The sequence below is a fragment of the Clarias gariepinus genome, chromosome 2 (assembly GCF_024256425.1).
Source record: "Clarias gariepinus isolate MV-2021 ecotype Netherlands chromosome 2, CGAR_prim_01v2, whole genome shotgun sequence".
Classification (NCBI taxonomy): Eukaryota; Metazoa; Chordata; class Actinopteri; order Siluriformes; family Clariidae; genus Clarias; species Clarias gariepinus.
This window is the reverse complement of record NC_071101.1, coordinates 48,932,685-48,993,632: the sequence shown is the minus strand read 5'-3', so window position 1 is coordinate 48,993,632 and position 60,948 is coordinate 48,932,685. Positions and strand designations below refer to the sequence as shown.

The window sequence follows — 60,948 nt, the reverse complement described above, 5'->3', positions numbered from 1 at the left end:
ATTTTTTACCCTCGTTATCCTAATGTATCTTATTCCTTATTTTCTATGATGGCGCCGGTTAGGTGGCTGCCGTCGCGACTCTGTGGTCGCAAAAATCATTTCGCTGCATATTGTACTCTGTATGATTGTGCATGTGACAAATAAACTTCAACTTACTTACTTACTTACTATGGTGCAGGAGTAGAAATTCCTGAGCACCTTGGAGGGCAGTCTAAAGTCTCTCAAGCGTCTGAGGTGGTAGAGACGCTGCCGGGTCTTTTTCACCACGGTGTTGATGTGACAGGACCATGACAGGTCCTGCGTGATGTGAACACCTAGGTATCGGAAGCTGTCCTCTCTCTTCACTGGGCTGCTGTTGATGACTGGGGTCTGGTAGTTCCTCTCCTGCTTTGTACAAAAGTCCACAATTAGCTCCTTTGTCTTGCTGACGTTCAGGAGGAGATTGTTCCTCTGGCACCATTTCTCCAGATTTCTAATCTCCTCTAGGTAGGCCGACTCATCATTGTTCGTGATCAGGCCCACCACGACAGTGTCGTCAGCAAACTTGATGACGGCGGTGGAGTTGGTAGTGGCCACGCAGTCAAATGTGTAGAAAGAGTACAGCAGGGGGCTCAGAACACAGCCCTGGGGGGCGCCAGTGCTGAGAGTAAGGGAGGTTGAGACATGACCGCCCATACTTACTGCCTGTGGTCTGCCAGTTATAAAGTTGGAGATCCACTGACACATAGATGAGCTGAGGCCCAGGTGCTCCAGCTTGGTGGTGAGTGTGGATGGGATTATGGTATTAAATGCAGAGCTGTAGTCAATGAAGAGCATTTTCACGTAATTCTCCCTCCGAGTGTCCAGGTGAGTGAGAGATGTATGAAGGAGATGTGAGATTGCATCGTCCGTGGAACGGTTTGGACGGTATGCAAACTGTAGTGGGTCGAGTGTGTCCGGTAGTAAAGAAATGATGAAGTCTCTGACCAGGCGTTTAAACCACTTCATCACTACTGAGGTGAGAGCTACAGGGCGATAATCGTTGAGGGAAGCAGGATGAGGTTTCTTTGGGACAGGAACAATGATGGACTCTTTGAAGCACGTGGGGATCACCGACTGAGATAAAGAGATGTTGAATATCTCAGTGAACACAGGTGCTAGCTGGTCTGCGCAGGCTCTGAGGATAAGGCCTGAGATGCCGTCTAGTCCTGCTGCCTTCCTGGTGTTAACTCTCTTGAAGGCTCTCCTCACGTCGTGCTCGGTGATGAACCCGTTTCCGATGCTGGTAGTGTCTTCCTGTCTGCAGCCGTTAGCGCCGCTAGCATTAGCATCGCTAGCGTCTTTAGCGGCAGCCTCGAAGCGAGCATAGAAAGTGTTCAGCTCATCTGCCAGAGTCGCGTCCGCGTTCGTCATACCGGATCTTGGTGCTTTATAGTCCATTATAGTCCTTAATCCCTGCCACAAGTCGAGTGCGTCCTCTAATGCGGCCACCGATTGGTCTGTCCAGCGCGCGACCTCCCTCTGAGCCGGAACTTCCTGTTTCAGCCTTTGTTTGTATTTTGGCATAAGGGAAGATGGCGGCGTGGTCGGATTTACCAAATGGTAGACGAGATTGTGCCTTGTATAAGTATAACAGTGGTCCAGTGTCCTTTCACCCTGGTGGGGCAGGTGATGTGCTAAAAAAAGTTCGGTGCTGCGCGTTTGAGGTTGGCACTATTAAAGTCCCATGCCACAATAAGCGCACAGTCCCGGTGTTGTGTCTGGTGCTGTGTGGGTGCCTCATGCAGCTCGCATAAGGCAGTCCGCTTGTGGTGGGATATAAGCGGCGCTGATTATAACCGATGTGAACTTCCGAGGTAGATAAAAAGGACGACACATGATGGACAGTAGTTCCAGATTTGGTGTGCAGGAGCATGCAAGTGAACTGCTGTTCACCATTAAGCACACGCCGCCTCCCCTTGACTTCTCCGAGTCCCGTGTCCTGTCTATGCAGTGAACCGAGAAGAACTCGGCCAGCTGGATGGCATGGTCCGGCACCGCTGGGTTCAGCCATGTCTCGGTAAAGCAGAGGAGATTGCAGTCCAGAATGTCTCTCTGGAACTTTATCCTGGCCCTGAGGTCATCGAGCTTGTTCTCCAGTGACTGGACGTTGGCAAGCAGGATGCTAGGCAGAGGTGTGCGGTGTGCACGGGCTCTCAGCCTGTTCCTGACGCCGGCTTGTTTCCCCCGAGGCCGCCGCTTCGCTTCGCATCCTTTGTTCTCTCTCAGGATCTCATTCGGCCAGCTCGGATCCGGAGTTCAAAACGTCGAATTGTGAGTACATTGTATACCAATAGAAACAAGAGTGTCTCTATCATACCTAATGCACTTAATGGTGATGAATTAGCCGGTTTAAAGTTACTGAAAGATAAAAACAAAGTAAAATAGGTTTTACCGGCGCCATCTTAAAGGATGGAATTCCTGTACATTATGTTCATATCTACCTGTAGATATCTACTTGTAAATTCCTGACTATAGAGAATGGCACCCTGTACATTATTCTCATATATACTTGTAAATTCCTGTCTACAGTTAATAACAACTTGTATATATTGACCACCCACTGTAAATTTATAATTATAGTTACCTGCAATATGTAAACTATGCTTACATAATATCCTGCACATTACAGTATGTTCATATCCATTTGCAAATTTCTGACTACAGTTAATAACAACCTGTATATACGGCTCATCCACAGTAAATTTATAAGTATAGTTACCAGCAATCTGTATAATATCCTTCCGTAATAGTTACCCATAGCTTCTCCCTGCACATTTACCTCTTAAGTGTACTTAGAACTTATACCTTTATCCTGCACTTTCTGCTAATTGCACTTCTGGTTAGACCTAAACTGCATTTCGTTGCCTTGTACTTGCACATGTGTAATGACAATAAAGTTGAATCAAATCTAATCTAATCTAAAATTATGCATACATTATACATTTCTGTGTTACTTTACAGTATTTTGTCTGTAAAATGTGAGACACACTACACACACTGTTCTACACACTGGTTTAATGATTAAATGGATTGCTGAATGTCTTTGTGTGCAGTCCTAAGGAAAGAGTTTTATGTTTTTAAAATGTTTAATTGTATTTAAATGTACTTAAGTTCAAATAAAACACCCTTTTTTGCATGAACGCATAGTTACACTACCGTTTAACAGTTTGGGGTCACTTTCTAACTCCATGATTTTTCCTGATTTTTATTTCTTTCTACATTGTAAAGGAATGCTGAAGGCATTCAAAAAATGCATTAATCTCCTTTGAACAGTTAATGGTGAGATGTTTCTGCTACTTCTGCTCTGTAAAGACTTCATAACGCCTCTAATCTGAGGTGCTGTTAATTAGTCATTTTTCAGGCTGATAACTCTAAATTAACTTCTCGTCTGTGGCAGAGGTAGGTTTCGGTCCCGCCCTCCTTTGATGGCCTTCATGAGAGCCAGTTTCATGGTGCTTGACGGATTTTGCAAATGCACTTGACAATACTGTTCTTGCAAGAACTATTACAGAAAGGCTGACCTCTGTGTCTTAAAATAACAACTAACTCTTGTTTTTGTTGTTGTTACGTAATTACCTAATTCCATATATTTATTTTATAGTTTTAAAATCCCCAGTATTGTTGTAGAATGTAAAGAAAATTTAATTGAATTGAATTGTAGAAAATGAATCACAAAAACAACGAAATGTGTGACCCCAAACTTTTGAACGGTAGTGTATGCTACAACAACTTTGAGCTAAGCACCAATTCCAATAAATAAAAATACTAATATATGCTAAACAGTGGGATAAAAAGACATCACAGAATACAGTTTTGGAACTGTTTTTCAACAGTTTTGGAAAGACCCTATATCAGGTGTCCTCATAGGTTTGACTATATAATGTATTATTTGGATTGGACAGTGATTCAATTATCAATTTTATTACATTTTAGATCACTGGGAACGGCCCTGTCCTGGCATTTGGCAGAATTCATGCACAGCCTTTTTTTCCAGGAAGTCTGTTTTGCCAGGTTCTTTAATGTTAACACTTTCCTTCCAGTGGCTTTATTCTGGTGGACATCTCTGAACATCATTTGAACATCAGTTGAAATGCTACTCTGTTTCTCTAAATTCTGGTTTAGATATGCTTGATTTTAATGTAATAAAAAAATCAATTAATTATATATCATAAAATAAAAACAAATAAATGAAAAGCAGATGGTAAAATTACATTCAAGCCCTCTGCTTCAACAGTCTATGATAATAGATCTCTAAAACTGTCAATCAGATGTGAAGGTGTGGTCAAATTATGCATTATAAAAATATTAGCGCTGGCTTGAGTTATCAGGTACTGGATAATTGGTTTGCAATGTTACTGGTTTTCCAAGGAACAGCCCAAATTAGATTGTTATTTTTAAATATTTCTAAGACTTTTAAAACGCTGTATACATGAACCTGTTGGAGTTTAATCAGTCTGATCGCTGTGAGCATTTCTCCTGTCCAGAAAGATCTGTATCTCCTGCAGTTTATATCTTACTGTATGTGTGTTCAATTGCTGTGGTTCTGCTAACATTGTGTGGAAATCTGCTGGTCATCATCTCTGTTTTTCACTTCAAGCAGCTTCACACACCGACTAACATGCTTGTGCTCTCTCTGGCTGTGTCAGATTTCCTCATAGGTGGTTTAATAATGCTTCCAGAGTTAATCTGGATGATTGAGTCATGATGGATGTTTGGAAGAATTTTCTGCATTAGTTTTTGCTTAATTAGTGTATTTATTATGATCTTCTCTATTTATAATATTGCTTTGATTTCTGTAGATCGTTTTTTGGCTGTCTCAAATCCATTTCTTTACACAAACAAAATCTCTGTAAGGTTAATGTGCTTTGTGGTTTATTCTAACTGGTGTGTGTGTGTAGCATATAGCATAACATTTTATTATTTGAATGAAAGCTCCATGAGTAGTATAATGTGTTCTGGAGAGTGTTTTCTCTTTCTGAGTCAAGAATGGCCTGTAATTGATCTTGTATTTACATTTATATTTCCACTTTCAGTGATAATCATATTGTATACTCGAGTTTTTGTGATTGCTAAGAAACATGCTACTGCTATCAGAGAGCTTAATAATCACACACGACCTAAAACACAGAAAATCACCTCACACTCAATGAAATCTGAGAGAAAAGCAGCCAAAGTCCTCAGCATTTTAGTGTCTGTGTTTTTGCTGTGTTTACTTCCATATTTCATTTGCAGTTTGTTAGCTGATGTTATTATACTACAAGCAGAAACTTATCTAAAACTTGCGATGTTGGTTTGTTTCAATTCCACCATTAATCCATTTATTTATGCTCTGTTTTACCCGTGGTTTAGAAAATGCATTAAAATCATTTTATATTTTCAAATATTACAAACAGATTCAGCATTAATTAATGTTCTTTCATGAAAATATCATTTTCACTTCTTCTGATGGTGTGCCCAAACACTACCTTATATTTATTTATTTAAAATATCTGTCACAATTCTTTTGCACCATTTATATATGCATTATTATGTATTATATGATATAATGGCAAAATAGATGTATTCTTTATATATATGGCTGATTTGTTACAGATGCTAAAAATTTGATTTTAATAAGTTAATTAATTTAATAAACAGTAGAATTAGTATTATAAAAAAAAATATATCAAAAATAGTTTGCTACAGTTTTTGGTGTTGTGTTTTTTAACTATAATAAACTATTAGACAGCAGAAAACTATTTTTTTCTTAACAATCAAAATAATGCTGTTGACACTTTACAAAATTATGAAAATTATGGGTAAACAATATTTTTACTATTTTATTTTTTCCAATTTTCTTTTTTTAACTAAATAATGTTGGGAGGCAAAAAGGTCTACAGTGTTGAGTAGATACAGACTTTTACTTCCACAGTCAGTGATCTCAGAGTACGAAGCAGGCAGGACATTTTACTTTTAAAGTGTAAATATGGATGTAAAGTGAATGACTCACTCTGCTTTTCTGCCTTAGTAGTGTAATTTGTCACTCATCTTGTCTTCTATACAACTTTATCCTGTATTCAGGGTTTCAGGGACCTGGAGCCTATCCCAGAAGGCTGAGGGCACTTGGCAGGGTGCACCATGAACAGGATGCAAATACATCTCGGGGTACACCTACATACACACGCTCACACACCCTTTCACACACTACATGCAATTTGAAACAAATTAGCCTAACCTGCATATCTTTGGACTGTGGGTGGAAACCGGTGTACCCGGAGGAAACCCACTAAGCATGAGGAAAACATCCAAACTCCATGCACACTGAGACAGTAATAGAGTCTGGTCAGGAATCGAACTCAGACACTGGAGGTGCAAGACAGTGCTAACCACTACACCACCGTGCCGCTCTTTGATGAGTCAGCAAATTGAAAATTATAGAAGTACTTGGTAATGATCAAACATGTGATCTTCTAGAAAAGCCTCAGATTTCAGGGTCATTTACATCAAATATTTAAAAGGCACAAAATCAACAGTATAAAAATGATAGTTCTTAGCACTAAAAATGACCCCAAATGAAACTTTCACTTTCACAGTCAATGATCTCAGAGTACAAAGCAGGCAGGGCATTTTATCCACAAGCCACTAGTTATCAAATACCAGTTCAACTGCCTTAAACTACTTGCATAATTTATAAAACGTATTGCTTTACCAAGTATGAGGTGTGGAGCTTGTTGACCAATCTAAACTTCCAACCCAATGCAACCATTTGACACACAGAATTCTATAAAGTAACACATAACACATAATGAGCGCATCATCAAATATAGATTAATTCTACAGTACATACTATTAATTCTACTTACACACAAACCAACACTGCACTAACTCACACCAACCATGCAAAAATACTCATCAACACTAGACTAACACATAGAGCATTGCAGTAACACATTTCAACACTACTCTAACCCACAACAACATTAACACACAACATCAACACAACACTAATTTAGACACTAATGCAGACCTGTACTAGAGTGACCCAATAATTCTACATGAACAAAATACAGTATACCATGTACAGTAAAAGCAACTCATAACTGTAAAAAAATATATATTTTAAAATGCATTTTCATTTCAATGAAAATTCCTGTGACCTGGTTAATGTCAGAAAGGAGTCCATCAGGAAGACAGAAGGGAGAGAATCCAAAATTGGGTATTAAATATGAAACATATATGCTAGGATCAAAAGCCAAGGTACTAAATGTCAAAGCATAGCCTCAAAATTCAAAAAGGAGTTGAAAGGGGAGTTATGGCAATTATGGTGACAAAGTCTCTGTGGGTTACATGAGGCAACACTGGAATTGTGGCATGCCAGGATGGGTACTGTACCAATGAGTCTGAAAAAGAGTTTACAGAAGTAATCCAAGAGCTGGGAGCTTAAATTGGACACAATGTGATCTGAAGACTATGGATCCTGAAGGAGTTCTGCAGTTTCTTTGGTTGATGGCAGTTTGGTCATTAGAATGAAATGAGTAGTCTCAGAGAACAGGTCTACCATTGTGAAAACACAAGCCTTCAGATAACGAAACACTAGAGAGAGAAAAAGAGAGAGAGAGTTTTTTTTTTTTTAGGTTTTAAACTCACTTTATTATAACAAATTAAGGAATTTACTGTTTTACAATTTTATATACAAATATATATATACATATACACATTTACATACACACATACTAACACATACACATGCGCATACACATACTGTATACACACACACACTTATACATACACACAATTACGTGTACATACATACTTACATACACATACACACACACATACAAAGTATTAACATATGTACATTCGTTTTTTTTTTTTTTTTTTTTATTAAGGAAAAAACCCCGTGACCCTCCACCCCACCAACAAATCCAACTCTTTTAAAGTTTTGTGTCGCACTGTTATGTTTTTATAGTCTGGTTTATTTACGTGTAATTTGTCCTGTTTGCTGATGTGAGATTTTTTTTAGAATTTTTTTGTCTCCCGGGAATAGTTTATTGACCACTTGTCTTTTTTCTTTTTCGGTTAACTGTAAGAATTGGTTTATTTGTTCCTCTGTGTCTCCTTGCGGTTCTCTGTGTGTGTGTGAGGTGCTGCATCCTGCTTCTTCTGTGTCCTGTGTTCTTGTGTTCAATGTTTGGCTGCGGGTTTTCTGTTTGCTGATGTGTTCAGTGATGGTCGTCTTGTCTCTTTTTTTTCCTGGGTTTTATTGAGGTTTTTTCTTTAGGTGTCGGTGTGCAGGTCTGGGGTTCCTGTGCCTCTCCGGTGCTGGTGTTGGGGGCGGGGTCAGTGTTGGGGGTGTGGTCAGCGCTAACTACTGTACACGCGTCGGGATGTTTACTCTCGCTGTGTATAGTAGTGGCCGTGTTCGGGTCAGTGCCAGTTGCGGTGTATGTCTCTGTGCTGGCAGTGTGTGTGTGACTGACCTCCGTGAGTGCAGACTCGGACTCCTCTGTGTTTTCCGGCTGACTGTCCCCGCGCTGCTGTATTAGTATTTAGTATTAGAAATACTAAAAGTATATTAACCCCTGCCCGCCAAGTTTTGTTTAAAGAAAAAGAGAAAAAAAAATCAGTGACAATAAGCAAAAATATATTAGCAGATCATACTTAATATTGCACCTCCTACCACTGTAACTATCACGAATTTGTATTTGTAATTACTGAACTTATACTAAACACCAGAAACCACCTTAGCAGCTAAAAAGCTTCACACATCCACCAACTTGGCGTCCCATGATGTCACGAGCACACAGCTTGACCTCGGCAATTGGCGGCGGCTGATCAGTGCATCTGGGTCACGGCACCAGTTTTATGTAGCGGCTTTAAAATGGTAGCTGATGTCAGCGATGAAAACTAGGCACACTGATTTCTGATTCTGCAGTTTTTAAAAAAAAAATAAACCAGCAAAGGGCACAATCAGTACACGCACGCGGCAATACGCTCACATCTCAGGTGTCCTGTAGCAAGCCAGACAACATGCTAATAAGGCTAAAACTCGGTCACAATAAACATCGCTAAAATCCCTTTTTTCCCTTTTTTTTGCAACCAAAAGCAATAATAAACCCTTAGACACATCAGCAGCAACATGCATATAGTTTACATGAAATTTAGGACAAAATACACGACTTAAAACTAAACAGCTTGCACGAGTGGAAGAGATAATTAGTATACGTCTTACCTGCAACAGCGCCTTCCAGCTTTTGCAGGGGATTTGCTATTACACCACATGTGCACATAGCTAGGAACTATTGTACAGGGATAGGTAACACTCATCTTTAATTAAAATGAGCATTCAAAGCAAACATTTCCATAGCAAAACAAGATGTTTTGAGAATGTTTTTCAATTCAATTTTATTTAGATAGCGCTTTTAACAATGGAATATTACAGAATGTGCAAGTTAACGCCATGTACCAATCACTAACCATTAAAAGGTGGGATTTAAATTAAAATGCATAAAAGTGTGATTAAAGTACCCGAAATAACACAGAATTTTGACCCAGCATAAATAAGCCAATGATGTGTTTACAAAAACCTACTAGTACTACTACTACTAATGAATGGACAAAGCGCAGTCAAAGCCCGGGGAATCTGTGTGCTGTCGCGTTGTATTCAGCGAGTAGCACATATTTTTCTGTTTGTTGCATGTCATGTTTGTAGTTTTATGGATAAATCTGCTTATATCTGTGCATGTGTTTATCAGCCTTTTGATCAAAAAGCCTCATGCGCAACTCACTTTCACTTTTCAAAAGGCAGTGTTTATTGTTTAGTGTATATTTAAAGCACATAAACACAATAAAACAATGTTTTAGGTTAACATATACAATTTTGTATTTTTCATTGTACTTTGTCTTTTTGCACGCGCGCGGGTGCGTAATAATAAGAATAATAACAATAATAATAAATTCGGAGCACTACTACTCATAATAATAATACTGAACGGAATAAAGAAGTATTATCATTGAAGGAGAGAAGAAAATGTAGAATAAATACATATCAGTATTTACAGTTTGAGCTCGACACATTTATGAGCTTCAGATTAAAACACGACTGCCCCCTACAAGTAATGAAGGTAATGATTTAATGAACGCAGGATTCCTTTTCTTATGCGTTCCTAATGGCCAGATCTGTATATGAGTGTCACAGCAAAGGGTCTGAATACTTAGGCCCATGTGATTATTTCAGTTTTTCTTTTTTAATAAATCTGCAAAAATGTTAACAATTCTGTGTTTTTCTTTCAATATGGGGTGTACATTAATGAGGAAAAAATTAACTTAAATGATTTTAGCAAATGCTGCAGTATAACAAAGAGTGACAAATTTAAGGGGGTCTGAATACTTTCCGTACCCATTGTATATGTAATTTTTCCCTACTTGCAAACTTTAAATGATTGTCTTTGGAAATTAGATGACTGTCGCGGAAAAGGATAACACTAGTCATCTGTTGCTGACTTGGCTACAGGCATAGGAAGGGGTCCTTTGTCCTTTGTCTGAATCCAGTGTCTCACGGCTCTGTGTCATCGATGAGATAGGGAGTCAGGAAAGTACATTCACTTATCTATAAGTATAGACATATATAAGGTCCCACTATTAAAAGTAAATGTTAGAGCACAAACTAAGCCATGAAGTCCAACGAACTGTCTATAGGCCTCTTAAACAGGATTGTACTATGGCACAGATTGGAAAAAGGGTACAGATATATATATATTTTTTGCAGCATTAAAGGTACAGATAAGCACAGTAGCCTTCATCATCCAAAAATAGAAAAAGTTTAGAACCACCTGGACTTCTCCTGGAGCATGCTGCCTGGCCAAAATGAGCAATCAGGGGAGAAGGGCCTTAGTCAGGGAGGTGACCCAGAACCCAGCGGTCACTCCCAGCTTCAGTGTTTCTCTGTGGAGAGAGGAGAACATTCCAGGAGAACACTCATTTTTGCAGCACTCCACCAATCATGCCAGCATGATAGAGTGGCCAGACGGAAGCCACTCTTCAGTAAAAGCACATGACAGGTCATTGGAGTTTGCCAAAAGGCACTTCAAGGACTACTAGACCATGATAAACTAGTTTGTTGAAGTAACTTTGGCACCAGTTACAGCCTGCTACAAGATTGCAATTTTTCTTTTTAGTATGCTTCCCCAGATATGTTCCTCGATACAATCGTGTCTTGGAAGTTTATAAACAATTCCTTGGACTGCATGACTGTGGGACCTTGTATAGACTTCCAATCAACTGAATTTACCACAGGTGGACTAGAAACATCAAATATGACCAGTCAAAAGAGGATGGACCTAAGCACAATTCGAGTTACATGGCAAAGGCTGTGAATATGTATGTACATAATCTTTTTAAAATAAATTTAATTTCAAACGAGATGTGTGCGCATTAAACATCTTTTATTTAGTGTTTTTTTTTGTGTGTGTACAGCACTCTTGTATTGTTTAGTATAACACATGTGCTTATGCGTGTAAACCAAAAGAAAGTCTCATTAGAGAGGTTAAAGATCCATTTTCTTTCTCTCTGGGTCAGCATGCCATTATGTGTGTGTGTGTGTGTGCTCTTCCTCTCGCCATCACATCCCCCCCCCCCTCGTGTCTTTACACCCACACCCACACTCTCTGCTCTACACAGAAACACTGCTTTATGGCGATTCTTATATATATATGGCCTTTTATTGTGGGCAGTCTAAGGTACACCTGTGCACTACTCATGATGTCAGATCAGCATCTTGATGTTGGACACCTGTGAAGTGGGATGGATTATCTCATGGGATGGAAGTGCTCACTATCACACATTTAGACTGATTTGTGAACAATGTTTGAGAGAAATTTTAATATTGTGTATCTGGAATGAATTTTAGATCTTTAAGTCCATCTCATGAAAAATCTGAGCAGAAACAAAGGTGTTGTGTTTATATTTTTGTTGAGTGTATATATATACATAAATGTTTTATTTATTTATTTCTCAATACATGAAAAGCACAAATTCCTTTTTTGTATTTTTCAATATATTGTAATATGTCAATACGATATTTTATTCTGTATATTGTAAATATATTTAGATCAAAACACTAAACCATTCAATATATCGACAGTTAAGATATAAAGAAATATTTTTTTTTCCGCAAGGGTGTAGTTGTAAAGTTAAATAAGTGAAAGACTCAACATACAAGCACCATCTGTGACAGAGAATCGCCACCCCACAGTATCTACTATGATGTTACTATGATGTAACAGTATAGGGTCTGTGTATAAAAACTTGTGTGTAAGAGACTGCAGTCAGTAACATGCGATGCAGGGAAGCGCATCAGCTGCTGGTCATGTCAGGGACACTGATGGTATGATAATACCACTCTTTACTTATACAGGGACTGATTATTTAAATCTTGATTGAGTTACTTGACATTTAATTAATTCACTATAATGCTCATTTTAGGAAAAAGAGTAACTTATGGTATGCTGTGATTGTTGTTTAAGTTTTAAATGTATTCACAAAAATACATTGTTTAAAATGAATGATGCTGAGGATAACAAAACAGTTTCCAAATACTGTCAAAATCACCACTAAGCCAAAAAGTGTATAGAGCAGGACTCTGAAAATGAGTGGGTAAGAGAATTTCGCACAGGAACTGTTGAAAAAATCATAATGAAGAGGAATGATGTCCAGTTTTAGAGATTGGCTCAAGTTCATTTCAAAAAACAATTGCTGAGATGTTTTTTTTTTTCCTGTGAATATATAACAAAGATAGTAAGTTCAATTTAGGTAGACTTTAACACAATTTATCAACATTTACAACAGAGGCATTTGGATCAATTAGTCAATAAAGCATTTCTCAAGTAGATTGACCAGAGGCCATGTCCTGTTTATAACTCTTAGGTTGGTGTGTGTAATTTGCTAAAGTATGACAGTTATTATTGCAAGGAGGACAAAAGAAGAAGTGCTAAAGAGTATTTTCAGAGGATGAGTTATTTTAAGAAGAAGGTATTATAATAAACAAAATAAAACAAAGTGAGGACTGCTCCAAAATCCCCAAATTGATGTTACTTTCCATCTAAAGCACTCACAATGCCTCCTATAACTGAGAATATAAATATTTTGACTATATAATTACCACATTGTTAAGAAATTAATATTATATTAATATATAATAATATATAATATATAATATTCATTAATATAACCATAAATAAGTAATACATAAATCCATAAAGTTCCAAATATTTGTTTTAATAGTAGCATACTGTAACACACCTTATTCAGTACCATCTAGACAAAGCTAACCAAAGAGAAAAACATCTACATTTATACCCTGTCCTGGCCTATAGCAGGGTATAATATTAATTCCTGGTGGAGAATGATAGTGAAATAAACTAGCCAAAAGGGAATAAACTTATTTTTTTCCTTTTAATAATCAATATATTTTAACATATAACAATACTCTAGTTCTTGGCATAAGATTTTATAGAAATATTTTAGTATAGCTATTTTTTTCAGCTATATAATCATTGCAAACAATGTAAACGGCAAATCATTTTTAGTGATTGAGTCACTAAGGTACTAAACTACACTTTCCATCGGCGACTGCTATTCACATTTTCAAATAATCTGCATTTGTGTTTGTCCCTTATTTCTGCATGTTTTTAATTTCAGGTATTCTCTACCACTGTGTCTTGCTTCTATTGTATTAAATTGATGCTTATCCCATGTAGCTTGTGTTACAGAGTGTGGTTTACAGTCATACTCTTTATGCCACAGTTCATTGTCAGTTCAAAGTGTATGTATGTTGTCACATTGTGTACATGTTCCCAAATCTTTTTGCTCCTTGCTCCCTCTAAAAAGATCCTTGCAAAGGCAGCATCCGTTTGTGCAGGTGTATGAAGGGTCATGGCCACTAGATTGGGCACTGCTGGTAAGAGATAAATAAATGGATCTTGGTCTCTCACCTCATTTTAAAAGTAAGGCAAGGAGCTTCATCCAGGGTCCAGAGTCTAAAATAACACTGGCAAGAGTTTAAAGGTCAGAGTTTAAACTTAAAAAGACTGTGTAGGATGCTGCAGTACCTTTATCTGTACAGAGAATCAGCTTTCCTGATCCAGACACCGACAAGTAAAAAGACTGCTGTGTTTGCTGTTGAGGTGGGGTAAGGCGTCCATATATTAGAAGTTACAAGGCCTCACGGCCCGAGTGTCACAGCATGAGGAGAACTGCCTTAAAAAGCTAGTAGGAGCCGCTGCCCAGAAGAAAACACTTTGGCGCTTTAAAGTCATCAACCTGGACTAATCTGCACATGTCAGCCGCATGTGAGCAGGAAGATACATTGCGGCAGGGGACTTCAAAAGTGAGCATGCAATGCTGTAGACGCACCAGCCTTAGCATGTTATGCTGTCAGTATACTGTACCAGCATGAGCATGCTATGCTTTCATCACAATAGCCTGATCACACAATACCGCCACTCTACCTATTTAAGCTAACTTCATCTGAGTGCCACATTTTCACCTCTTTAAGCCAGTCATAAAACCATTTTATCTGTTTCAAAGGCAGAAACACTGAATGCCGGCATTTGAGTGCCACATTGGAAAAAAGCTGAGAAATAGCCCAAATAAGATGTTGCAGCACTTTTAACTCCTACCAAGTATAAAGCTGGTGCTATCCAGCTCCTGGAAAGGTAAAGAAAATTGTAATTACAGCTAAGGCCCCCATTCTCACCTGGGAAAGCCACATGGTCATGGACATTTCCACCTGATGCCGCACCAATGGATGGCTTAGCGGGGCTGGCTGGGGGCCGACAAGAGCGGATACACTCTGCCACACCTTTGCTGCCAACACTTGCCAGCTGGGTACTTTCTGGACCAGCATGTGCACATCCCCACTACTTTTCTCTTCTTCTTTCCTTTCTCCTATCCTTCCCTTTTCCTTTTATTTTAAATAAAACTACTTTTTTCCTGTAAGTGCCGCCTGAGTTAAATATTTTACAATGTAAGGAGTTTACCTTAATTTTGTGGCATTTTTTTAAATAAACATGTTTGGCACATGCATTCACTTGACCTTTTTCTGACATAAAGCGAGCGTGGAGTGTGGAATCATCTGAATGGTGTTTGCTTTTAATGGTCTGAGACAAGCATTATTCAGCAACCTTCAAGCTAAAAAGGCAAAAAAGACGGAATGGGTGACCAACCCAAATTGAATCTGACTCTTGTGCTAAGAGTTTTATCTATCCAAACTGTTGTCATAAGAATGAGGTTCTGGCTGACAGCAATGCTAAGGGCATTACCCCATATCTCTGTGTAACCGCTGATTGAGGCGTTGAGGTGATGAACTATAGAATTAATAAAAGATGTGGTGTGATACGTTTTGTTATAGTTCTCAGTTCTATGTAGCCCCAGACTCTGTATGCTTTTGAACTCCTATTGTGACTTGGATTTAGAAGTCTACCCATCTGCCAAAATCTTTGCATAACAACCTGTCAATCGTCTATAGAACATTTAACTAAATGTTGGAACCAGTTCAGAAAACTAATCCTCATTTAGTTTTCTAAACTGGTTCCAACCTTTAGCACAGTCAATACAGATCTATAATATTTAGTCTGTTGCTTTTATTATCAATACATTATACTGAATACAAAATTACTAGAAATAAAGACTTTATGTGGAATCTTGCATTTGGGTCATTTTCTGAGACCTATTGCACACATTTGTATTTTTTCCTTCATGTTACATTTTATACTAATTTGTAGATATATGGAGCATATAGCTACAAATTATTACATTTATTAAAAGGTAATTGAAATTAATATATTAATCTCTATATTTAAGATTTGCTCAGAATGTTTTACTTACTCTCCACAAAATTTTTTTTTTTATTATTTAAAGATTATACACATTATGCAAACTCTTCACAAACTCAATCACAAACTCTTAAATTATTTATTTATTTGTTAATTTATTGTATTTATTGTATTTATTTATTTATTCATTCATAGATACATGTAAGGAAATCTAATGCACATAGATTTTTGACTTGTGTAAAATTTACATATGGTATAATATGTACATTATATTTAGACTGTACATGAGGAAAGTAGAATAAAAAGTATTATGAGAATGTTTTTGGTCTTTTGCTGCTCCCATCAAGGGGTTGCCACAGTGGACCAACAGATCTGCACACAACTTGGCACAAGTTTTATGACAGATGCCCTTTCTGATGCAGCCTTTACATTTGGTCTGGGCTAGGAGTTACCACTGCAGTAGGGTTTAGGCTTTGGCAGGGAATCAAACCCAGGCCTTTATCATGGCAGGAAAGAAATCTACCACTGAGTCAGCAACACCCCAAAGAATTACAAAAATATTTGTCCTAATTCTGTTTTGGGACATGGACAGCAGGTTAGCAAACATAATAATATAATAATGATAATATAATAATATAAATATTCAGAATCAGGACATCACCATTTATGATTTTTTTTCTCTCAGTATGAAAAAAGATTAATTCTTGAAGAACCTGAATGAAATATTTTGCCGGATAAAATAGTTCTTAGTGCTTTTCTAAACCACTTGTAAAAAAAAGCATACACAATCGGATTACAGGTTGAATTTAAATATCCAATCCAACCCATCATTTCAAACAATACATGAGGAATCAAGAAACCAGTAAAAGGATCAATAATATTGCAAATAAAAAATGGAGTCCAAAGTGAGAGAAACACTCCCATAACCAATGCCAGAGTTTTTGTTGCCTTTTTCTCATCTTTGCTTATTATCAATTGTGCTTTATTTTTTGAGACCTGAATTGATTTAACTTGTTTTTTTGCAACACAGAATATTTTTGTATAAATGCTAATCATTATGATACCTGGAAAATAAAAGACAAGCAATGAGGAAGCTGTGCTGGAGGCGGCACTTTGGAGTAAAACACAACCACCTTCACAGCCTTCATTATGAAAATTTTCAGTAACTAGGATGTTAAGACCAAAAAAAATTCCTCCAAATCCAACTGTAAATGAAATACTCCAACAAATGCAAATCATAATCAGTGTGATAAAAGGTGTAATTATTGTCCGATATAACAATGGTTTACACACAGCATAATATCGATCTACGGCTATGAAACACAGGTTTATAATGGATGCGGTACACAATGAGATATTGACACTGTTGTGAATTTTACAGAATAATGTCCCAAAATACCAGCAAGTCTCTACTGATCGAATTGCATTTGGAGGCATAACAAATCCTCCTAACAACAGGTCTGTTACAGCCAGAGACAGAACAAGATAATTTGTTGGCATGTGGAGCTGTTTAAAATGAACAATGCTCAAAATGACAAAAAAGTTTCCAAATACTGTTAAAATCACCACAATGCTAAAAAACACATAAAGCAACACTTTTAAAAGAAAAGGGTAAGAGAATTTTGCGCAGGAACTGTTTAAAAATTCATAGCAAAGCGGAATGATGTCCAATGTCAGAGTTTGGCTCAAGTTCATTTCAAAATTAATCTCCTGAGATATTTTTCTTCCTGTGAGTAAATGACAGAAATATTAATTACAATAAAGGTAAACTATACATTTTCATTTAACAACATTAAAAACAAAGGCATTATATTTTATTAATAGCTCAACAAAAATCTCCTTTCAAGTGGTCCACACCAGTAACTAAATCATGTTTATAACACTTAAAAACACTCATGGATTACTTTGTATATGACGTCTACAGTAACTCACATTTTAACCTTAGTGGCTACGGAAAACTTTAGAACTTTATATTTAGAGCAGTATTTCCTTCTCAAATTAGTTTTAATAGCTAATAAAATCTTCATTATTTTTTTCTTTATAAACATAAAAGAAAAAAGGAACACCATGCACAGAGTTATTCAAAAAAATAGAATATAAATTATTATTAATCCAATAGGAAATTATCAGTAATACATTCTTATTCAATTACTAGTATAGTGTGCATAAACATGTATAGTGTGGATCCCATCAGAGTGTTTACATTTGTACTGATAGTAACCCAACACACCTAATTCTGTACCACATAGACAGTGTTAACTAAAGAGTGAAGCATCTACATTTATACCCTGTCCAGCATAAAACTAATTCCTGGTGGAGAATGATGGGAAAATAAACAACTAGCCAAATGTTTTTTTTTTCTTTTACCAATTAATAAGATTTAACATATAAGAATGATCTAGTTCATTATATAAGATTGTACAGAAATACTTTATATATCTACTTTTAATATATCTAAAGTTTCAGCTCTATGGTTATTCCAAAGAATGTAAACTCCTAGTTTTTTTGGGGTGTTGAACAAAAACTCCCAACACTAACTGCTAGTCACATATTTTGGATCATATGTCCAATATCTCCTGCTGGGATTGACCCTGCCCTTTTGGCTTTCGTCAAACTTCCATACCGGTGACCAACCTCACCAAATTCAAAATTGGTCACTCCCATCAAAAAATGGGATACTCCCAACTGCACTGGCTCCCCCAGGAACCCTCTGGTGTTTGGCGCATAAGGTCCCATTGGTAATTGCCAGACCAACCAGCTTTACACTCTGCATGACACTTGTGAAAACAATTGTTGATCCAAGTTGCTAGCCTATACAGTTCCTGCAGATCACCTGGGGGTTATTGGGTGGCTAACTCATCATTTAGTTGTTCTGATAGACCCTGTACGGAGACAGCCATAAGAGCCAATGTGTTCCAGCCAGAACTACTGAGTGGTGACCCTGGGGAATCCCAATTAATGAGGAGGTCACACACCCTACCATGTGTCTAGGGTGGTTTGCTTAAAAACACCACTGCAGTAAGGGCTTATTTATGCTTCCCTATCACTCCCACCCAATCCTTGAGAGAAAGTCCAGATAAGGCTTACCAGGAAGTTCATGCCAAGCCCCAGTGTAGGTCTTTGGGAGTAAGCAATGTAATGTAAGCTGGGACAATGATTGTGCAGGAAAGCTTCACACAGTAATTTGGGCAAACCAGTTAACCCGCTCTCTTCCCTACCCAAGTAACATCCCTGGATGGCCAGCCATTTAAGTCAGGCCCCAATACCCAGAAAATGTACCTTGATATGCTTAAGCTTAGGCAGCATGCCAAGTGCTTGTCAGGTCTGTTAATCCAGAACTGCAAGTAGTGCTGGAGTTTCCCTGGCTTCAGCAGCACAATCCTTGAATCAATTGGTCAACTCAATCTATCTCTATTTGGCGATCTCGGTGCTCATGGGGCTGCCTAAAGGGCAGATCTTGACCCCCTTCCCCAGCATCACATAAAGTAGTGGAATTTTCACTGTTCCCAGGGACTAATGGGACTAAAAGGACGTGTTATCCAAGAGGGAGGTCTAAAAACAGATACTGACAGACACTGTGCAATCAATCTGCTCCCTAAGTCCACCTGGCCAGGAGCAGACTTAACTCCTTATCTTCTATCTGAATCATTAGCCATGTAGAAGTACATTACCTAGGCAATCTTGCTAGGGTTGATTGATTCATCCGATTTGCCAGCAGGGACTGGGTGCTTTTTTGTAAAGAAAGAGGATGAGTAACCTTGCTCCTTTATCAACTATCAAAGGCTTACTGACTGATACCAACCTTTGATGAATTTGGCTTTTGAGTGCCTGAAGAAGGCTCAGAACTTTACAAATTTAGCTACACAACTTTTAAAGTGGTTTCCTTTTGATTTGTATAAAGGCAGGGGATGAGTGAAAAAAATGGGCAAACCCAGATGGTGTTGGATGACGTGAAGTAATGTAGGTCATGTCTATGCAGAGCTGCTGCTGAGACAACACATCCACTTAGATGAAAGTGGTCATCATGTAAAATGAGGTTGTGCTAGAAAAAGTTCCAAAATTCATTGCATGTGCATGACATGCTCTTCCACAATTTTACTAATATGAGAATATCATCCTGGTAAACAAGCATGAAGCAGGTGACAATTGTCTAGAGGACCTTATAAATAAACTGATGGTAAGTGGGTTAGAAAGCCAGAAGAGCATGACCAGGTACTCCTCCCCAGATGGCCCGAAGGTGTGATGAATGCTGTTTTCGACCATTTCATGAAGAACTTTAGCACCATGGCAACCTTATTCAGCACCCTGACCAAGAAAGACCAAGGCAAATTTAAATGAATGGCCGAAGTACAGTGTGCCTTCTACAACATTAGGGCTAAATTAATGAATTAATGAATTAATTAATTAATTTATTTATTTATTATTTTTCAGATCTTTATTTTTTTAGATATAAAATTTCAAATTAAAATTCAAATTTTATTTGTCACATACACAGTCATACACAGTACGATATGCAGTGAAATGCTTATACGACCGCCGGTGACCTTAAAAAGAAAATTAAAAACTATATATAAGGAATAAATATTAATAAAAGAAATAACATAAAATACAAAGGAAAATAAATGTAACTAGTAAAATTAACAACTGTACAAATAAGGCCATGTAAAAATAATAGAATATAGGAATATGGGGGGGAAATATATATATAAATTTTTTTAAAGTGTTTTAAAGTGTCTGCGTCATCGAGTGCGTCCTGTAACGCGGCTACCGATTAGTCCATCCAGTGCGCGACCTCCCTCTGAACCGGAACTTCCTGTTTCAGCCTTTGTTTGTATTTTGGCATGAGGAAGATGGCGACGTGGTCGGATTTACCAAATGGTGGGCAAGATTGTGCCTTGTAGCCGTCCTTGACTGTAGTGTAACAGTGGTCCAGTGTCCTTTCGCCCCTAGTGGGGCAGGTGATATGCTGATAAAAGTTCGGCGCTGCGCGTTTGAGGTTGGCACTGTTAAAGTCCCCCGCCACAATAAGCGCAGCGTCCTGGTGTTGTGTTTGGTGCTGTGTGAGTGCCTCATGCAGCTCGCATAAGGCAGTGTCCGTGTCCGCTTGTGGTGGAATATAAACGGCGCTGATTATGACCGATGTAAACTCCCGAGGTAGATAAAAAGGACGACACATGATGGACAGTAGTTCCAGATTTGGTGTGCAGGAACAACGCTCGCGCTGTTGCACTAGCTGCTGTTCACCATTAAACACACGCCACCTCTCCTTGACTTCCCAGAGTCCCGTGTCCTGTCCATGCGGTGGGCCGAGAAGAACTCGGCCAGCTGGATGGCGCGGTCCGGCACCGCTGGGTTCAGCCATGTCTCGGTGAAGCAGAGGAGATTGCAGTCCCGTATGTCTCTCTGGAACTTTAGCCTGGCCCTGAGGTCATCGAGCTTGTTTTCCAGTGACTGGACGTTGGCGAGCAGGATGCTAGGCAAAGGTGTGCAGTGTGCACGGGCTCTCAGCCTGTTCCTGACGCCGGCTCGTTTCTCTTGGGCCCGCCGCTTCGCGTCGTGCCCTTTGTTGTTCCTCAGGATCTCACTCGGCCAGCTCAAAAACGTCGAATTGTGAGTACATTGTATACCAATAGTAACAAGAGTGTCTCTATCATAACTAATGTACTCCATGGTGGTAATTTTGCAGATTTTAAAACACTGAAAACTAACTTAAAAAACAAAAACAGAAAAAAGGTGGTCGGAGCAGTCGTGACGGCAGCCGACCTCACCGGCGCCATCTTGGTCTCTCTATAGCAGGATTTATTGTTTATTTTTCAGGCCTCTTTTCAGTTTTGTCTTTTCTTAATGTTTCACTTCTCTTCTCAGTTTTCTACATTCTCACTTCTTTTTTTAAGTTTTCTCTTTCTTTATATATTTTTTTTTTTTTCCAATTTTCTCCCTAATTTAGTCGTGGCCAATTTCTCCCCGTCACTAGGAGGCTCCTACATTAAGGCTACTACTACCACTCAGTCGGGAGGGCGAAGACTATCCCGTGTTTCCTTCCAAACCGCGTGTTGTCAGCCGACAGCATCTTTTCGAACTGCTTGCTCACGCACCGTAAGAGGCGGAGTAACACACTCAGAGGAAAGCTCTAGTCGCTCCTTCTGCGTGCGCGAGCGCAAGTTTACAGACGCCCCTGATTGGCTGTAGAGCCGTGATTAATGTGGGAGCGCAAGTGCCTCTCATCCCTCCCCCCTGAGAGAGCTCGGCCAATCAGCTCTCTCTATGCGCATGCGCGAGCGTGCAGAAACTTGGTGCGGTTTCTCTCAGAATTTTCGTGTGTTTTTACTTTTTATTATACTTTCCTTCTATTATTTACTTATAACTTTATTTTGTATTTAACAAGTAAGGTCGCCCTTTCAAACCATGCGTTTTGAAAGTGTTCTTGTTTTGAGTTACGCAATACCAATTACGTTTTCAGCGCTCCGGGTGATCAACGCGCAACAGCAAGGAGCCGGCTTCTTTGTTTACACCAGGGAACAGCTGATCGCACTAAAGCCGGCCGGCATCAGAGACCCGATTCTGTATAGGAAACATTCCAGATGAGATACGAAGGAGGACGACAAGAGGATGCAGAGGTGGAAGGAAGCGGCGCAGAGGAGCAAAAGAGGAAGAGAAATGCGCGGCGCATAAGGAAAGGATGAGAAAGTACAAGCCGTATGTCCCGTCTCTCATCACTGGCAACGTGGGATCTTTGGACAATAAGATGGACGAGTTAACAGCTTTGTTAAGGACTGAAAACATCTTCCGCGAGTGCAGTCTGATGTGTTTTACAGAGACTTGGTTACACAGTGATGTGCCTGACTCTAATATTACACTGGACGATTTCAACCACAATCGCTGACCAAGACTATTCCCACCTTCACTCAATATGTGGATTGCCACACTAGGGGGGAGAGGACACTAGACCTGCTGTATGCTAATGTTAAAGGTGCTTACAGAGCTGCAGCACTTCCCCCCCTGGGGAGGTCGGATCACAACCTGGTCCACCTCATGCCAACATACAAACCCCTTGTTCAGAGACAGCCTGCTATAGTGAAGAGTGTAAGAAGGTGGTCAGAAGAAGCCACTGCTACATTACAGGATTGTTTCGAGGCTACGGACTGGGAGGTTCTCAGTGCATCATATGGCGAGGACATTGATGGAGTGACAAACTGCATCACAGAGTACATTAACTTCTGTGTTGACACATGTGTACCGATGAGAGATATTCGCTGTTTCCCCCAACAACAAACCCTGGGTCACCAAGGACATTAAAGCGTGTTTAAATGCAAAAAAAAAAAAAAAAAATTGCTTTTAGGTCTGGTGATAAGGAAGCAGTGAAGAAGGCTTAAAAAATGCTAACTGGTAAAATCAAGGATGGGAATTTTTTCTGGACCCTCTTCAGTTTGCCTATCAGCCATTCATGGGAGTCGATGACGCCATAATACACCTGCTGCATCGTACCTACTCTCACCTTGACAAGCCTAGGACCACCGTAAGGATGATGTTCTTTGACTTCTCCAGTGCCTTCAACACCATCCAACCGGCAGTACTGGGGGAGAAACTAATGAACATAAACATTGACACCCGCTTGGTTTCATGGATCATGGACTACATTTACATTTAGGCATCTGGCAGACGCTCTTATCCAGAGCGACTTACATTTTTATCTCATTACACATCTGAGCAGTTGAGGGTTAAGGGCCTTGCTCAAGGACCCAACAGTGGCAACTTGGTGGTTGTGGGGTTTGAACCTGGGATCTTCTGAACCGTAGTCCAATGCCTTAATCACTGAGCTACCCCTGGCCTGCCCCTGACCTGCCGTCCCCAGTATGTCCGACTACAGAACTGTGTGTCCGAGACTTTGATCTGCAGCACTGGAGCTCCCCAGGGGACTGTACTGTCTCTGTTTCTTTTCACCTTATATACATCTGACTTTAGATATAACTCAGAGTCATGCCACCTGCAAAAGTTCTCTGACGACTCTGTGGTTGTTGGGTGTATAAAGGAGGGTGACCTCGGAGTACCAGTCTGTAGTGGATGACTTCGTGTTCTGGTGTGAGTGTAATCACCTACAACTGAACATCAGGAAAACAAAGGAGATGGTTGTAGACTTTAGGAGAAGCAAGACCCCTGTGATTCCTATATCTATAAAGGGGGAGATAAATACAAGATAAATACAAATATCTGGGAGTCCATCTGGACAACAAACTTGACTGGTCACTCAACACAACGGCACTCTACAAGAAAGGACAGAGTTGGTTGTACTTTCTTCGAAGGCTTAGGTTTTTTAACATCTGTGACACCATTCTGCGGATGTTCTATGAATCCGTTGTGGCGAGTGTCATTTTTTACGCTGTGGTCTGTTGGGGTGGTGACATTAAGGTGTCTGATAAGAACAAACTGGTCAAGTCAATTAAAAAGGCCGGATCTGTACTAGGCATAGAGCTTGACTCTGTGGATGTAGTAGTGAAGAGGAGGATTCTATCCAAAGTACAATCCATTTTGAACAATCCTTCTCACCCGCTATACAGTGTCTTCGCTGAACAAAGGAGCAGTTTCAGCCAGACACTGATTACTATCAAGGGTTCCACAGAGCGCCACAGGAGATCCTTTCTCCCAACGACAATAAAAGTTTATAACTCTTCTCTGTAACTCATACACACATGTATGTGGATTTTTCACTAACTGTTACACAACAGGACATTATCACTTACCATATTAATAATTTTGATTACTGCCTACTTCCCAATAAAATATGTAACACAAGAATACATATATTAATACAATATTACATAAATATACTAGATTACTGTGCAATACTTACAAGTGGCCTTGAGTCATACTCTGATGTTACTTACTGTTTTAGGAACTTTTTTTTTTTTTTAAGATTATTATTATTATTATTATTATTATTTATTACCTTTATTCTTTATTACATTTTCTTAGTTAACAACTGTGAGCACCTGTAACCGAGCATAAGCAATTTCCCCTTTGGGATTAATAAAGTTATTTGAATCTTGAATTTAGGCCTCCGGCTGTGAAAGGAAAACAGCATCACCCAGCGTTCGAACAGGCGATCTCCAGATGATAGGGCGAGCACTTTACCACTGCACTGCTTTCCTCTTTTCTTTCTCTTTTCCTCATACTAGAGCAGAGATCTTCAAATCCAGTTCTGGAGGGCCAGTGTCAACACAGTTTGGTGATTTTTTCTTCTCAAACACAGCTGATTTAATTAATCTCAAGATGGCGCCAGTGAGGTCGGCTGCCGTCACAACTGCTCCGACCACCTTTTTTTTGTTTTTGTTTTTTAAGTTAGTTTTCAGCGTTTTAAAACTCCATTACCCACAACCCTTGTTTGGGGCTGATCACCAACACAGGTGTCAGCCATTATCCACAGACCTTAAAAGAGCACACTCATACTAACCATGTTGCGAAGTCTTGTTTTGCTGTTGTGAACATTTCTGAGCGTTTAACTCTGTTTTGATTTCTTGTTGCCAACCCTAATTGTCTGTTTATTCCTTACTGTCTGCCGTCTGCCTCTTGACTCTTGCTTTGCTTACTGGGTTTACTCGATTGGATAGCCGCCTGCCCTGACTCTTCTGCCTGGACTTTTGACTCTGCCTCTGGTTAGCCTACATTGCTCGGTTTATTCCTACTTGACCCTGATCTGTTTTTGCCATTTGTAGATAATGGCTCTCACTGTGGTTCACTGCATCCCAAAGCTTTAAAAATGGCTTTATAACCTTTTCCAGACTGATAGATCTCAGTTATTTTCTTTCTCATTTGTTTTTGAATTTCTTTGGATCTCTGTATGATGTCTAGCTTTTGAGGATCTTTTGGTATACTTCATTTTGTCAGACAGGTCCTATTTAAGTGAATTCTTGAATTTAAAAGTTGTGGCAGTAATCAGGCCTTGGTGTGGCTAGAGAAATTGAACTCACGTGTGATAAACCAGAATTAAATATTTTAACAGGGCACACTCTTTCACACAGGGCTATGTAGTTTTGGATTTTTTTTTATTTATTTTTTTTTGTTTGTTTTTTTGCATAAGGTGTTTGCTTGTGTTATCTTTGACTATTTGATCTGTAACATTAAAGTGTGACAAACATGCAAAAAAAAAAAACACCACTGTATTTACTTAGTGTACTAAGAGATTTTAACCAACCACAGATATCACTGCTATTCCTCTTCATAAATCTGATAATTACCTGATATCCTTCAACATCACACTTTCTATTCTGTATAAAGCTAACCACCAACATTTCTCTTTTACCCACAGAAACCGTCACTCTGACTCCACTTCCTCAGTGTCTTCATTGACCCTATCATCCCTCTACCACTAGAGACTGGAACTGATACTCATCTCCTTCCTCATCCATTGATATCCTATGCCCTCTGTCCTTTAAGTCAAGGAAGACTTCTTGTCCTGCTCTTTGGCTATCTGATGTATTGCACAACAACAGAAGAGAATTATCAACTGCAGAGAGAAGATGGAAGAAATCACAGCTTGATGCAAATTTTGTCTTGATTTTATTAACACCAACCATCTTCGTTCAATGTTGGTGTGATGTACATGTGTTTAATGACTAACTGGGATAAAATAAATGGCTCTGGCATTTGTATCCCATAGGCCACAACACAACTCCACCAAAATGGTACAACTCAGCATGTGATGCTTTAGCTTAGTGGATTCAGCAACTGAATTATATGCATCAAAACTTATGCTCAAATCCTGGCTTTACCCAGGGCTATCTTTCTTGTAAATTATATCAAGTCAGACCTGCTAGCATATTCATTTAACCCATAAAAATAATGATAAACTTATAGTTATTTTATTCATTTACTTAATTTGAAAAAGTATTGCACATTTGTTTAAAATGAAAGATGCTTTGCTGCTGTGTTAAAGAATGTTTACTGTTCCCTTTCAAAGGCAACACTCGATGCTGCGTGAAAACACTATGGGAAACATCTTGTCATGTTGCTGGTTGTGAAGCATGTGTGTACAAAACACGCCAAATTTTTGGCTTTTATAACCTTGGTGGGTGACGTCATCTGATAAGATGCACCTGCAGGTTATAAATAGGAGTGAACCGGAAACATTCCTCAGATTCTTGTCTTCACCTAGTTGTGAGCGTGTTGTGTCTAACCAGCAAAATAAGTGTTTAACTCACCGATAATGGCAGAGTTTTAAACGAGATGTCCCTCCGTGTGTATAATCCATATCGGAGGGCGATCTCTACACTTTTCCTGCTTTGATTAAGTGCTACGCGCGCACCTCGCATTCCTTGAGAAGCTTCGAGTCGCTGCGCATTCCTGGGGCTTAAACTCGTGCATCCGGCAGAGCAGTGAGAGACGAATTTAAAAACTCCTTTCTTGCACGTTCTCATCAGATCGGGGAAATTCCTCTGTCCGCTCTCAAGCGCGCCCTGGCGCTTCTTGTGAATGGGCAAACATCCTCTCTTGCTTCCGCGGAGATGGTAATAGCCTCTAAGCATTTAAAAAATAAATTAATTAAATAAATAAATAAAAACATAGACGGCAGGTTCTGTCAGGTGGCCGGGGGGTGGAGCCTTAACGACGCTCTCTTCCCTTTTCTTAGCAATCTCCATATGAGTTAACACTTTCATGGAGTAAGCTGTAATTATCCCGTGTTTTCCTGCCATCAACTTATTTATTTATTTAAATATAGTTGAGGTAGAAGGGCGGGGTTATATGATGACACCCAGATAAAAGAGACGCTTCCAGGCTATCTCTCTTCTGGGACATCATCCTTCCTGAAAAGCTATTACTTCCTTTCAAGCTGTGTAGACTTTTTATCTTCCCTGGAGGGAAAAGCTTTTCAGGCAGCAGGTCAGGTTGGTGCTCCATTGCACACCATGGCGGTTTTGCAGGCCTACCAGGCTGACCTGCTAAGAACCTTGAGTACTGGCGGGGCTCTTCAAGGTAGGGCATAGTGGACTTACGCCGGGCCACAGACTTGTTTCTTCGTGCAACAAAGCTGACGGCTCGTGCTATCGGCCGTTTTATGACTGCGATGGTTTCCGCGGAGAGGCACTTGTAGTTGAATCTCAGGGGCATCAAGGAGAAGCATCGTGTATTCCTCCTCGATGCCCCATCTCGCCTCCCGGCCTACTTGGCGATGTCGTTAACTCGGTCGCCACTATGTTCATGAGGCGAAGTTATATAACAAACCTTTGGGAAATTCCTTCCCCGCCGTGCTCAAGAGTCGGGACTGTCGGCCACCCAGTCTCGACTGGGTCTGACTGTTGCAAGGCATGAAACACACAAGGAGAGTGTTTTTGAGCTGGGCACCCCCTCGCAAGATTGGGGTGGGTCACGCAATCCGCCTCAAAAGAGGTTAGACTGGCATATTGTCTTCACAAAGAAGCCCTGAGGTTCATGTGGGGGCTGCGTCCAAATTTTTTTGATTTTACGGGCTTTACCGCTATCTAAAAATAAATCAATAGAAATATTGCCACAACACAGGAGGTTTCTCAGGTTCACTTTTGGGGCGAAGCTTACCAGTATCGGGTCCTTCCATTTGGTCTAGCTCTCTCACCTGCACATACACAGAATACATGGATGTAGTTCTGGCTCTTATGACTCCAGAGCATCCGTATTTAAATTACATGACTGGCTGGCTCAGTCTCAGTAGCTAGCGCTTCGACATCAGCCTGTCGTCCTAGCTAATCTTTGTTTCTTAGGATTGAGATCCAATGCCATGAAAGCATGCTCTTTCCTGTTTAGAGGACGACATTTTTGGGTGTCACATGGAATTTGAGCGTAAGCGGGCATAGCTGTCTCCCGCTCGTGTCGAATCCATTCTCAACACCGTCAAGGAAATCAAGCTAGACCAGAAAGTGACCATCACTTTCAGAGATCTTAGCTCTCATGGCAGCTGTATCCACGGTGACACCTTTGGGCCTTCTTCACATGAGAGCATTTCAGTTGTGGCTAAGAACCAGGGGATTTCACTCTAGGGCCAATCCCCAATAAGGGCTACGCGCCAGGTGCTTCGTACCCTTCCTATTTGGTTCAGACCCCGGTATCTGACTCTGGGTCCATCTTGAGAAGGACCTGCTCCAGCTAGATTCTGCTTAATGATGGCTGGAGCTACCATCCTGTTTCTGTGCTTCCAGTGATCCAGACCCCATCTGCCCTCTGCACCTACTGCTGAACTGAATCTACACAACTTCTGTTATATTGAACTTTCACCTGCACAACACACATGATGTTATTTCTATCTGTTATCACCCAGATGAGGATGGGTTTCCTGTTGAGTCTGGTTCCTCTCAAGGTTTCTTCCTATTGCCATCTCAGGGAGTTTTTCCTTGCCACTGTCGCCGTCACCCTTGGCTTGCTCATCAGAGACATTTCATTCATCATTCATTCATTTCATTATTATCTAAATCTTACATTTTTTTTTTTTTTTTTGTGAAGCTGCTTTGAGACAATGACCATTGTTAAAAGCGCTATATAAATAAAATTGAATTGAATTGAATTGAATTGGGTCCCACTCCAAGTTCATCTTGTTGCCGCAGATGCTAACGACAGACGCTTCCCTCATGGGCTGGGGTGCGGTCTTAGATGACCGTCCAGCTCAAGAGGCCATCTTTTTGCATGGCACATCAATTGCCTCAAAATAATGGCTCTATTTCGGGCCCTAAAGCACTTCCTCCAGCAGTTGAGACTACCATGTCCTAGTGCGGGTGGACAACACTATGGCAGTCTCATATATTAATCGCCAGGGCGGACTGTGCTCGCGCCGCTAAATAGCTAGCACACCAGGTTCCTGTCCCTCAGGGCGATTTACATTCTAGAAAAAATTCATGTAGTGGAGGTGGACCTCTTTGCCTCGCAAGATCAGCAAATGTCCCCTTTACTACTCTCTGACTTCCAGCCCCTGCGTCTGGACGCCTTGGCAGGCCCTAAACAGGACCTACTAGGTCAAGCTGGTCTTCCAGCCAGTGTAATTAAGACTATTCTAAGTGCTAGGGCTGCCTCCCCTAGAAGAACTTACAGTATGCCCTCAAATGAAATGTACTTGAAAGTTGGTGCATGACGTAGCAGGTAGACCCAGTCCAATGCCGAATTGTTTCAGTGCTGGAGTTTCTGCAGGAAAAATTTGTCCTCAGGCTTGTGCCCCCTTGTTGAACCACTAGAGTCAGCGCCTCAGGTTTCTGACCCTCAAGATGGTTTTTCTAAATGGTCTTACCTCTCTAAGAGGATCAGAGATCTGTCAGTCTCTCCATCCTGCCTAGACTTTGCCCCTGGGCTAGTCAGGGCCATTTTGCATCCTCACTAACTATCTTCCAAAAGTTTCATTTCCAACATGCACCCTATTGTTTTTGAAGCCTTCTGTCCTCCGCCTTTACAGCTTCAGAGCAGAAGAGACTTCACTTACTGTGTCCAGTACATGCTCTTCAGATTTACATCCACCACATCAGCCAGTGGCGTAAGTCAGAGCAGCTTTTACATGTTTTGGGGCCACAAGCTGCATGAGAGATGCTATTGCCCTCTCCTATGAGGCGCGTGGGCTCACTTCGCCTCTAGGAATCAGGGCTCATTCAACCAGGGGGATCGCCTCATCTATTGCACTAGCAAGAGGTATTCCCCTGCAGCAAGTGTGTGACGCGGAGGGTTGGTCCTCTCTGCACACATTTGCCAACATGCACCCTATTGTTTTTGAAGCCTTCTGTCCTCCGCCTTTACAGCTTCGGAGCAGGAAAGACTTCACTTACTGTGTCCAGTACATGCTCTTCAGATTTACGTCCACCGCATCAGCTAGTGGCGTAAGTCAGAGCAGCTTTTACATGGTCTGGGGTCGCAACGAGGGCTGGCCCCCACTACACTGGGCTATTGCTGGGCTCACTTCACCTCTAGGAATCAGGGCTCATTTAACCAGGGGGATCGCCTCATCTATTGCACTAGCAAGAGGGATTCTCCTGCAGCAAGTTTGTGACACGGAGGGTTGTCCTCTCCGCACACATTTATTACATTTAGAGTCTGGATGTTCATGCTACTCCGGGCTCATGGGTCCTCTGGTCAGCTACCCAGATATAGTTCTGAGACCGGCTCGGCCTTGTGCGCACACGCTACACAAACTTGGAGTCCAGACACTTGCAGTGCGGCGCCGTTGGCACTCTCGTTCCCATAGCGTTTTCACGCAGCATCGAGTGTAACCTTTGAAAGGGAACGTCTCAGGTTACTTTGCTTTAACCCTGTTCCCTGAAAAGGCGGGAACGAGATGCTGCGTCCCAATGCCACACTGCCTACGTGACCGGACGTCCGTTCATACAAATCAATCTGAGGAATGTTTCTGGTTCACTCCTATTTATAACCTGCAGGTGCGTTGTATCAGATGACGTCACCCACCAAGGTTATAAAAGCCAAAAATTTGGCGTGTTTTGTACACACATGCTTCACAACCAGCAACATGACAAGATGTTTCCCATAGCATTTTCACGCAGCATTTCGTCCCCGCCTTTTCAGGGAACAGGGTTACAGCAAAGTATCCCGAGACGTTTCTCCACTACCTCAACACCATATTTTATGTTTTGTTATGTCGTGGTTGTCGCACTGTCACTTTGTTTGTAATGTTTGGATTTATTTAAACCACTAGTTACTATTCTACTGGGTCAAGAATCAAAATATGTAAGTCCCTCAGGCGTTGTCTCGGCTGCTGTACCCGAGAGCTTAAGTTGACTTCAACTTCGTGAGGTAGTCATCAGGTAAAAACGCTGCCATGAATGCCTGTTTAAAAGACTTCACCTTGCCTTTCTTCGCCTTCCACCAACTCAGAGCAGGTCCTCGTAGAACCGTGCCGAGGGTTCCTAGCAGCTCTGGGCTGGTCAGTGGTCTGATCTCCAGATAATTATCGGCTTGCTCAATGAAGTTGAACACATCAGCTGTCTCTGACGCATCGCCAAAGGCTGGAAACTCCATGCAGATGGGTGGTCAAGCATAAAGAGAAGGAGAAGAGGGTGAGACTGAGGGGGTGGGCTGAGCAGAGGAGTGTACTGGAACACCAGGAGGGATGTCGTAGATATCATGACTGCTAGGGTGCTTTACCTTGGCTGTAGCTGTAGTGATTGAAGTGCTGGGCGAATGTTGATCCTGAGATTGTTGAGATGCAGGGGTGCAGGCCTGTAACCTGTGGCTGGTGGGCGTACTAGTGAGATCAGGGTTTTCCCAGATGACGTCACGTCGTAGAAAACAGTCAATTATGGCTCTCTCCATTTTCTCGAGAGCCTCCTGGCAGTCGCACTTCAGCCCTTCCAAGCTCGCGTCCACTGCGGCACGAAGACTAATTTCTCGGTTGATTCTGCTATCTAGAGACTGTCTAAAATCCCGCTCTACTGAGCTCACTTTATCTGTAAGCGCCACCATATCCACCTTGCATTGATTTAGTTCATTTTGTAGTGTGTGCACCACATCAATATCAGTCACATAAGCAACAACATCATCCTAATCATTGTCATCATCATGTTTATCAGATATATATAGAGAACTAATCAATGAAGCTATTTTAACTGTAGGGTTACAGCGTGTTAAAAATGCCTCATCCACATCATCAAGCTCATAACTATTAACAGCAAAGTCTGCTTGGCTACCACTAGCATTAGCATTAGCGTTAGCATTATTAGCATCCATTTTGTTTAGCCGCGCCACACAACACCGGAAAATACCTCAAATATTCCCCGTATGGGCCACCACTATGTAACGTTTGGATTTATTTAAATCACTAGTTACTATGCTACGGGGTCGAGAATCAAAATATGGGCTTGTAAAACAGCACTTCCGGTATTGCACAACCAAGGTGGGACAATATAAGACGCGACACAAAACAATTACCAAACCAGACCAAAGTGTATTATACAAAACAAACCAATAAATAAACAAACAGGGTGCACCACAAACCAATATATACAAAACATTTACAAATATAAACAATGAGAACAATGTAAGCGGGTGTGTGAGTGTGTGTATGAAAGTCCAGAGTACTGTAAATGATATTGTTGTGTATGAAATGATAAGCGGGAGAGATGGCTCGGTCTCACCGGGTTAAGATGGAAAGTCCTGGAGCACGAGAAAACGAGATGGGAATTGATGAGTCCTGGGAAAAATAATCCACTGCAACCACAAACAATCTCTCTCTTCATGTAATCAGCGCGCTGCTTCATCTCTCCGTGTCCGGGTCGCTTACCGGTTCCGTCTTTATACTGGCACACGTGACCCGACGCCCTTGGGAATATATTTAATAAATGTATGCATTATACTCAAAGTATCAATTGGTACCATCTAACATTTTATTTTCTATTTATTTTATGTTTTGCTGGCGAAATACATTATAGGCAGAGACATCTGCTCAGTCTTGTTTTAAAAACCCCAATACAGCCAATTCCTCCATCAATGAAACCAGTTTGATAACTTCACACCTTTCGTGAATGAAAGGTGAGAAAAGGCATTACAGTAACTGGGGGAGTCTGTGTGTGTTCGGCTGGGAATGCGCGCACATACACTTTGGAGACTCGCACACATATACACAAACTCTCCATACACACATACCTATGAGTACACACCCACCTCTCCATACACACTCAACTGCACAGAGTAGCAAACTATAAATAAATAAAACAAAATATATATATACAGTGGTGTGAAAAACTATTTGCCCCCTTCCTGATTTCTTATTCTTTTGCATGTTTGTCACACTTAAATGTTTCTGCTCATCAAAAACCGTTAACTATTAGTCAAAGATAACATAATTGAACACAAAATGCAGTTTTTAAATGAAGGTTTACGTTATAACGGAAGAAAAAAAACTCCAAATCTACATGGCCCTGTGTGAAAAAGTGATTGCCCCACTTGTTAAAAAATAACTTAACTGGGGTTTATCACACCTGAGTTCAATTTCTGTAGTCACCCCCAGGCCTGATTACTGCCACATCTGTTTCAATCAAGAAATCACTTAAAAAGGAGCTACCTGACACAGAAAAGTAGACCAAAAGCACCTCAAAAGCTAGACATCATGCCAAGATCCAAAGAAATTCAGGAACAAATGAGAACAAAAGTAATTGAGATCTATCAGTCTGGTAAAGGTTATAAAGCCATTTCTAAAGCTTTGGGATTCCAGCGAACCACAGTGAGAGCCATTATCCACAAATGGAACAGTGGTGAACCTTCCCAGAAGTGGCCGGCCGACCAAAATTACCCCAAGAAAGCAGAGACAACTCATCCGAGAGGCCACAAAAGACCCCAGGACAACATCTAAAGAACTGCAGGCCTCACTTGCCTCAAATAAGATCAGTGTTCACGACTCCACCATAAGAAAGAGACTGGGCAAAAACGGCCTGCATGGCAGATTTCCAAGGTGCAAACCACTTTTAAGCAAAAGAACATTAAGTTCACTCAATTTTGCTAAAAAAACATCTCAATGATTGCCAAGACTTTTGGGAAAATACCTTGTGGACCGACGAGACAAAAGGTGAACTTTTTGGAAGGTGCGTGTCTCGTTACATCTGGCGTAAAAGTAACAACGCATTTCAGAAAAAGTACATCATACCAACAGTAAAATATGGTGGTGGTAGTGTGATGGTCTGGGGTTGTTTTGCTGCTTCAGGACCTGGAAGGCTTGCTGTGATGGATGAAACCATGAATTCTACTATCTACCAAAAAATCCTGAAGGAGAATGTCCGGCCATCTGTTCATCAAATCAAGCAGAAGCGATCTTGGGTGTTGCAGCAGGACAATGACCCAAAACAAACCAGCAAATCCACCTCTGAATGGCTGAAGAAATACAAAATGAAGACTTTTGAGTGGCCTAGTCAAAGTCCTGACCTGAATCCTATTGAGATGTTGTGGCATGACCTTAAAAAGGCGGTTCATGCTAGAAAACCCTCAAATAAAGCTGAATTACAACAATTTTGCAAAGATGAGTGGGCCAAAATTCCTCCAGAGCGCCGTAAAAGACTTGTTGCAAGTTATCGCAAACGCTTGATTGCAGTTATTGCTGCTAAGGGTGGCCCAACCAGTTATTAGGTTCAGGGGGCAATTACTTTTTCACACAGGGCCATGTAGGTTTGGATTTTTTTTTCTCCCTAAATAATAAAAACCATCATTTAAAAACTGCATTTTGTGTTTACTTGTGTTATCTTTGACTAATAGTTAAATGTGTTTGATGATCAGAAACATTTTGTGTGACAAACATGCAAAAGAATAAGAAATCAGGAAGGGGCTAATAGTTTTTCACACCACTGTATATGTGTGTGTACTTTATGTAAAATTTACATACAGTACAGTATAAAAATGTATTACAAAAATTAAAATGTATACTGTATATGAGAAAGTTGTGTTCCTTGTTTTAAGAAAAAAAGTATCATAAGAATTTTGTTGATCTTTTGGCTGCTCTCATCAAGGGTTTGCCACAGCGGACCATTTAATCTGCACACAACTTGGCACAGGTTTAATGCCAGATGCTCTTTCTGATGCAGCCCTTCCAGGCTTTGGCAGTAAATCAAACACAGGCCTCCCAGATTGTATTTGTGTCTATTCTGTTTTTTAACATGTCCAAAAAAAAATTGATCAAAATTTGTATGAGTTAGCAAACATAATTATTGCAATATTGATTAGGATATCACCATTTATATTTTTTGTTCATTGTGAAAAAAGATTCATTCTTGAAGAACCTGAATAAAATATTTTGCCAGATAAAATAGTTCTTAGTGCTTTTCTAAACCACTTGTAGAAAAAAGCATACACAATTGGATTACAGGTTGAGTTTGAATACCCAATCCAAACCATCATTTCAAACAGTCCAGGAGGAATCAGGAAACCAGTAAAAGGATCAATAATATTGCAGATAAAAAATGGAGTCCAAAGTGAGAGAAACACTCCCATAACCAGTGCCAAAGTTTTAGTTGCCTTTTTCTCCTCTTTGCTTATCATTGACCGTGCTTTATTTTTTGAGTCCTGAATCAATTTGGCTTGTTTTTTTGCAACACGAAATATTTTTGTATAAATGCTGATCATTATGATACCTGGGAAATAAAAGACTAGCAAAGAGGAAGCCGTGCTGGAGGCGGCACTTTGGAGCAAAACACAACCACCTTCACAGCCAAATATTTCATTATGAAAATTTTCAGTAACCAGAATGTTAAGACCAAAAAATATTCCTCCGAATCCAACTGTAAATGAAACACTCCAGCAAATGGAAATCATAATCATAGTAACAAAAGGTGTAATTATCGTCTGATATAACAAGGGCTTACAAACAGCATAATATCGATCTACTGATATGAAACACAGGTTTATAATGGATGCAGTACACAATGAAATATTAACACTGTTGTGGATTTTACAGAATAATGTTCCAAAATACCAGCAATTTTCCACTGACCGAATTACATTTGGAGGCATAACAAATCCTCCTAACAACAAATCTGTTACAGCCAGGGACAGAACAAGATAATTTGTTGGCATGTGGAGCTGTTTAAAATGAACAATGCTTAGGATGACAAATAAGTTTCCAAATACTGTCAAAATCACCACCAAGCCAAAAAGCATATAAAGCAATACTCTAAAAAGGAGTGGGTAAGAGAATTTTGCACAGGAACTGTTTACGAATTCATAGCAAAGAGGAACAACATCCACTGTCAGAATTTGGCTCAAGTTCATTTCAAAATTCATCTGGTGAGATGGTTTGCTTCCTGCAAATAAATAACAGAAATAGTAAGTACAATAAAAGTAGACTTTAAAGCAATTTCCTTCGAACAACATTTCAAAACTTATAAATTTTTGTTTTGACAAATTTCTATTTCCTTTTCTATATATCTGATTATATATATGTATATGTATGAATTCTGTTCTTATATTGATATTCTGTTTGTAAAGTATATTTTACTTTGTACTGTACATTTTACTAGTTAATCTTATTTTCAAAAAAAAAAAATTTATTACAGTATACTTTTGTACAGCATATTTTACTAGTTTATTTTTGTTCTTAACGTATTTATTTTATTTATATTTATTTTCTTATGTATAAGCTTTTATTATTTTTAAGGTAACTGGCAGGCTTGTAAGCATTTCACTGCATATCGTACTGTGTATGACTGTGTGTGTGACAAATAAAATTAGAATTTGTAAACAAAAGCATTATACTGTATTTGCATCAATACCAAACCATAAATAATCTTTTAAGTGGATTGACCAGAGACTATGTCCTGTTAAAAACCTTCAAAAAGACTCATGCATGACTCTTTGTATCAAGTCTAAGTCACATTTTAGGCTTAGTGGTTGGTGAAAAGCTACTAATTGGCTAATTATTTTTTTTCTCAATGGTTTAAAGTAAGCAAAGAACAACTCAGACTCAGGGTCCAAACACCATGCTAGTTATTTTACATACAACTAATACAACTTTTCATTACAAAACTACTCACTTTCAGAAATATCACGTTAACCCAACAAAAAGGGAAATTTTCCTACAGACTTTAATCTGACAAGATTATAATAATAATAATAAGAAGAAGAAGATGAAGAAGGAGAAAAAGAAGAAAAATAAAAATAAGGAGAAGAGGTAATCCACAGATTTAACATAGATAATGTGCACATAGCAACACCTGCTGTAAGTTTACAAAATGTGCTTCCTAATTACCAGCAAGTTTCTACAGCCTGAAAAATGCCAGGAGGCAAAATTTCTTTACCAGAGAATGAGATAATTAGTTGGTGTGTATTTTTATGAAATTGATAAAATTGTGAAGACGCTTGCAAGGAGAGTGTCGAAAGAAGGAGTGCTAAGGAGGATTTAAATAGGATTTACAGGAGTCATTTATAAAGACAGGGTATTATTTTTTAAAGTAAACCAAAGTGAGGACTAGCCCAAACCCTCAAATCAAGGATACTGTCCATCTACAGAACTTACAATGCCTTTCAAACCTGAGAATATAAAAGTTTTGACTATAGCATTAACACATCCAACAGTAAATCATCAGTAATATGTAAAATATTAATTTTGTTAGTAACATAACAGACCTTATTCTGTACCACGTAGACAAAGTTAACAAAAGAGAAAAACATCCACATATATACTCTGCCCTGGCCTATAGCAGGGCATAAAATTTATTCCAGATGGAGAATGATGGTGAAATAAACAACCAGCCCAGGTTTTTTTAAAATATTTTTTTTCAATTTTTTAATCACTACATTTTAACATATGACGTTGATCTTGTTATGAGGGGGCGCTCCAATATGGTGCCACCGAGTATGTTGTTAAGAGTGGGAGCCCCAACGCAGGAATTAGAGGGGAGCGTTGAGGCGTGGGGTGATTGTTTACCTCGGCAGGGGGATTAATAGATTAGGGCAAGCACCTCACAGTTCTTCCTCTTTTCCTTATACCAGATCAATGCTCTCATACCTGGTGCTGTTTAATGTTCGCACATAGTGTGCTGGTTTCTGGATGCTTAAACTTGCCAGACAGTTTAAATCTGCAGCCTATAAATCTGCAGATTCACTCTTTGCGCTGGTGGCGGTGTTACAGATCTAGGTCATAATTTAATATTTTACAGAAATACTTTAGTAAAGCTACTATAAATTAATGATGTACTAATGTATTTATGAAATCATTGAAGCACTGAGCTGACCATTCCATCAGCCACTGCTAGCCCCATATGTATCTATTTTTTGGTTTTCTTTGTTACAGGGTCTGGTCTCTACTGTGTTTATTTGTAGACATTGATGCATGTATCTCATGTTTCAGAGTTTGGTTTATAGTCATACTGTTTTGCCCACAAATCACAATGTGTCTATAATGCATTTCCCTTTATTTTGTATAATTTGTAAAACAAACAAACAAACAAAAAAAACCCACACACATTTGGCACTTGCATCCACTTCACCCATCATGACAGAAAGGGTAAATGGAATAAGGATGTTTCAGATTGGTTATCTTATGAGGTCTCAATCATCTCAAAGCAATCTTTAAAGCAACAGACAAAATGGAGGCCTTTCGTGACCAGCCTGAATTGTCCCTTGACTCTTGTAATAAGGTATTTATCTATGCAAACTGCTGCCATGACAATGTGATTCTGGCTTATAACTTTGCCATGAAGAATAACTTCTGATGTTGCTGTGTCACCCAAGGCTATTGAGGATGACAGTCCATCTCCCGGCTTCATGTCGGATATTATTTTATGCCACTGATGTTATCATTCTGTTTTTTAGCCTCTTGACATTGTTTTACAAGTCTGAAATGACACCTGGGGTTTATGTGAGGGTAGCACTGTAGAGGTAATGAACTTTTCAACTTTTCATGTTTTAGACAACTTGCATTCATTAAAGTTTGTTCAGGAATAGCCTGTGCATTTTATGTTTGGTTTTTGGTGCCATAAGATCTGGCATCCATAGTTGTACAATGTTCATAGTAGTTGTCTTTTTGCCACTGTTCAGTACATGTTTGATTGTGGGGTCAGCTTTTTTCCATGACATTTAAACATGTTTGGCACTTGCATATGCTTCATCTGATTGTAGCATGCAAGGTTGTAAGCACACAGGTTAGTTAACAGTGGACAAACTGCTGGCCAGTGGGGTTATGAGAAAAAAAAATCTAATATTTTATTATAAAATAACAGTCAAATCACAACAGAAAATGTGATGCCTTACTTTCAAGAAGATTTGCACTGGCCACCGAATTTGTCTACAGTTGCAATTTGTGGATGCAGTCACTATGCCTGTCATCTGCTAAGTGTTATGCATTGAGTACCACTTCCTAAATTCGCCTTCTCTATCACTTTATTATCTATATGTCTATGAAACATATTCCTGTGTGTACCAGCAGACATTGGGGCTAAATATCATTAATGAAGACAGATGGCATAAATCCCATTAATATCACATGATTGAATTGTTGTACATCACCTGCTAGCCAGTGCTGTAAGGAGCACGTCTCGGGTTACTTTGCTGTAACCCTGTTCCCTGAAATGGCGGGAACGAGATGCTGCGTGAAAACGCTATGGGAAACATCTTGTCATGTTGCCGGTTGTGAAGCATGTGTGTATCAAACACGCCAAATTTTAGCTTATATAACCTCGGTCAGGTGACGTCATCTGATGAGACGCACCTGCAGGTTATAAATAGGAGTGAGCCGGAAACATTCCTCAGATTGATTTGTCTGAACGGACGTCCGGTCACGTAGGCAGTGCGGCATTGCGACGCAGCATCCCGTTCCCGCCTTTTCAGGGAACAGGGTTACAGCAAAGTAGCCCGAGACATTCCCTTTCAAAGGCTACACTCAATGCTGCATGAAAATGCTATGAGAATGAGAATACCAACGCTGCTGCACTGCAAGTGTCTGGACCCCAAGTTTGTGTAGCGTGTGCGCACAAGGCCGAGAAGGTCTCAGAACTATATCTGGAAAGCTAACTCGAGGACCCGTGAGCCCGGAGTGGCATGAACATCCAGATTATAAAATCTAACAAATGTGTGCGGAGAGGACCACCCCGCCGTGACACACTTGCTGCAGGGGAATACCTCCTGCTATTGCAGTACATGAGGCGATCCCCCTGGTTGAATGAGCCCTGATTCCTAGAGGCAAAGTGACCCCACGCACCTCATGGGAGAGGGCAATAGCATCTCTCACCCAGTGTAGAGGCGTCCAGACCCGGGGTAGCTGGAAGAATCAGAGTGTAGTAAAAAGGACATTTGCTGATTTTGCGAGGCAAAGAGGCCCACCTCTTCTACCTGAAATCTCCCTCAGATTGAATCACTATTTCAGGGTGGGGTTTCCATTCCCCGTGGGTCAGAGATTGACTGGACAGTACAACTGCTCCCACATTCATATGCCCTGGAATGTAAATCGCCCTGAGGGACAGGAACCTGGTGCGCTAGCTATTTAGCGGCGCGAGCACAGTCCGCCCTGGCGATTAATATATGAGACTGCCATAGTGTTGTCCCCCCGCACTAGGACATGGTAGCCTCTCAACTGCTGGAGGAAGTGCTTTAGGGCCAGAAATAGAGCGATCATTTCGAGGCAATTGATGTGCCGCGCGAGAGGATGGCCTCTCCAGCTCCCTTGGGCTGGACGGTTATCTAAGACCGCACTCCAGCCCATGAGGGAAGCGTCTGTCGTTAGCATCTGCAACTACAAGACAAACTTAGAGTGGGACCCAAAGTCAGAAACCGGGGTCTGAACCACATAGGAAGGGTACGAAGCACCTGGCGCGTAACCTTTATTAGGGATTGGCCCTAGAGTGAAATTCCCTGGTTCTTAGCCACAACTGAAATGCTCTCATGTGCAAAAGGCCCAAAGGTGTCACCGTGGATAGAGCTGCCATAAGAGCTAAGATCTCTGATAGTGATGGTCACTTTCTGGTCTAGCTTGATTTCCTTGAGGGTTTTGAGAATGGATTCGACACGAGCGGGAGACAGCTGTGCCCGCTTATGATCGAATCCCATGTGACACCCAATATGTTGTCCTCTAAACAAGGAAGAGCACGCTTTTTATGGCACTGGGTCTCAATCCTGAGAAACAAAGATGAGCTAGGATGACATGCTGATGTCAAAGCGCTAGCTACTAAGACTGGCCCAGCCAGTCGTCTATGTAATTCAAATACGGATGCCCTGGAGTCATAAGAGCCAGAACTACATCCATGCATTTTGTATATGTGCGGGTGAGAGAGCTAGACCAAATGGAAGGACCCGATACTGGTAAGCTTCACCCCCGAAAGCGACCTTGGGAACCTCCTGTGTTGTGGCAATATTTCTATTTGAAGTAAGCGTCCTTCAATCGATTGTCCCAAATCAATCGCTTGGGGCTATGTTAGATGTTAGCTCTTCGGTTTTTCCTGCCATGTTTCAAGATGCCGAACATCTAACACTTTATTGGAGCCTGGTGTTGACCGAAACACCAGTGGTGGCGGAGCAAAAACACAGACCTCCTGGGGTGCCAGGGAGAACACTTCATTCTCTAAAGGAATTCTGTGTGCCTCTCCCCGTTGGGACACCCCCATGGTCCTGGGCACATAAACCTCAGGGCTTCTTTGTGAAGAAGACAATATGCCAGTCTGAGATCTTTTGAGGCGGATTGCGAAGCGCGGCGCGACACACCGCAATCTTTACGAGGGGGTGTCGGTTAAAAAACACTTGCAAGAGTCAGACCCGGTCGAGACTGGGTGCCCGACAGTCCCGACTCTTGAGCACGGCGGGGAAGAAATTTCCGAAGGCATGTTTATTTAACTTCGCCACATGAACCTAGTGGCGAACGAGTTAATGACATCGCCAAACAGGCCGGAAGGCGAGATAGGGGCATTAAGGAGGAATGCACGATCCTACGCTTGATGCTGCTGAGATTCAGCCACAAGTCTGTGGCCCGGCGTAATTCCAGAACGCCCTATCTTGAAGAGCCCCGCCAGTACTCAAGTCTCTTAGCAGGTCAGCCTGGTAGGCCTGCAAAACTGTCATGGTGGCAATGAAGAACCAACCAGACCTGCTGCCTGAAAAGTTTTTCCTACCAGGGAAGATAAAAGTCTACACGGCTTGAAAGAGGTATTAGCTTTTCAGGGAGCAGTAAAGTGTAGAGATCGCCCTCCGATATGGATTTATCAGACATGGAGGGATATCTCAATTAAAACTCTGCCATATCGGCGAGTTTAACACTTTCTTATTTTGCTGGTTTAAACACAGACACGCATACACAACAAGGTCAGTGAAGACAAAAGATCTGAGGAATGTTTCCGGTTCACTCTCATTTATAACCTGCAGGTGCGTCTCATCAGATGATGTTGATGAGGTTATATAAGCCAAAATTTGGCGTGTTTGATACACACATGCTTCACAACCGGCAACATGACAAGATGTTTCCCATAGCGTTTTCACGCAGCATCAAGTGTAGCCTTTGAAAGGGAACAACTGGCAATGCTTTCTGGGTTGTCAGACAGTGAAACACTAATTATTTGTGTGCATCTGTGAACTCATGTAGAATATTATGCAAAAGTTTTGGCACCCCTTAATAAATAACAGATTTCGGTGATTTTTTTTATTGAAAAAATTTTAACACAGTCTCTTGAAAATAGAAAAAATGCATAATATTTACAGCAAACATTGAGGCATAGTTACTTCTTATGCCATAAATTGAACAAAAAATAAATAAATAAAAACACTATTATGGCACTGTGCAAAAATTTGGGAACCCTAAGAGTTCCAGAGTCTCAGATTTTTTTTACAAGATTTCTGACCTTAATCAGCTTATTAGATCTAATGCATGGCAACAGCTTTCATTGGTAAATGCCAATTTCAAAGCTTTACAAATACTTTGACATTTCAAACACTTGTGGATACTCAACAACCATGTGGTCCTTTAAGCAGCTGTGCAAGACTCTGAAAATGAAAGTTATTGATGCCCACAATGCAGGAGAAGGCTGCAAGAAGATAAAGCGTTGTCAACTTGCAGTTTCTACAGTGACAAATGTAATTAAGAGATGACAGTTTAGGGGACCTGTGGATGTCAAAATGAGACCTGGAAGACCAAGAAACCTCTCAAAAAGAACTGCTCGTATGCTGGTCAGAAATACAAAGCAAAACCCTCATTTAACTGCAAAAAATCTGCAGGAAGATTTATCAGACTCAGGAGTGGTGGTGTACCATTCAACAAGACCTTGATGGAAGAGTCAGCAAAGGAAAACCTTACCTGCATCCCCATCATAAAATCAAACATCAGAAGTATGCAATAGAACATTTACAGAAGCCTGAAATGCTGCGGACTGATGAAGTTAAAATAGAACTCTTTGGCCACTATCAGCAAATTCATGTTTGGAGAAAAAAGAAGCAGCATTTCTTGGAAAGGACACCTTTCCAACTATTAAGCATGGGGGTGGATCTATCATGCTTTGAGGTTGTGTTGCAGCCAGTGGCACAGGAAGCATTGCACGGGTGGAGGGAAGAATGGTTCCCTTTCAGAAGCTACACTCTTTCCTGCGTAAAAACGCTATGGAAACATCTTTCTGTGTTGCCGGTTGCGAAGCATGTGCGTAAGCAGGTGATGTCATCTAATGAAGCGCATCTGCAGGTTATAAATAGGAGTGAACTGAAACATTCCTCGGATCTTTTTGTTTTTAGGACCGTATTTGTCATGCTCTCAGCGCTCCACGCTGATCTAAGACCGCTCTTGTCAATTGACATTTCCTTTCCCACGCTGTCAAGCTCCTCATCACGCGCCCTTGTTTTCCCACGCTGTCATGTCACTTCCACGCCCCCGCTCCGCCCCGCCTGCACACCGGTTTCTCATTCAGCGCTGATTTATCTGTGCTTATAAGGAAGCGCAGCGCACTGGATCCTCGCCAGATTATTGTGTCCCATTGTACCAGTTTTCTCGTGTTTAATTTGATAGCCCTCACGTTGCCAAGTTTGTTTCCGATTCTCGTTTTTCCCCTCCTCGCCTTTCGATTCTGATTTGATTGCTACGCTGATGGATTACACGGCTCCCGACTCAACGCGCGCTCTCTTGACTACGGCTTATCTTCACGTCTCGGCACAGACACCACGCTGACGGACTTCACGGCTCCCGACCCAACGCGCGCCTTCACGACCACGGCTTATCTTCACGTCTCGGCACAGACACCACGCTGACAGATTTCTCTGCTCTGCTCGCTTTCACTCATCCTCGACCAGACAACGCCTCGTTCCTGCACCTGCGTTTGGACCCGCCTCTATGCACCGACGGACATCACGCCTTTCCGTGATCATCGTCCTGACAGAATAATCTGGCCATACGATGGATCCAGCAGGATTAGACAGGATGAGGCAGGCGCTGGAGAATCAAGGCGCTCTCCTTGGTAAACATCAGGAGGAACTGGTCACTACCAGACAGACGCTCGCTGACGTCACCGCTCAAATGCAACGTCTTCAGGTGCCCGTAGCACGGTCCACGGACCCTCCACGAGAGCCACGCCTGCCAGCCCCTCCCACTTATGGCAGAGAGCCAGGTACATGCAGATCCTTCCTGTCACAATGTTCTCTGATTTTTGAACTGCAGTCCTCCACCTTCTCTTCAGAGAGATCCAGGGTCGCCTACGTGATCACTCTTCTCACAGGTAGGGCCCGGGAATGGAGCACCGCCCTCTGGGACGCGCACGACCCATGCTGTGACACTTTTGCTGACTTCTCTGCAGAGATGAAAAGGGTTTTTGACCGATCTCACGTCGGCAGAGAGGCCGGCACCAAGCTACTACGCCTCCGCCAGGGGTCGCGTTCCGCTTATGACTATGCCATCGAGTTTCGGACCTTAGCTGCCTCAAGCGGATGGAACGCCAGAGCACTCTCCGACGTCTTCCTGGAAGGTCTGTCGGAGGCACTCAAGGATGCGTTAGTTTCTCGTGAACTTCCTTCTGACCTCCACGAGCTCATGGATCTCGCTGGGAGGATTGACTCGCGCCTTCGCTCAAGGCAGCCAACCCGGAGGTCGCCACCAACCAGAAGACCTTCGACCCCCAGGGCGCCCCATCCCTCCTCTCCTCGCGCGCAGATTAATCAGGAGGAACCTATGCAGCTGGGCAGAACCCACATCTCCGATGAGGAGAGACGCCGCCGCCGCCTAGAAAGAGCCTGCTTTTACTGCGGGGGCTCAGGTCACATGCTTAGGGACTGTCCGTTAAAAGGAGGCGCCCTCTAGTCAGACTGGGAGCCCTAGAGGGCGCTCCTCCCGATAAACTCCCAGAACCACGCCCACTGCTCTCGGTAACCCTAGTCATCAGCGGCCAGACTCATCCCATTCAGGCGCTCATCGACTCCGGCTCTGATCGGAATCTGATCAGCTCTGCGACGACCAGGGCGTTACAGATCCCCTGCACGCCGCTGGATCATCCCCTGTCCGTCCAAGCTCTAGATGGAAGCCCCCTTCCAGCCATCACTCACAGAACCCTTCCACTCACCCTAAGAACATCTGGAAACCACTCTGAGGAGATCTCCCTCTTCGTTTAACAAGTCCCACGCCGCCTTAGTTCTCGGTCTTCCGTGGCTAGCTCTTCACAGTCCCCAGATTGACTGGATCAAGCATGTGATCACGGGTTGGAGCCCCTCTTGCGCCACGTCATGTCTTCACTTTGCACTCCCTACACTTCCAACCACCGCCAGGGCCGAGTACACCCCAGATATCGCCAACGTCCCTGCTCATTATCACGACCTCCAGCAGGTCTTCAGCAAGACCCGAGCCATGTCGCTTCCTCCTCATCGCCCGTACGACTGCCCCGTCGACCTTCTCCCCGGCACCTCTCCGCCCAAAGGCCGACTATACTCCTTGTCTCGCCAAGAGAGAGAATCCATGAACACCTACATCACAGAGGCCCTCGCTTCGCTGCTGGTATCATCCGCCCATCCTCCTCTCCTGCAGGGGCAGGCTTTTTCTTCGTGAAAAAAAAAGACGGGTCCCTTCGTCCATGCATAGATTACAGGGGCCTCAATGAAATTACCGTCAGAAACCGCTATCCACTCCCACTCATGGCAACTGCCTTCGAACTGCTCCAGGGGGCCGACACGTTTACGAAACTTGACCTAAGAAATGCTTACCACCTTGTCCGTATCCGTGAGGGAGACGAGTGGAAGACAGCCTTTAACACCCCTACGGGACATTATGAATATCTGGTGGTCCCCTTCGGCCTCACTAACGCTCCCGCCGTCTTCCAATCTCTCATTAATGATGTTCTCCGCGACTTCCTCAACTCCTTTGTATTTGTTTACCTGGATGACATTTTAATTTTCTCCCAAGGATTGAAGAAACATCGTCACCACGTTCGCCAGGTCCTCCAGAGACTCTTAGAGAATAACCTCTATGTCAAAGCGGAGAAGTGTGAGTTCCACACATCCTCCACCACCTTCCTGGGGTTCGTCATCTCCCCGTCCATGTTGGAGATGGAGCCAGCCAAGGTCCAGGCTGTCACTAGCTGGCCCACACCAACCTCACGGCGAGACCTCCTACGGTTCCTGGGGTTTGCCAACTTCTACCGCCGTTTCATACGAGGTTTCAGCACCATCGCCGCTCCCCTGACCTCGCTAACATCCACAAAGACCCGGTTCTGCTGGGATAAGGAAGCTGATGTTATCCACCCAGGATAACAAGATGCACCCATGCGCATTCTACTCCCGTCGGCTAACCCCAGCTGAGAAGAACTATGACGTGGGAGACCGAGAACTTTTGGCCATCAAGCTAGCCCTGGAGGAGTGGAGACACTGGCTAGAGGGGACTGAGCTCCCATTTCTAGTGTGGACCGACCATAAAAACCTGGAGTATCTACGTACAGCCAAGAGACTCAATGCACGCCAAGCCAGATGGTCACTATTTTTCTCCAGGTTTAATTTCACCCTGTCCTACCGGCCAGGCTCAAGGAATTCCAAGCCAGATGCCCTCTCACGCCAGTTTTCACCCTCTCCGGAACCCACATCCGAGGATACTATCCTCCCGTCCCACTGCCTCGTCGCCGCCATGGAACTGGACATAGAAAGCAAGGTTCGGCAGGCCCTGACCCAGGAGCCCGGACCTAGTGATGTCCCACCCAACCGTCTCTTCGTTCCCCCTTGCCTGCGCTCACAGGTTCTGGAGTGGGCCCATGGATCCAAGCTATCGTGTCACCCAGGCGCTGCTCGAACTCTCTACATCGTCCAGCAACGATTCTGGTGGTCCACGTTGAGGAGGGACGTGCCCAGATTCGTGGCAGCCTGTGACATCTGCGCCCGCTGTAAAAAGCATAACCGGCCGACTGCTGGCCTTCTCAGACCTCTACCGGCTCCCCGACGCCCTTGGTCCCACATTGCGGTGGATTTTGTCACCGGCTTACCCTCTTCCGATGGGCACAACTGTATCATGACCATCGTGGATCACTTCTCCAAATCGGTGCACCTCGTGCCCCTTCCGAAGTTGCCGTCCGCCAAGGAGAGAGCAGAACTACTCGTCCTCCATGTATTTCGGCTTCATGGCCTTCCCAAAGACATCGGGTCAGACCGGGGTCCTCAGTTCACCTCGCGGTTTTGGGGTGCGTTCTGCAGGCTCGTCGGAGCTACTCCCAGCCTCTCGTCAGGTTTCCATCCCCAGTCCAACGGACAGACTGAGCGCATGAACCAAGCGTTAGAGGTCTCTCTCCGCTGCATGACGACCCGGGACTCTACCACCTGGAGCAAGTTTCTCCCTTGGGTCGAATATGCCCACAACTCTCTGCTTTCCGCTTCGACAGGCTTGTCCCCGTTCCAGTGCTGCTTAGGCTACCAACCCCCACTCTTCCCAGTCCAAGAAATAGAGGTGGAGACCCCGTCAGCCCAACACTTCGTCCGTCGCTGCAGGCAAACGTGGCTACGCGCCAGACGAACCTTACTACGTGCCATCTCCTCTTACAAAAAACAGGCGGACCGCCACCGCATCAAAGCCCCCAAGTACCGTGTGGGAGACCGAGTCATGCTCGCCACAAGGGACATCCCCTTGAAGACTCTCTCACGCAAACTCTCCCCCCGTTTCGTCGGTCCTTTCACGATAACTAGGATAATCAACCCATGCGCGGTCCGACTTCTTCTCCCCTCGTCCATGCGACGGATTCACCCCACTTTCCACGTATCCCAGCTGCGACGCGTCATCAGTTGTCCATTAAGTTTTAAGTTACCATTAACTCACCGATATGGTAAAGTTGTAAGATCCGTACCTCCACGTGATCGGAGTGCGATCTCCACACATTTGTTTCTAGTGCGGCTTACATTCTTAATGAGAATCACAAGTTGCTGCATTCCTCCTTGATCCCCCCCCATCTCGCCCTCCGGCCTGTTTGGCGACGCCATTAAAGTCGCCACTAGGTTGGGGAGGCGAAATTATATGAACAAGCCTTTCAGGAAATTCCTTCCCCGCCGTGCTCAAGAGTTGGAATTGTCCCAGGGAGGGGTGCATAGAATTCCTCTTAAGCATGAAGTGTTCTCCCTGGCACACCCAGGAGGTCGGTGTTCTAGCTCCACCACCACTGGTGTTCCGGACAACACCGCTCTCCAAGAAATGTTAGTTTTTCTGTCTTTTCCTGCCATGTTTCAGAATGCTAAACATCTAACACCCCCGCCCCCCGTCTAACTGCTAATCCCCCAATCTCACCTATGCGGTTGCGCGTAGTGGCCAAAAGTACAGTTCAACATGATTCACCACGAGTTTTGGCCGCTATGAGTACGCTTCCATCTTTCCGCGCAAAAAATTAAATAATTTTTTTTCCCGGTCCTCGCTGAAGCTTGCGGTCCTTACAAAACTTTGCGGAATGCCAGCAGAACGTTGGCGGACAATCGCGGAGACTCACGGTGCCTAACTCTGCATCTCACCATGAGTCAAACCGCGGTGAGATATTGACACAACACAGGAAGTTCCTGTGGTTCGCTTTCAGGGGGCGAAGCTTACCAGTATCGGGTCCTTCCATTTGGTCTAGCTTACCCCGCACATTAGACTACTGGCTGATTCTGGCTTAGTCACAGGAGCTAGCGCTTTGACATCAGGATGTCGTCCTAGGTCATCTCTGTTCCTTAGGATTGAGACTCAACGCCAGAAAAGTGTTCTCTTTTCTTGCTCAGAACACAACATATTTGACTGTGACTGTTCATCACTTTTAGAGATTTTAGGTCTCATTGCAGCTGCGTTGATGGTGATACCTTTGAGCCTTCTGCACATGAGATTGTTTCCTTTGTGGCTAAAAGCAAAGGGATTTTACTTAGGGCCAATCCCCGGAGGCAAATAGTATATAGGGTTATGCGGCAACAGCTTTGTACCCTTTTTATGTGGTTCAGACCCCGGTTTTTGACTTTGGGTGCCACTCTACGTGCGTCTTGTCGCGAGACACTAACGACAGCCACTTCGCTCACGAGCTGGGGTTGATTTTTAGATGGCCGTCCAGCCCAAGGGAGCTGGAGAGGCCATCTTCTTGCGTGGCACATCAATTGCCCCGAACTGATGGCTTTATTTTGGCCCTGAAACGCCTTCTCCAGCAGCTGTGAAAAATGCTGAGGCTAGCATCTCCTAGTGCAGGTTGAACAACACTACGGTAGTCTCGTACATAATCACCGGAGTTGACTGTGCTTGCACCGCTTGAATAAGCTAGCGCACCAGATTCTGCTTTGAGCAAAGGAAGAGTTCCTGTCGCTCAAGGCGATTTACATTTCAGGGCATATGCAGATGGGAGCCCTGGAACCTTCACGCACTAGAGAAACTTGTGCTCTCAAGGTGAGGGTATTTGAAAGTAGTGCATGGCGAACCAACATAGTCCACTGCCAAATTGTTTCAGCACTGGAGTTCTGCAAGAAAGCTCCTCGGGCTTATGCCCTAATACCCTCAGAATGTACGTAGCCGCTATTTCAGCTTGTCATTTTCTGACTGATGAGTCTGGTTGAGCACCTGTCTGGCTTCTGACTCTTAAGAGGTTTTTCCTTAGAGTTACTTCTTTCAAGAGAGCTGGAGATCCGCGGGCCGCCCGCCCTGCCTGGACCTGCCCCTGGGATGGTCAGGGCTATTCTTCATTTTTACCCGAACTATTGTCATTCTTGACCATGCACCCAGTCTTCCTTGAAGCCTCTGCCCTCCGCCTTTACAGCTCCAGGGCAGGAAAGGTTTTACTTACTGTCTGAAGGTACGCATGCTTCAGATTTATGTCCTCCACACTAGCCAGTGGCGTAAGTCAGAGCAGCCTTTTTTATGCTATTTCCCTAGCCTACGAGGCGCATGGTCACACCTTACCTCTAGGATACAGGGCTCATTCATCCAGGGGGATTGCCTCATCTATTGCACTGGCAAGAGGTGTTCCCCTGCAGCAAGTGTGTATGCGGCAGGTTTGTCCTCTCTGCACACATTTGTGAGATTCTATAGTTTGCATGTTCATGCTACTCCGGGCTCACGGGTCCTCGAGTCAGCCTCCCAGCTCTGAGACCTCCTTGGCCTTTGTGCGCACATGCTACACAACCTTGGGGGTCCAGACACTTGCAGTGCGGCGGCATTGGTATTCTCATTCCCATAGCGTTTTCACGCAGCATCGAATGTAGCTTTTGAAAGGGAACGTCTCGGGTTACTTTGCTGTAACCCTTTTCTCTGAAAAGGCAGAAACGAGATGCTGCACTCCAATGCCGTACTGCTTGCGTGACTGGATGTCCATTCAGACAAGATTGATCTGAGGAATGTTCCAGTTCACTCCTATTTTGGCATCCTAGATTTGGCGTGTTTGATACACACATGCTTCACAACCGGCAACACAAAAAGATGTTCCCATAGCGTTTTCACACAGCATCTTGTTCCCTCTTTGTCAGGGAACAGGGTTACAGCAAAGTAACCTGAGACGATTCCACTAAATACCAGCAAATTCTGGAAGCAAACATCACACCATTTGTAAAAAAATAAAATCAGAAGCTGAAAAGAGGATGGCTTCTACAAAAGGACAATAATCCTAAACATGCCTTAAAATCCATTATGAAATACCTCAAGAGACATAAGCTGAAGGTTTTGGCATGGCCATCACAGTCCCCTGATTTAAACATCATTGAAAATTTGTGGACAGATCCTAAAAGAGCTGTGCATGCAAGATGACCAAAGAATATTACAGAACTAGAAGCCTTTTGCAAGGGAGAATCGGATAAAATCCCAAGTACATGGAATGAAAGACTTTTAGCTGGCTATAAAAACGTTGCAAGCTGTGATAACTGCCAGAGGAGATATTACTTAGTACTGATTATGTGGGGTGCCCAAACTTTTGCACAGTGCCATAATAATGTTTTTTATTTTTCATTTTTGTATTTTTTTTTTCATTTGCAAAAGAGACTGTGTTAACATCTGTTTAATTTAAAAAATCACCAAAATCTGTTATTTATCAAGGGGTGCCACAACTTTTGCATAAGACCGTATACACATGGTGGCAGTTTCTTTTACTAAGAAAGTTGAAAATCTTATTGTAAAAAAGTAAATATTTTAATTAGTTGTGTTTGTTTTAATTTACAGTTTTTAGAAATCTGAAGTCCTCAGTAATTCCTTCTTCTTGCATTGATTTATTTAAAACAAGTGTGTCACATTAAAAATTCAGCTTATCCTTAACAGATTCTTAAACCAACAGATAAAGGGTTTTATATAAAACCTTAACAGAATAATATTTCACATGGAAAGAGAAAATGTTTAACAATACATAATAAATGCTGGGTGTTTATTTATTTATTTATTTATTTATTTATTGCATTATTTCCAGGAGTATAAGTTGGGAAAAGGTGTATTATTTCTGAATTTTAAAGTACTGTATGTGCATAAACTCTTATGAAAAAGGCACTAAAATGAGTACCTTTACTGAAGTGAACCTTTACTTCACTCATGAAACATCTCACTCAGGCAATGTTGTCGAGTTGATGATCTGATCAATGCAGCATACTAAAATATATTAATTATACATGATTGAAGTTTAGAAACTTGACCATTTATATTTATATACTGTACTCAGTGTGAATAAAGATTTATTCTTGAAGAACCTAACTGAAATATTTTGCCAGATAAAACAATTCGCAGTGCTTTTCTAAACCACTTGTAGAAAAAAGCGTACACCATTGGATTACAAGTAGAATTTAAATAACCAATCCAAACCAGTACCTCAAACAATTGAGGTGGAATCAAAAACCCAATAAAAGGATCAATTATATTGCAGAAAAAAAATGGAGTCCAAAGTGAGAGAAACACTCCCATAACCACCGCCAGAGTTTTTGTTGCCTTTTTCTCCTCTTTGCTTATCAAGGGTTGTGTTTTATTTTTTGAGTATTGAATTGATTTGGCTTGTTTCTGTGCAACATGGAATATTTTTGTATAAATACTAAGCATAAGGATCCCTGGAAAGTAAAAAGAAAGCAAAGACGAAGCTGTGCTGGAGGCAGCATTTTGGAACCAAACACAACCTCCTTCACAGGCGACATTTTCATTATAAAATTCTTGAGTAACCAGGATGTTAAGACCAAGAAATATTATTCCAAATCCAGTTGTGAATGAAACACTCCAGCAAATGGAAATCATAACCAACGTGACAAAAGGTGTAATAGTCTTATATAACAAGGGCTGACACACAGCAAAATATCGATCTACAGCTATAAAACACAGGTTTATAATAGATGCAGTAACCAATGTGATATTAACACTGCTGTGAATTTTACAGAATAATGTCCCAAAATACCAGCAAGTCTCTACAGATCGGATCATGCTCAGAGGCATAACAAATCCACCTAACAACAGATCTGTTACAGCCAGAGAAAGGACGAGATAATTTGTTGGCATGTGGAGCTGTTTAAAATGAACGATGCTGAGAATGACAAAAAAGTTTCCAAATACTGTCAAAATCACCACCAAGCCAAAAAAACCATAGAGTGGCACTTTGATAAGGAGTGGGTAAGTATATTTTGCACAGGAACTGTTTAAAAATTCATAGCAAAGAGGAATGACATCCAACATCAAAGTTTGGCTTAAGTTTATTTTAAAATCCATCAGCTGAAATGTTTGCCTTCCTGCAAATAAATAAGAAATGAAATATTTACATAATAAGGTTAGGTGTTAAAGCATTTTCTGAGTAACAACATTCAGTACACAGTCATTATATTGCATTTGCAGCTTACCATAAATCATGCCTCACATGGACCGACTAATGTATACAGCTTGGTACCAAGCCTTCATCAAATAGATGTCAGTAAAAGATCAGACCAGTATGGTATTTATTGTCTACTTACCTGAAATGGCTAACAATGTGGTCATTGTTTTCTCTCAATGGATTAAAAAATAAAAATAAAACATCATACTTTGGCTTGAAAGACTATGAAGGAACCTTCAAACTAAAATAATTGCTAAGAATTTTGAGTTTAGGAAATATTTTAAACCCAACAGCTAAGGTAAGTGTTCAAACTATAGTATAATTAGGAATCTAACAGTACAGTTAAATAGTTCAGTTACATAGTTAGTTATAGTAAAACCACTTTAGCATTTAAATTAATAGCACTATGTGATAAGATTTAACTAATTGTAAATTATTAGTAATACATCATTATTCAAGCTTGACTTGTATGATGTGTGTAAAATGCAGTCCCAATCACATTACTGTACATTACTGCACATTGTTTACAGTTCTAAACATGATTTTATTGTAATTAAACATACCTACTTCTGTACCATGTGGACAAAGTTAAACAAAGAGATGACTGTCCAAATTTATAGTTTATCTTGCCCAATAGCAGTGCATAAAATTAATTCCTGGTGGAGAATGTTGCAAAGAATCAACTAGCTCAATCTATTGCACATGATGTGACTTATATAGAAATATTTTATTATCACATTTTTAGTTCAATAAAGAATGTAAATAATATAACATTTTGAGTCTCCCCTTCATGCTTTAAGGCCAGGTGTTGACTAGCCATTGGGGTCTGAGGGATTTTTTTCAGTGGGCTAATTTTTTCTCTCTCTCTCTCTCTCTTTCTTTCTCTCTCTACCCCATTTCTATATTACCTATATACACGAAAAAAAAATGACTGCACAGTCTGCATATTTAAATTCTGGTTTCTTTGTCACTGGGTCTGTGCTATGTTCTGCATTGCAGAGCAAAGGTACATCTATATAAAAGGATCTATATAAATTTGCTGGATAGGAAGCAAATTTAGTACAAAATATGGCAATTTTGGTGTTACTATGTGCACAGCATCTATGTTAAGTATGTTTAATAATAACAATAATAATAATAATAATAATAATAATAATAAATGTCACACACTTGTATATTTAGGGAAAAACCTAATACTTTAAAGCAGTTGGGTTTAGGGTAATGTTTTTGAAAGTAGGTAGTTTGGCAATGCAAAGTTATATGATAATAAACATCACTCAGTGTTTACTATATTAAGACTATGTCTGTTTTCCACAATAAGCAAAGATTAAGAAAAACTCAGAAAGTCTGTTTAAGTAATTTAATTCATATAGAGACCAAAAATTCAGAGCACAGAATACACAGCCAATATCTTCGATCTAAAGACTGTTAAACATTAGATCTCTTACACCAAAAACACTTTCTTACAAAGTCCCAAAGTTATGGAATAGTCTTCCAGTTTGGGACTCAGACACAGTCTAGGGTAAAACCTATTTTTATAGCCAAGCGTTTTTGTAAACAAATTAGCCTTAGCTAAAGGATTACATCTGGGGGACTCGTGAACGTAGAGTATTATGGTAAACTGGTATGTTTGGATGCTGTCTTCCCCACTCTCATTGAACAATGTAAATTCTAAGTCATTACTAGGCTTTAAGACATGTTTCATTTCATTTTTTTTAATTATTTGTAAACAAAAGTTTTTCAATTCCATCCATTTTGCTTATTTAGGCTGAAAGAAAGTAAAAAAAAAATATGGATGCAGCAAATAGGGATGACCTGATGTGATCTAATTGATTAGAAATGCCCACAACACAAGGAACAACTGAAGTAAGGCTTGAAAAATCATCTCAAGGGTGGAAACTTTAACCATTTGGTTATATCTATGGGTTCCAAACCTGTAATTATGTCAGTTTGTACTATTATTTATGAGTTTGAAAAGGGCTATAATGTAACTTGAATTAATCAAACCCCTTGAATTATTTCTAATATCAAAAAGACAGATGAACCTTTTTCAGTCTCCTTAAGAAGTAAAGAAACTGCTGCACATTTCTAACTAAAAATGATGTGGGTGCTTTGGTGAAGCACTGCTTGAGCCCCTTGAAATCCTTCTCTGCTAGGGAGTCCATCGGAAAGGAATCTTGGCAGATGTGTGGAGCAGCTGTTGCCACCCATATACTCAGATTCCTCACACAAAACCTGGGTTCACTAAGGCCAGGTAAAGAAACAAAAATTAAGCATGGTTTATAAAACATTCATTGACATGCAATTCTTCACATGTTATAGTATATTATATCTAAAACAAAGCTGCACACATCAACACTCTATTGTGAGCAACCCTACCTCAACCAGAGCAAACTCAAATCATAAAGAGTGGCAACTCCCACAAAGCAGACCAAAGCATCTAAACAGAGTCATTTACATAAATTAATGATCTGTATGACAAAGAGCTGTATAAGAACAGTGGCAGCTTGCACACCTAAAATAGTTGCAGAATTACCTTTTATAGTTAATAAAGATGAGATATTGTTGTTTACTTTAAATTGAAATAAAAAATAATAATAATTTAAATAAGGTTTGGGCTCTGGGATGTTGAGCCAACATTGTGATCCTCCTCTTTTAATTTCCTACTTAGTCTAATCAGGGCTCAACTACATGCAAAATGTTTTCCAGAGTGCACCAGCAAAAGTAGACTAATGATAATGAATGCATCAAAGAAAAACAGCAAGGAAACTGACTCGAACCATTTTAATAATTCATTGATAAATGAGTGATTTTTCCCCTATTATTTTAGGCTGGAGTGATGAATGTAATCATGTCCTCTCGTCATCTCCGCAGTAGTAGCCATTTAAAATAGCTATGGCCACATGAATGATGTGTTGGGATGGCGTGATTTTCTCCTCTCTCTCCTGCCAGAAAGGTATTTAACGATTTCGCAGTAAACACGTCCATTCTAAACCTATTTATTCATTTACCTGGTACCACCACTAGGTGGCACTTTGTTCTCAAGAACACACATCAATTTGCAATAATGTGATTTTAACATGCATTCAGAATCTGACTGTTCAGTGTTGTTTGGATTTAGATAAATTTAACATTTATTTGTTTTTTGGGTAAGAGGTAATCTGCGGGTTATTTTTGTGGCTGAAATATAACATGATGCAGTCCACAGGAGACACAAGCTAAGGCTAGATTTACAAGAGCTAGCAAGCTAAACGCTCAAAACCATGTTTATATTTTCAAATTCAAGTTTTATTTTTCACATACACAGTCATACGCAGTACGATATGTGGTAAAATGCTTATACGACCGCCTGTGACCTTAAAAAATTAGAAACAATTAACAAAAAATAAGAAATAAATAAGATATAAGTAGTTGAAATAGTGATCTTAGTGCTGCGTTCGACACTATATATTATAATATTCTCATAGATCCCTTACAAAATCATATGGGTATTTAAGGACAGGCATTAAAATGATTTAGATCCTACCTGTCTGATCAATACTATTTTGTATGAATATCTGAATGGAGAACTGTCTCGTGTAATGCCAGTAAAATATGGGGTCCTACATGGGTCGGTTTTAGGAGCTCTGCTTTTATTTATATCCATGCTTCCCTTGGGTAACATCATTAGAAGACATGATAACATTCCATTGTTATGCCCTGATACATTGTGCAATACTATCACAATAATAATATCACATGCAAAATCACTAATTATACAACTAATTATACAATATTATGAAAATAATGTGCTATGTTATTCCACAAGTTCTGATGCGTATCTTTCTTTCGATTTACTCACAACTCGGACGTCCATGAATTCTTTGTCTCTTCGTTTATTTTTTAACGTCAAATGTTCAACACTTCTTACAGTTTTCTTGCATAAATTTACAACAACTTATTTGCTGTATCTTATTACGTTTTTTTGATTACGGTCTTATATTACGGTCAAAAGCTTGTGTTCCTTCCGTAAACTTCCGTATCCTAACAACTTCTATCTTGCAACTACGCAATTATGGAATGACGTCACAGAACAACTTACGATTAATATAAATGAATGATAAACTAATAAACTTTAAATAAACACAACAGTAAAATCGTAAAAATGAAATATGGCTCTTACATTTCCAGCCCCTAATTGACAGGCAGGGAGACTGACAATTATTATTATTATTATTATTATTATTATTTTACCGATAGAGCCATGTAGTTTTACCATTCACATTAAACATCACTTTAAACCTTCTTCTTCTTTGTCTTTGGGCTGTTCCCTTTCAGGGGTCGCCACAGCGAATCATTTGCCTCCATCTAACCCTATCCTCTGCATCCTCTTTTCTCACACCAACTAACTTCATGTCCTCCCTCACTGCATCCATAAATCTCCTCTTTGGTCTTCCTCTAGACCTCCTGCCTGGCAGTTCCAACCTAAGCATCCTTTTACCGATATATTCACAATCTCTCCTCTGAACATGTCCAAACCACCTCAATCTGGCCTCTCTGACTTTATCTCCGTAACATCTAACGTGGGTTGTCCCTCTGACAACCTGAATTTTTGATCCTATCCATCCTTGTCACTCCCAAAGAGAACTTCAACATCTTCAGCTCTGCTACCTCCAACTCTGCTTCCTGTCTTTTCTTCAGCGCCACTGTCTCTAAGCCGTAGAGCATCGCTGGTCTCACCACTGTCCTGTACACCTTTCCTTTCATTCTCGCTGATACTCTTTTATCGCACAACACACCTGACACTTTTCTCCACCCATTCCAACCTGCCTGTACCCACCTCTTCACCTCCTTTGAACACTCTCCGTTGCTCTGGACTGTTGACCCTTAAAATCCTGCACCTTCTTTACCTCTGCTCCCTGTAGCCTTACCGATCCTCTTGGGTCCCTCTCATTTACACACATGTATTCTGTCTTGCTGCGGCTAACCTTCATTCCTCTGCTTTCCAAAGCATACCTCCACCTCTCCAAATTTTCCTCCACCTGTTCCCTGCTCTCGCTACAAAGCACAATGTCATCTGCAAACATCATAGTCCATGGAGACTCCTGTCTTATCTCATCTGTCATCCTGTCCATCACCAGAGCAAACAAAAAGGGGCTTAGAGCCAATCCTTGATGCAGACCCACCTCCACCTTGAACTCTTCTGTCACACCTACAGCACATCTCACCACTGTTTTACAGCTCTCATACATGTCCTGCACCACTCTTACATACTTCTCTGCCACTCCAGACCTTCTCATACAATACCACAGCTTCTCTCTTGGCACCCTGTCATACGCTTTCTCTAAATCTACAATGACACAATGCAACTCCCTGTTACCTTCTCTGTACTTCTCCACCAGCATCCTCAAAGCAAATACTGCATCTGATGTACTCTTTCTAGGCATAAAACCATATTGCTGCTCACAAATGCTCACCTTTGCCCTTAACCTAGCTTCCACTACTTTTTCCCACAGCTTCATTGTCTGGCTCATTAGCTTTATGCCTCTATGCCACAGCTTTGCACATCTCCCTTGTTCTTAAAAATTGGCACCAATACACTTTTCCTCCATTGCTCTGGAATCCTCTCACTCTCCAAGATCTTGTTAAACAAACTAGTCAAAAACTCTACTGCCACCTCTCCTAAGCACTTCCATACCTTCACAGGTATGTGATCAGGAGACCAACAGCCTTTCCATTCTTCATCCTCTTCATTGCCCTTCTCACCTCACTTCCACTAATATTTGCTACTTCTCGTTCCCCAACAGTCACCTCTTCCACTTTTTGTTCTCTTTCGTTTTCCTCATTCATCAACTCTTTGAAGTACTCCTTCCATCTTCCCATCATCCTCCTGGCATCTGTCAGTACATTTCCATCTCTATCTTTAATCACTCTAACCTGCTGCACATCCTTCCCATCTCTGTCTCTCTGCCTCACCAACCTGTACAGATCCACCTCTCCCTCCTTACTGTCTAGCCTAGCATACAAGTCCTCATATGCTCTTTGTTTGGCCTTTGCCACCTCTACCTTCACCCTACTCTTCTTCGACCAACAGTAGCCCAATTTCCACTGGCCATCTGTAGGTCAACAACACCAGTGGCGGTCGTTGTTAACCTGGGCCACAACCGATCCGGTATGGGAATTATATTCGTGATTCGCATCATTAAATTGGCAAATGTTTTACGTCGGATGCCCTTCCTGACACAACCCTCTGCATTTATCCAGACTTGGGACTGGCACAAGAAGACACTGGATTGCGCCGCATGGGATACTCTGTGCGGGCATCTTAGGTTTTGTTAGGCGAGATTGTTTTGGTTTCTTGCTATCAGTTGGCTAAGATGCCCGGTCCTAGAAGTTTTTAGAGCCTGTCTATAGCTGCACATACTGTCTTTATACGCAATTCGAAAAACTTCTAATTTAGTTTTTCTCCATTTGCACTCGAGGGTATGACTGTTGTACCACAGTGCAAGTATTTTATCTCTGACTTTTTTAATCTGATGGGAGCAACAGTGTCTAATGTACAGGTAAAAATAATTCTCTTGAAGCACAGTTATTATGATGTCTAGCTGATGCATAACAATGCTTGTGGGATATATGAAATGTATTCTAATCTCTTTTGCATGAATGACCTTGTAGTCAATAGAGTAAAAGCTACTAAATAGCAAAATCTGGGAAGATGCCAAGCCCCATGTTGTGTCCTTTGCTATCCTTGTTATCCTTCATTCTGCCAAACACTCTCTTTTTTACCAAGACTTTTATGCTTCTTCTGATCATTATGGGTTTAATTGTCATGGTTCTTACAAATCATTTAGAGAGGAGGAAACCAAGACAGAGGAGTATTACATTACAGGAAGATCTTCATTGGTTTGTGGGTAATTAAACACTGAGTTATTATGCCCTTCATCATTAGTTGGACCACGATGCAAATTCAGCCTCTCTATTACCCACTGCTTGATCTCCAGTCATTTTCCTTGCTTTGTGGTCATCTGTGAGCTTGTGCATGTAAAGAAGACCAAATTAAGGGGAAATTCATTGGTTTAAATGGGAAATTATGGACACCAATATTTTTTTAAATGATTGAATGTGGCAGGCCTGCAACTTACCAGGACTGGTAGTGAATGTCCATCTACCGTCCTTCTGTGTTTGGTGGCCTATTAAAGGACAGCCGAGCATCAGTCCTATGAGCATCTTGTCCATGGGGATTTACTTGTGGTCTTCTCTCCTATTTTATTCATTTTTAAAGTTGGACCAATGCGGGAATTCTCTTCCATGGAGCATACCGCAGAGAAGGGATCATCATTACAAAGTTTAAACTGCCTCGTCAGCTTCTTGGTCCAGAGGCTGAAGATCTACACCCTTTGCAACTTCCTTTCCAACTCTCCCCTCTCTTCATTAACCCAAATCCTTTAATTTATTAAAATAAATCATTTTCCTCTCAACGCCTCTCTAACATTGTCTGAGTTCTTTGCCCTGCTCAAGGGTTTACAGGAAAC

The 60,948-nt window shown here is 41.3% G+C and overlaps 4 protein-coding genes across 4 annotated transcripts; 1 reads left to right on the top strand and 3 right to left on the bottom strand.

Moving 5' to 3' along the window:
- The first annotated feature begins 4,450 nt into the window (after positions 1 to 4,450).
- On the top strand, positions 4,451 to 5,443 carry LOC128511990 (trace amine-associated receptor 6-like). The gene is given in 1 exon segment (XM_053485064.1): positions 4,451 to 5,443. A coding segment is annotated over 1 exon segment (993 nt).
- Positions 5,444 to 16,514: 11,071 nt separating this feature from the next.
- On the bottom strand, positions 16,515 to 31,802 carry LOC128541320 (trace amine-associated receptor 1-like). The gene is made up of 3 exons (XM_053511688.1): positions 31,634 to 31,802; positions 17,213 to 17,560; positions 16,515 to 17,140 (listed from the first exon to the last, which is right to left on the bottom strand). Exons 1-3 carry the CDS (start codon positions 31,800 to 31,802, stop codon positions 16,515 to 16,517), a joined length of 1,143 nt encoding a protein of 380 aa, XP_053367663.1.
- A 3,711-nt stretch (positions 31,803 to 35,513) lies between these two features.
- On the bottom strand, positions 35,514 to 36,545 carry LOC128514731 (trace amine-associated receptor 1-like). Its single transcript, XM_053488567.1, has one exon. It carries the CDS (start codon positions 36,543 to 36,545, stop codon positions 35,514 to 35,516), a length of 1,032 nt encoding a protein of 343 aa, XP_053344542.1.
- Positions 36,546 to 52,308: 15,763 nt separating this feature from the next.
- On the bottom strand, positions 52,309 to 53,337 carry LOC128514072 (trace amine-associated receptor 1-like). The gene has a single exon (XM_053487742.1). The coding sequence runs from the start codon at positions 53,335 to 53,337 to the stop codon at positions 52,309 to 52,311; it is 1,029 nt and encodes a 342-aa protein (XP_053343717.1).
- Positions 53,338 to 60,948: the final 7,611 nt, after the last annotated feature.

Excerpts from the sequence above, each read along its gene's own strand:
- LOC128541320 (XM_053511688.1), bottom strand. The coding sequence starts at position 31,802 with ATGGAGTTTCCAGCCTTTGGCGATGCGTCAGAGACAGCTGATGTGTTC. Across the intron at positions 17,561-31,633 it reads TTGGTGGAAGGCGAAGAAAG|GAAGAAAAATATCTCAGGAG; the intron begins GCAAGGTGAAGT and ends ATTTACTCACAG. Across the intron at positions 17,141-17,212 it reads GTATTTTGGGACATTATTCT|ATCGATATTATGCTGTGTGT; the intron begins GTAAAATTCACA and ends TCATAGCCGTAG.
- LOC128514731 (XM_053488567.1), bottom strand. The coding sequence starts at position 36,545 with ATGAATTTTGAAATGAACTTGAGCCAAATTCTGACAGTGGATGTTGTT.
- LOC128514072 (XM_053487742.1), bottom strand. The coding sequence starts at position 53,337 with ATGGATTTTAAAATAAACTTAAGCCAAACTTTGATGTTGGATGTCATT.